The following is a 70744-nucleotide window of genomic DNA, read 5'->3' on the forward strand; positions in this document are numbered from 1 at the left end:
TCTCCAGGTGCTGCTGCAAGAGGAGCCCAGGAACCACCTGGGCATGGCAGTGCGACAGCAAGTCATGCTCAGCATCAGTGTCATGAGGTAGCTGCCCCAGAGCCTGGCTTGGCCACAGCCTCCCCAGCAGATATACCAGAGGGCCCCAGTCCTGCAGGGAGCCTTCCCTTGTCCTGAGAGAGTCTCCCATTGGCATCTGGTGGGACAGAGAGGGCTGGAGCCGGGAGAGCAGAGAGGGCCCTGGAGCTCCCCCATGGGTGCGGGCCTTTCCCCAGGGGTGAGGCAGGAGGTGGGGAGATCACTGGGCCCCCCTGCCTGCTGTGTCCTCTGTTCCTGGACAGCATGCTGGTGAGAAGAGGTGACTCTCTATGGGGCTCCCTCCCCACCTGGCGTGGCTATCGCTCACGGGCCTCCCAAGCCCTGAGTGCATCCGCCTTCCCAGGGCAGAAGGGTGTTGCTGGCTGCTTCAGCCCCAGGGACTGAAAGGCCCCTCTCTCTGCTTGCAGCAAAGCTGGGCTGCTTCTGGAGAGCGAGCTGGAGAGCCTGCTGGAAGCCTGCTTCTCCAGCGTCTTCTCCCTGCCTCCAAGGGAGCATCTGGATCCTGCTCTTTACTCCCAGGTGGGTGCTGGCTGCTTAAGTGAGGCTCAGGGCAGGCTCCCAGCTTGCCTCTCCCTCGCCCATGCCCTCTCCCCCTGGCCCTGGACAGGGCCATGGGCAGTGTCACCAGGCTGTGCCCTGTGCAGCAGCAGCAGCAGCTCCCCTGGCCTGAGGGCTCTCCTGCCCTCAGCACTACTCTACATGTCCCTCTGACACAGGAGGAATTCCAAGCCCTCTCTGACAGCTGTGGGGCACTGAGGAAGAAGTGCCTCAACCCTCTGTCCCCCTTGCAGCTGCTGGATGCCATGGACAGCATGCTGAAGGACTTGATGCTTGGCAGCCCTTCCTCCAGCATCATGGACATGAAGACCATCCTGCAGGTCTGCTATCTGCCAGGAGCAGAGTTGCCAGCTCCAGGGCCCTGTGGTGGGACAGGGGGGAGTTGTCCAGCAGCGGCTGGAGATTGCCCAGTGCTGAGAGGGGACAAGGTCCCACATGGGATTGGGGATCCCCACAGTTCTCCTGTGTGAGCCCAGTGTCCCTTGGCTACAGCCAACATCCCCTCCTCCTCAACCCGCTCCTGCACTCATTACAACCCCCACGGGCTCCTGCTGTCACATCAGGCCCGTCTGGGAGATTTGCCCCACAGTCACAAAGGACTGTGGATGCAAGATCCCCTCTCCGGGCTCTGCCGGTGCTCCAAGGCACAAAGCTGCCAGGCATTTTCTGGGACACAGGACAGAGCAGCAGCTTTTCTCCTTGCAGCTCCTACTGCCCTACGCTGAGTGCCAGCAAGCAGCTGTGCACGAGAGGGCTGTGGGACGCCTTGCGAAGCTGGGGGATCTCCTGACCAGCTCTTCTTTGGTGTCGGTAAGGAGTCTCTGGTGCAGGCAAGCTGCAGCCACTGCCTGTCCCTTGTCAGCATGCAGCCATGTCCTGTAGCTCCAGGCTGCCTCCAAGGGAAGCCACCAAGGCTCTGGCTCAGCCGGATCCAAGCCTGCAAGGAGCGTGGGCCCAGGGCTTTGATCCTGAGCGCTGCCCCTCTGGCCTCGTGTCAGCACTGCCTCCCTCCCCCAGGTGCGTGAATGCTTCCAAGTTGGCGGTGCTAGCTGTGGCAGCTTCTTGGAGAAGAGCGTGCCCGTCCTGGGGCAGCTGGTGGGACATCTCACCCTGTGCGGCGCCTGCAAGGACGAGGGAAGCAGCGATGAGGCCGCGGAGGCCCTGTGGCACCTCTATGAGTTCCTCCTGCAGGGAGAGAGTAAGAATTTCTGTGTGGTTGCAAGCAATTCCCCTTGCCCACCCCTTGCAATAGGCCCAGCACCTCCCTGGGCGTCCTGCTGCGCACTCTTTCCTGCTAGGGCCTTTTCGCCTGCCAGGGGCTGTTTGTCACTGATGCCTTCCGTGGGCCGTGTCCAGCTGTGCAACCTTCATGCCGAATGCCCTGTGTTTCCCTTCCTGTGCAGGCAGGGAGCCGTCACAGGAGAGTGCCTGGCAGCAAGAGCTCCGAGAGGAGTGGGAAACTGCAGGCACCTTGAGGCTTTCCCGGTCCAGGGACACCAGGGAAATGAACAGGGTAAGGAGCCCCTCCCTGGCTGGGACTTCCAGCTGTGGGATCAGCCTGCAACTTGGACGTGGAGAGGGGTGGCTGCCAGGTGGGGCTGAGGAGAGGGCTGGCACTTTCATTAGGCCAGGACTAGCCAGGGGCTTCCTTCCAGCATCCTGCAAGCCCTGCTTCCCTGCAGGAACAGCAGGTGGAGACCTTAACCCCAAGCACCCAGACCAATCCCAGCACCATCACCCAAGCCAGCAGAGCCCCAGCTCCTGCCTCGGAGGGACTCGCTGCCCCATGTCGCTCTCCAGGGCCACGCGCTGCTCAGCCAGACAACGCAGTTGGGAGCCTGGCTGTGACATCTCTCTCGGGGCTGCCTTCTTTTGTGCCCTAGATGTTTGGGAAACACCTCCAGCCAGACGAGAAGGCAGAGGCCATCCTCGTAGCCATCAGGGGCATGAGAGCCTGCAGCAGCTACGACACGCAGGCGGCTGCTCACATGCTGGACGAGCTCGTCACGGCCGACGCCTGCCTTTTGGAGCATGTGAGTAGCCTGCGGGTGGCACAGCCGGGGTTCAGGCCCTTTGGGGGCTTGTTTTTCCCCTGAGTGCTCGTGTACCAGGCACCCAACTGCCTCTGTGGCCAGCCCAGAGTGGTGGCAAGGGCAGGCATTCTCCGTGGGAGCTGTGCAAATGGCTGCAGTGTGGCAGCAGCCTCACACTTTGCCATGTGGTCTGCAGGTGCCAAGGCTGGTGAAGAACATATGGGAAAACATCCTGGCCGTGCGAGATGCATCTGCACGGCTCAGCCTGGACAGGGCTCTTCTCCTGCTGAGCAGCACATGCCCAGACAAGGTGGTTGCGAGCCTGCTGAGCTGCTGCCCCTCATGTGACAGGTCTGTGCTGGCCGGGGCAGGGGCAGGGACAGGGCTGCGGCCTCGCAGGTCACGGGGCTGCAGCCGCGGCAGCCGCTGACAAAGCGCTCTGGGCCCGCAGCGCCGCCGGGGCCATGTGGAAGGTGCTGGTGTCCAGGCCTGGCACCGCGGAGCGGGTGCTGCCGGAGCTGCTCATTGCACTGGAGGACTGGCGGCTGCCCGAGGAAATGGCCTCAGCTGTCTCTTTCCTGGCCGTGAGTTTGTGGAGGAAGCCCCGCTCTCCCGTCGGACTGCCCTTGCCCCTGCGTCGAGAGGCAGGGCTCCTGCTGCCCTTCTCCATGCAGCCCCAAGCCGGGGCCTCCCCCGGGACGCACGGGCCCAGCGCAGGATGGAGGGGCTACAGCTGGCAGGGCCCTGGCCAGCGCCAGCTTGCTGGGCTGCTGGGCCTGCTTGGGGCCCTCTGCACACCCAGACACACGGAGCTGGCCTGAGCGTCTGGCTGCCTCCCTGCACCTCTGCATGGCCCTGCCTCGTGCAGCACGCGCTCAGCCTGCTCTGGGGACAGGACCACGTTAGGGTTCCAGGCAGCAGAAATGTCATCAGGGCCAAATCAGGGGAACCAGGGTAGCTTCCACGCTACGTGTGGCCCTCTAGGGGATGTTCTCACTGCCCAGGAAGGCTTGTGGTGGCTTTGTGGCACCCAGGCGCCGAGCCCCAGGAGCTGCCATGGCTCTGCTCTGGCCAGGCAGGCCAGGCACCCCCTCCTGCTCCTGCCGAGGCGCAGGGCACTGCTAGGAGCCTCACCGCCGAGCTCCAGCAGCACAGGAGGGACATCTCAGCAGCAAGGGCTGTCTCTGGGCTTTCTCTGCAGGCAACGCGTGTGCTCCAGGAGATCCTCCACCAGCCCCACTGCCTGCACGTGCTAGGGGCGTTCTTCCCCCAGCTCCTGCTGGCGCTGCTCTTCCAGAGCTCTTTCCTGGCAGCGCTGGAGCAGGAGCAGTCGGACGCGCTGTGGGGGAGATGCAGAAGGGAGGAGTCCATGTGCAGCAGTCCCGTGAGGTGCTCCATCACATCCCTGCCGTCCTTGGCAGGCAGGGCTGCAGGCAGGGCCAGGGGTGCGAGTGTGAGCGAGTGTTTTCTCTGCACACAGGCTTGCAGTGCAGACCATGAAAGCACTGCTGTGCCGTGCCGGCTACGAGAACGTGGTGCTGGCAATGGCAAAGAAGGGCAGCTGGGATATGCTCCTGCACGCTGAGACCCATCACCAGGGAGTGGGTTTGCTGGCCAGGTGAGAGCCCCTGTCTCCCTGCTTTGCTGCAGCATTTCACCCCTGCGCACAGGGTGACTCTCAGAGCCCACAGGGGTGCCCAGTTCTCCACGCAAAGGTGGCTTTGTTCTATGCGTGGTGGCCCAAGGGATGTGATGGGAGGAAGTGAGGGTGCAGTCTCAGGAGAGCTCTGCCTGGGCTGCTCAGGCCTCACAGTGCCTTCTTCCCTCCGCCAGAGAGATGAGGAAGAGCCCAAGAGCGCTGCGCCTTCTGCTGTTTCAACAGCTGGCAGTGCTGCTCTTGGGCGAGGAGCCCTGCACGGAGATCCCTGCCATGGCTTTCCTGGTGGAGGTGAGCCTCATGTGGGCACTGCCCTTCTGGGGTGCTTCTAGCTCCAGTGCTGTCTGCTTGCCCCAGCTGTGGGATGGAGGGCAACGAGCACAAGTGGGGCAGTGGGTGATCTGCCATGAGTCCCCTCGGCCTTCACCCCTCTGCAGCGGGCTCCTTCTTGTCCCCACGTGTTTTTGATGTCTCTTTGTGTCGCATCTCTGTCGAAGGGTTCCTCCAAAGCATGAGGACAGGAGGCTGGTGCAGGGAGGGGAGGAGCAGGCCAAAGCTGTGCCCTGCGCTGTGCCCTGAGGCCCCAGGCAGGGAGGGAGGTCCCAGGGGCTCCCTGCAGTCACTGCTGCCTTTGGGCCAGCCTTCGTCTGAGCCCGCTGCCCTTGCCCCGAGCTACTGCTGGGATCCAGCGGTGTCCGACACAGGCAGTGCTGCGGCCATTGCCACCTTCTCTGTGCTGTGCATTGCAGCTGATGGCCTGCAGTGACCTTCAGGCAGATGAAGATGTCTTCCTGGGAATCTCTGTGGTGTCCCTGAAGAGTCACAGCAGGGTAATGCATAAGCTGGGACTCAGAAGCCTCCTCGTGCTGTGCAGCAGACAGGAGATGGTGAGCAGGGCATCACTGGGGGGAAGCTGTGTGTGCTGGGTGCTAGGGAACAGGCTAGCTTGGACTTTGCTGGGCCTCAGGAGCTGAGGGGGCTGAAGATCTCAGCCCAGCACCTAGCAAGCTTTGTTTGATAGGGTGTGAGACTGAGGGAAGCTGCTGTCTAATAAGGTGCCAGGGTAGCCAGGGTCAGTATTTTTTAAATTGAACTTGTACTTCCCACATACAGGTCAGAAAAATGCATGTCCTGATGCCTCTGGTCATGAGACACTTGCAGGATGAGGACAGGGACATGAGCAGCCAGGCTCTTCTCGTGCTCAGCCATGTGGTCCGTGTCCTGGAGAGACCAGCACTCACGGACATGGCTCCAGAGCTGGCTGAGAAACTCCTGCCACTCTTTGAGGATGTAAGGCTGGGGGCAGAGCTGTGGGGCTGGCTGCTGTGTGGGAGGCTGCCAGGACCCTTTCTGCCTGGGGCCCTTGGGATACTGTCCTGTGCTGCCCATGCTGTCCTGGACTGCAGGGCTGCATTGCACCAATGCAGCCTGTGAAGAAAGCTGTCACGTGCGGTGCCAGTGCTGAGGAGCTCTCTCTTCCTTGCCACCAGGAGCGCGAGCACACACGAAAGCTCTCCATGCAGCTCTTCAGCAAGCTCGTGGAGACAGCAGCGGGCACCGCAAAGGAGCAGATGAAGCAGCAAGTGCACACGAGCACGCTGCCACTGCTCTTCCACCTTCAGGATGAGAGCCCCAGTGTGGTCGAGGTATGGCTGAGCAATGGGACATGCTGGGGAACCGAGTAGCCACGTTGGGAATAGCTGTGGGAGGTAGTCCTGGCTGAGTCCTGCCTGGATGTCTCTGGGGCTGCAGCCCTTCAGCCTCCTGCTGGCCTTGGCTGCAGCTCAGCAGCTCTTGGGAGTCTCTGCTGTGCTGCCTGTTCAGGACAGAGTGGCTCAGGTGGTGCTTGCTCCATGTTTCTGCTCAGCGAGGGGGGCCAAGGACCCCAAAGCAGATTCAGTGCCCTGCTGCTGCCCCTTGCCATGAAGGGCCAGCAAATGCCCTGAGTCTTGTCAAGATGAGGGGGCTGGGGGGGCACAGGCTCTTGTCCCATGGACTGTGGTGGCATCTCCCCGTTTTTTCCATGTGCAGGCTGCTCAGGAAGCCCTCCTTGGTGCCGCCAAGCTCCTCAAGTGGAAGGAGCTGAGGCGTTTGGCTCAGAGCCAGCAGACTTGGCTGATCAGCAAGTGCCTGGTAAGGACAGTCCCCAGGCTGCAGCCCAGCCCGGAGCAGCTCTTTCCTCCTCCGTGCCCAGTGTGTGGGGCTGGCGGCTCCGGGTGCAGGAGCAGCACTCGCAGGCTCTTCTGCAGGCTCCTCTGCCTTTGCTGAGCCCTGGGATGCTGAAGCTGCCCCTGGCCCAGCTGGGCCTTGCAGCAGGAGGGCCCCTCAGCGCGCCTGGGCAGCAGCCGTCCCTCTGCTGCCTCCAACGCTGGCTCGGCGCTGCCCAGCCTCTGCAGGGGGTCCTGAGTGTGGTGGCAGGGGGAGGCCGGCTGCTCCTGGGGAAGGACGGCGAGAGGATGTTGTGCGCTGAGCCTTGTGCTCTCCCCAGCTGGCCGGGAGGAGGGGCAGGAGGAGGGCGGACGAATACCTGCGCCAGAGCCTGTCCTACCTGGAGAGCAGCCAGGAGTCCCTGCGCGAGGCGGCCGTGAGGTTTCTTGGTGAGCCCCAAGCCCTGGGCTCCATCTCTGTTCTGGGACAGCTCGGCCTCAGCCCCGGCTGCTGCGCTGGCAGCAAAAGCAGCCCTGTGACTGCTGCAGCCCCGCGTGCCTGAGGCAGCGCCTGGGCGCCTGGAGGCTCCGTGCCACCCTCAGCCATCTCTGCCCGCAGTGGTGGGGCCGGTGGGAGTCCCTCGCAGCAGGAGCCCTGCGGGTTACACTGGGGAAAGGGGACTGGGGTGAGCCCTGCCTGAGGGGAGGTGGGTGCCTGGCCAGGTGGGCAGGACTGGGGGGAACAGCTTTGAGGAGCAGCATTTATGGGGCACTGTGTGTGTGCCTAGGGCATGCTGGGCAGCACACCAGGGAGCAGAGCAAGGAGACGGTGGAGGTCATCTGTGAGAGTGAGTGAGGGCAAGTGGGGTGTCACATGGGCTGGGGGGACAAAGAGATCCTGTCCAAGGAGCTCCCATCCCTGTGTAGGTGAGGAGGGCTCTGCTGCCCGAGAGGAGCAGAGCAGGGGTGGTGTGGGGAGAGTAGAGAGAGATTTCAGGCACCTTGGGCACATTCCTGGGCAGCAGCTGCCAGCTAATCCATTAGAGCCCCTGGATCCATCCTGGCTGTGGCAAGAGCTGCGTGGGACTGGTGGTGTTAGGAGGAGAGGCCTGGGGCCTGCGGGGATATGGGGGCTTCATCTGAGCTCGTGCTTCCCCCCTCAGCCCTGAAAGGCCTGCAGGAGGACAGCAGCCCATCCATCTGTTCCCTGGCCACCCAAACCATGCTGATCCTGAGAGCTGCAGGGAAGGGGGCTGCATCCACGGGCACCCAGGAAGGCCTGTGCAACCGCCTGAGGAGAGCGTGGGAGAGGCGGCACTGCCCTCTGCAAGGTGTCAGTCTTTGCTGCTGGCGCTCGGCCACGTCCTGATGCCAGGCTGCTCTGTGCACAGGCCTCATTAAAGAAACAATCCTGTCTCTTCAGCGTGTGTCGTGTCTTTTCTTTGGCAAACCCAGCAGTAGAAAACGCAGGTTGTGAAGGGATTGGGGTCCCCCTCTTAGAGGAGTTGGGTACGCGCTCCCTGCAGCAGGCTGCAGCCAATAACCTGACCCCTTGCCACCCCTCGCAGCAGTCAGCAAAGCCTCTCCCACCCCCCAGCTTTACCCTTACATAGAATCATAGAATGCTTAAGGTTGGAAGGGACCTCTAGAGGTCATCTAGTCCAACCCCTGCACACGCAGGGTCATCTAGAGCACGTGGCACAGGACTGCGTCCATGCACGTTTTGAAGATCTCCAGAGAAGGAGGCTCCACAACCTCTCTGGGCAGCCTGTTCCAGGGCTCTGTCACCCTCACTGTCAACAATTTTTTCCTTAAGTTCTTGTGGAACTTTTGGCATTTCAGTTTCTGGCCATTACCTCTAGCTCTATCGGTGGCCACCAGGGAAAAGAGGCCAGCAGCATCCGCCTCACTGCCTCCCTTGAGGTACTTACAGACACTGGTTAGATCCCCTCTCAGCCTTCTCCTCTCCAGGCTGAACAGGCCCAGTTCCCTCAGCCTCTCCTCACAGGGAAGATGTTCCAGGCCCCTGATCATCCTTCTAGCCCTGCGCTGGACTCTCTCCAGCAGCTCCACATCCCTCTTGTACTGTGAGGCTCAGAACAGGACACAATACTCTAGATGCTGCCTCACTAGGGCTGAGTAGAGGGGCAGGATCACCTCCCTCGACCTGCTGGAGATGCTCTTCTTAATGCACCCCAGGATCCCATTGGCCTTCTTGGCCACAAGGGCACACTCCTGCTTTGTGGTCAACTTTTCGTCTACCACGACACCCAGGTTCCTCTCTGCAGGGCTGTTCTCCAGAAGGTCAGTCCCCAGTCTGTCCTGATGCATGGGGTTATTCCTCCCCAGGTGCAGGACCTTGCACTTGGACTTGTTGAATTTCATGAGGTTTTTCACCTCCCAGTTGTCCAGTCTGTTCAGGTCCTTCTGGATGGCAGTGCAGTCCTTGTGGGTATCAGCTACTCTTCCCAGTTTGGTATCATCAGCAGACTTCCTGAGGGAGCACTCTGTGCCTTCATCCAAGTCATTGAGGAATAAATTGAATATATATAGGTTATATATAAAGAGAATATAGGTGAAGATCAAAGTACATAGAAACATAAACTCTTAATTATATAGGTTAAGATCAATATACATAAAAGCATAGAATTGCAAACATCACTACTTCTATTCCCTGCTGCACCAAATGTTTATAAATGATTCATGATTCATTCCGACGGCTCAATGGTTTTTGTCTCTTGGACTTGGCTGAAATTGTCCTGTGGCTGTGACTGCTCTGTTGTCAATGAGACTTTACATCTTTTGCTGGTAACCACCGAGCACCTGTGGGAAGGAGAACACACACATATCCCCTTCCCCATGCTATTAGTTCTATGGAGCCTCTCCCTGGTGGTTCTCCAAATTCTTTATACCATCCCTTTGGTGGAGGCACAACTGCAGGGACCATCTTGAATTGTCAGTCAGCTGCTGGTGTAAATACCTGAGGATCAGAAGGATTCAAAAGATTAAGCACATATAATGCTTTGTCTGACTGTTCCTATGGGGTAACACTGTCCATAGGATTTCCTCTTTTTCTTTTTATTTAACATAGCCTTGAGAGTCCCATGGACACGTTCAGTAATGGCTTGTCCAGTGGGGGAATGCGGTATACCTGTAACGTGTTGTATACCCCAGTCTTGTAGGAAGACAGAAATTGTTTGTGAAACATAAGCAGGACCAGTATCAGTTTTAATTGCTTTCAGAATGCTCATAGTGGCAAAACATCTTAAGCAGAGGTGTTTCACATTCCGTGCCTTTTCTGCGATATGTGCAGTGGCTACCAGAAACCCTGGGAAGGTATCCACATTAACATGCACATAACACAGTTGGCCACATGTTGATATATGTGTGACATCACTCTGCCAAAATTCGTTAGTTCGTAAACCTCGAGGATTCACTCCTGTGTATGATGATATTGGTGTAATACATTGACAATCAGGGCATGCAGGGACAATTTCTGTGGCTTGTTCTCAGGGCAGAGCAAGTTGTTTACGTAAGGAAGAGGCATTTTGATGAAAGAAGTGGTGAGATAATCGGGCTTGTTCAAAACTGCACGGCAGTACTGCTGCCATCATCAATTTGTCTGCCATAATATTTCCTTCAGTTATTGGTTCTGGTAGAGTAGTATGTGACAATTTACATTTATAATGCATATACATATGCCAATGCATATGCGAGTACATAGATGACATCCTTAATTGGGGGTGATTTTCCCAAGAAGGTTGGGAAAGTAGCCACAGCAGTATGGCAAATCCTATTTGAAGCTGACATTGAGGTACCACCTGAGGAATGCCAGGGACCAAGCAAAGAGGTAAAATTCCTAGGGACTTGGTGGATAGCTGGCAGTGCAGGGATTCCTGCAGATACCTTAAGAAAAATTGAAGAGCTGCAAATGCCCCGATCAAGGAAAGAATTACAACAATTGATGGGAACTTCAGGATATTGGAGAAAATACCTACCTGGATTTTCTATCACTGCCCCTCCTTTATATTTGCTCTTAAGGAAAAGCAAACCTTGGAAGTGGGAATTAGAACACAAAGAGTCAGCCAAAACTCTGACTGGAGAATTAGAAACATTTCAGTCACTGGGACCAGAACACCCCCACGACATTCTTACAGCTGAATGGGGTTTTGCTGATCATGCTACTTACTGTAAGTTACAACAAGTAACTTACTGCTATGAACTTACTGTAACTTGTTGTTACAGTAACTTACTGTTACTTAGTGTAACTTGCTTACAGGCTGTCCCTTATGGAACAAAAGTATATGGTTTATTCTTTATTGTTTAGCTTGACTGCATTTAAGAAAGGTAACTACAATATTCTGAATGGGAGAAAAAAGACTTTTATCCTTAGTCTGAGCAGTTAAACAGGTTGAGAAAATACATCAAAAACAACCTGTGCAAACTAGAGGACCGTTTAATTTACTAGAAGCAATCCTAAAGGGGACTGCTCCCCCAGAAGGAATTGAACCAAACCCCACTACCACAAAATGATATGCCTACCTAACAGGAGTAGCAGAAAATATGCAGCTAACTGAAGGGCGCACTAAGGTTCCCAAATCACAGATGCCTGTAAAAACAGATCCATTAGCACTGGGACAAGCTCTTAAACCTTCATCAACTCTGAATGTACCATCTGTCATTGATGGAACACCAACAGAAAACATGTGATTTAGAGATGCTTCAGCAAAAAGGTTAAATGGTAAACAGCTATAAAAGGCTGTTGCATTAAATATTACCACTGGTGAAGAAGTAATAGAAGAAGCTGAAGACAGTGCACAAGCAGGAGAGTTAAGAGCAGTAGTTTTAGCTACACAAAATGGAGCAAGTGTTGTCTATGTAGGCTCCTATGCTGTGTGGGCTGGTGCCACACAATGGCTTTGTGGATGGGAAGCTCTTAACCGGGAAGGAAATAGAACCCCAGGTTGGAGCCCAGGCCTGCAAGAGCAGGGAGCCTGGAGCCTGCAGGCCAGGGCAGGGGCTGCAGGCGATGGGGGCAGAGCCCATCCTCTTTCCCACAGCACATTTTGTGGCCTGGCTCATGGGCAAAGTAGCACAAGGCCTCAGTGCGCACAAAATGCGCTCACAGCTGAAGCGCAGCTGGGGCTGGAGCTTTGCAGAGCGTAGGGTCCTTTCCTTGCCCTGGGGTATCTCAAGAGAGCGCACTTTGGGCCAAAGCTGCCCTCCTCCTCTCCTCTGTCTCCTTTCCCCACCTCCTTATTCCTGTGTTCCAGGCTGCGGGAAGGAGGGAACATCCTGCCCCTTATCAGGACAATGTGGCTCTTGGAGGATGTCAGGCTGCCCTCTGGGCCTGAATCCATAAGCAAGATACATGCACAGAGGCCGAAGAACCACGGCAGCTTCGTTGTGGGAAGCTGAAGAGAGGGCTGAATGAGTCCAGCAAGAACGGGGCCAGCTGCTTCCTGAGGGGTGGTCGCTGCAGCGTTGCCCGCAGTGACTCAGGCTGCTCCGCGCACGCAGTTGCTCCCTGTGTGCCACGTGCTACTGGGCTGGCAGTGCTGCCTTAGAGCTCATCTACCCACAGCCTCCCGGTCTCCTGCCTTGCTTGTGCCCTTTTGCCCTGCAGCACCCGCTCCCTCCCATATCCCGACCCCAGCGAGTCCTTCTACTGCCCCTCTGTGCGATGGATCCACATGGCTACAAAGGAAACGCTGGTGACGTTGTTGCTTTTCAGGCAGGGCCTTGGGAGCTCCCTTCCCATGCAGAGAGCAGTGTGTGCTCTCCTGAGGATCAGCTTGTCCTCTCTTGCACTGTCTGAGTGCAGGCATTCAGCTGGGAGTGCCTCGGTGTGCAGCAGAGCTGAGGTCCTGCTGCCCTGGGGAATGCTCTCCAGCCCAAAGATACTGCACCCAGTGTAGGGATTAAATAGTTAATGTAGAGTGTACTAATGGGGATTAAATAGTTAATGTAGAGTGTACTAATAAGCTAGTCAATACTTAGTCTCAAAATGCAAGGACTCTTGATAAATGGCATGACAGATGGCTCTGCATGGAAGGGTTGCCTATCTACAAGGACGACTCCTGAAAAATGGTAAGTCAGGAGGTTCCACATGGAGGGGTTGCCTGTCCAGATCTCCTAGTTAGCAATAAAATATAGATAACATTAACATGAAAGTAGAACAGAGAAACGGGAGGGGGGAACATTTTTGGGGTGAAAACGGTATAAAAGAGGGAAGACCGAAGTAGTCGGGGTCCGTGGTGTAACCCCTGCGTGGGAAAGCCCGGACCCCAGCTAGCTGGTAATACTTATTATCTTTCTCCTATTATTAAAAAGCACAATATATCGATGGTGTTTGCCTCTTTCTCTGTCAATTCGAAAACTGTACCTAACATCAGCTTCTCTCCTTCTGTCCTAGGAGGCACCAAGGGCCTGGGGCCCTCGATCTGCTTGAGGAGAGGCCGTTTCACCCCTCCTAGGCTCTCCAGAGCCAGCAGCACAGAGCGACAACTTCCATCTTGATGGTGAGCATTTGTGATTGAGGGACACATATATCCCTGTTATGAGGAAAGACTAAACAGGCTGGGCCTCTTTAGGGTGGAGAAGAGATTGATAGGAAGTTTTATCAGCAGACCCAAATAGCTGAGGGAGAATGTAAAGAGGATGTGGCCAAGCTCTTCCCTGTGGTGGTGAGGGCAGGACACCTTCCCCCAGCATGGGGACACCTCCTTGGCTGCTGCACGCAGGGCCCCGCTGCACACTGGTGCCAAAGGTGCCTCTGCAAAGAGGTGCATTGCAGAGAGCAGCTGTGGCACCTGCTCTCCCAGCTGTGGCCAGTGCCGGGCCCTGCTCTGGGCAGCTCCTGCCTTCTCCCCACGGCAGGGAGCTCGCAGCTTGCGCTGCTGCGCCCTGGGCCCTCCGCACAGGGGCGGCCCCTTGGCCAGCCCAGCTCCTCTGGGCCAGCGCTCACACGCAGCGCTAAGCTCTGCCTCGAGCTCCTGGCAGAGGGAATGGCGGGCAGCCCAGGATAGGGAAAGGCTGGGAAGGGCTGTTGGCAGCCCGAGGACTTGGGTGTCACACAATTCCAGTAGAGCAAACGGGCCCTGCACAGGAAAGCCCAGAGCCCCCACGGAGCAGGAGGACCTGCCTTGGTGATGTGGTCCCTGTCCATGGGGCTGCAGAGGGACAGAGCAGCCTCCATGATGGTCCCCAGCACAGGGCTGTTCCTGACAGGAGGCAATTTCTGCAGCAGCTCCTGAGGGGAGACTGCACACACCCTCTTCCTGCCATCCCTGAGTGTGTCCCAGCCCTGATGGGCCCTGTGCTCACCCAGGGGCTGGGGCACTCAGCTCTGCATCTCACAGCCTCGTGTCCCTGACACCCAAGAGCTGCCCTTTGCCCATGGCCTGGGCACTGAGGGGACTTGTTGTCTCAGGCCTCTGAGAGCGTCAGGGCTGCCCCGCACTAGGGCTGTGGCCCCTTCCCCTTTGGGCATCCCCTGAGCCACGTTCCAAGGGAAATCCTAGAGGGAGCTTTTTGCTGGTGCTTCCCTGCACCTGGAGCCTGAGAAGACGGCTCTGCACAGACATAGCTGCAGCGGGGATGCTTTTGTGCCTGAGCTCCCTGAGAAACAACACACAACACCCAAAGAATGGCACAGGAATATGTACTTAAACAGCAACATCAACAATGAAAACAACAATAAAGACAGTAATATCAACAATATCAACAATAAAAGCAACAGCAACACTAATATCAACAATAACAACAGCACAAAGAGTAGGTAAGTGCTGTGAGTCCTGATGAACTGGGCCTTCCTTGCAGCCTCCAGCGTGAAGAGAGCCTTGGCTTGCAAGGCAAAAGGAGGTGCTGGCCCTCGCAGGGCTCTGCAGGCCTCCAGCCGCTTGACTGGGCCGTGCACGGGCAGTCGGTAACTCGGGGGCTGCTCCAGCTGCTTCCCTCCAAGCTGCTGTTCCTGGGCAGGTCCCCGTGCCTCCTGCCTTCCGCTGGGCAGGGACTGCACAACATGTGCAGCTCAGGAGAGCCTTGGAAACCTGATGGCCTCCACAGAGGCTTCCTGTGGCCCTGGGAAAAGAGAGGAAGGCAAGCGGTGAGAAACGCTGCGGGGCCTGTTGAACAGGCTCATCTTAGGCTGCTTCCCTCTTGCTGGGCAAGCTGTTGAGGGGCCCTGTAGGGCAAGCAGGTGGCACTGTGGAGCCCAGGCCCCCAGAGGAGGCTGAGAGCTGCTGAGGCTCAGAGCAAGGCGGCTGCAAGGGGGACGCGTGCAGGGGCCACAGGAAGGCTGGCCGAGGGACCAGCAGTGCGTGAGGAAGGGCTGCCCTGCTGCAGCCCTGACAAGCCAGAGACAGCAGCGCTGCGGCTGCCTGAGAGGAGGTGCCGAGTGCCCGGAGCGCTTGGAGAGGCCGGCCAGAGCTTTGGGCCTTGTGGTCCCGCTGGCACGGAGGGAGGGCTGGCGCCTCTCCAGGGCAGCGGGGAAGCCCCCGCTGCAGGGGCTCGGGCCGAGGGACCCGGCTCCCCCCAGCAGCCCCAAAGGGAGGGCGGTTCTGCGCGGGCTCTTTGCGGTGGACACAACTTACCCGCCGGCCTCCTGAAGCGCTCCCTGGGGCTGGAGGTGCGCGCCCACTGCCACCAGTGAGCCTGCCAAGGGAGAGAAGGGTCGGAAGGAGCTCGTGTGGCTTCCGTGGGGCAGGCAGCTTTGGGGGTGCAGCAGGCAGTGGCCCCTGGCCTGGATGGGAGGCCACGGAGCACCCACTGCTTCTCCTTGCCCTTTGTGGCCTGCCCAGAGCTCTTGTTCCCCATGGCCCCTGCTTGCTCCCAGCCCCACAAGGCAGCACTTCCTACCTGCTCTTCCTTGGTGCCCTCTGTTTCCACTAGGAAAACGCACTGCGCACCACCCTGCCCAATGGCCGGGATCCTGTGGATGTGGCGGGGATGGGGGCTGTTGCGCAGCTCGGGGAGCCTTTCGGGTGGCTTGGGGGTGCATTTCTCTGCCTCCAGGATGTTTCGCGGCTCTCTCTCCCGATGGAAGATGCGGGAGAAGGTGTCCACGCTGCAAGAGAGCAGAGAGAGCCATGAGGTTGTGCACTGGGCAGCAGCGTCCTTGCTGAGAGCTGCCCCGGGCACCTGGCAGGGCCCCAGAGGCAGCCAGGCCCTGGGCGGCAGCAGCAGCCTGGGCTGGCATTGGCCTCCCGGCTGCCGGCTGAGCTTGCCCCAGCTGGGTGGGCAAGTGCTCCCCGACGCAGCATCCGGCTGGCCCTGGAGCAGGACTGTGCGAGAGCTGCCAGGGGCTTTTTGCCCTCCGCGGAGAGGGTCAGCGTGGGGCAGGTGCACGTGGGCACGGGCAGCTCCCTTGGCAGGGCCCGGGACACTGCTCAAGGGCAGCTGGTGGCCAAGGGGTGGCCCAGGCAGCTCCTGGCTGCAGCTGCCCCTCCACAGAGGCTGAAGTGGCGGCTCAGTCCGGGGCGTCTGGGGCTCTGGCGGCTGGGAGGCTGCGCGAAGGCAGCGCCCTGTGCTGGGTGCGCAGCACGAGCAGCGCTCACCTGTCCTGGGGAGCCCCCAGCTTCCTCCTGCGCTGCCCGCCCTGCTCCAGGCTCTGGTAGTCGGGCGCACGCAGCAGGGGAGGTGCCGGGCGCCGCGCAAGCGTGCGCGGCCCGTTCCTGGCGGGCTCGGGGAGCGCCTGGGACGCATCCCTGGCTCCGCTGCCCGCAGCACGGCCTGGCCTCCGCACGTGCGCCATGCTGCCGCCGTGGCCAGGAGGCGCAGACTGGCAGGCGCCGCGAGCCAGGGCGACAGCACAGCAGCCCCTCCGTTGTAGTTGCCCCGTGCACTCCTGTCTGGGCAGGCTCCAGCCCCTGCAGATGCAGCTGCCACATGAGGCCTGGAGCTGGTTGTGCTGGGCTTGCCTCAGCCACTGCCATGGGGCAGCTTTTGGGATGCCCTCTGTTTCCACCAGGAAAAGGCACTGCGCGCTGTCCTGCCCAATTAATGCAATGTAGTTCCTTTTTCACCACTGAAGTTGCTAGTAATGAAGCAACCAAAAATCCACTGCCTAAGATAGGATTTCAGTCCAAGAAGTCTTTCAGCTTCAGAAAAAAAAAAAAAAAAAAAAGAAAGAAAAGGCTTTGTCTTGTACAGAGCGTCAGAGCCGAGACCAGTTCTCCGCGTTGCCTCTGCCTCCACATCCCAGCTATTCCCAGGAATGTGGAAGGCTTCAGGAACGGGCGGCTCCTGTAGGAGGGAGGCAGAGCTTGGGGCCGCAGCCCTGCACCCCGCGGCTCTCCCCATACAGGTCCTGGCGCCCGGACACGCGACTGGGGACTCGCTCTGCCCAGGGGCTGCCCAGCCTCGGCGCCCGTCACCCGAAACGTTGACCGGCGTCGCCTGGTGCTCCCCCACCACCCCCAGCTACACAAAATCCAACTTCATGGCACAGAACAGCATTTTGAATCAGCACAGGTTCAAGAGGTTTAAACTGTTTAAAGTTATTTTGTATTCTTTGTAGGAATATCCATAAAAGATCTCAAAGGTATCTGTGTCTGTACATATACAAGAACCTTCAAAAATTATTCACAGAACAAAAATAAATCTTCTTTAGAACAAAGCCAGGCAATGAAATGCAGAGATGGATCTCACAGACCACACAGTCCAGTGCTACTAGCATAAAAATACAGCTTGAAAAACAGCTTTGTTACTTTTTTAAGGTGTTCTTTGCTGAAACGTGTAATCCTCTTAAAAGATCATCTATTAAAAAATCATCCAGCTGGAGCGATTAAAAAGCCCAGCAACAGGAAAGGTGCTCCCTAAACACAAATTCGCCCACATTAACAGGCAGATATCAAATCAGCCTCAGGTTGTGTTGCCTAAGCTTTGCTCTCTGGAATCAGCAAGGGCACAGCAGACACACCACTACCCCACATGACACATTCATATGCATCACTCCCGCTGGGTCCCACTTTCCACAAGTGACTTGTGTTGACCGGGTGTTGTCTTGGCCTGGTGGCCAAGCGGGCTGATGCGGAGAGTCAGATGAGGTCAAATGCTACACAAGCGAGACAGGGCAAGCTCCATGGCAAGCGCGCCATTCCCTTGCCATTCTGAGCCATGGTTGAGCGTGCACAGCTGGGCTGCATGCACATGGCCACTGACCTATGCTGCTAAGAAGCACAGCTGCTCCAGAGCTGCCAGGCCCACGCTTGGAGCAGTGTCCACACAATGCCCCACTGCTCCTTCACCACTTGGGTTCTCCTCAAGTAGAAAAGTCCTGTGATTTTGACTTTTCGAAGCCTGCTCTCAGACAGCAGGGTCTTTATTGTACAAAACTCCCAATTCTCTCCTAGGAGGCAGTTAAGTCATGTGTGCAACACCATGGCCAGTACTACCTTGGCAGCTATATCATAACGTTGGGACAGGAAGATAGGGAAGAATGATGGGTTCTAGGCACAGGGCACTCAGCTCCTGGAGATCCTGAGCTCCTTACCTGCGCATCAATGATTTTCTGCTTCGCATCAATGATGGCTTGCATCTCAGCATGATCCTTTTTCAGCTCCTCTTCAACTGCCATGAGTCTGATGTGCAAAAAGAGAGAATTAGTGCAGTTTAAAACTATTCCTGAGTGTTTTGGCTGCTCTGGGGCTGTTGCTTTGACTTCTCCGGTTGTCCTCTTTTCTGCAAGAAGTCTGTTGCATTCAAGAAAGGTTATCGATCCTTCTCACAGCCCCAACTGCCTGAATTTATTATATTCAAAGTGGTCATTGCCAATAATCTAACTGTCCTGTAAAACCACCCCATGAGTACAGTTTTCAAACAAAGCAAATGGACCAGTTAGAGGTATAGCAGAGACTGGGGTTAGAAATTCCTAAATCTTTTTGTCTGCTCTCCTGACAATCTAAAGCAAGTCTCAACACTCATATCTCAGTTTTCTCATCTCTAAGGCAGGAGTGGTGTCAGTCCAGGAATATCAAGCCCACACAACTGCTCTCTTTATTGTCAAGGATAAATGTGACAAGGGGGAGCTTCCTGCTCTCCATGTTCTGCAGACTTTGCAGCCAAGTCTCACCTACTGATGATGCTCTTCATCTGGCTGTCTTTCTCCTCTTGCTGCCGCTGTAGCCTCTCCTCCCTGTCTACCAGCGTGGACTTGTACTGCATGAGCAGCCTCTGTATATTCTCCTCCTGCACGAGGAGGCGCAGCTTGTACTTCTCCAGCCAGAGGCTGGACACCTTCAGGCGCTTCTTCAGCTTCGCTATCTCCTGATCGTACCGTGTGGGGAGGGGAGCAGAGCAGGAAAGAATCAGATGCAAAGGAGAAAGGAACCCATCAGATTATTATGTTCTGCTGCTGCTGAGAGAAAGCCACCGCTCGCTTTCATTAAAAATAAATTGATGGGAGCAAAGGAAATGACAAGCAGACAACTGTGGGCAACCACAAAGGAGTACGGAGGCTCCCACTGAGCATTAGTTTATTCCCACACTGTGGAATGTCTTCCTGTAGCCCAGTTTAAGCCCTCAAATAGCTCTGACATGGCTCCTCAGTCCTGCCTGGTGACAACCCCACTTACTCCAGACCCAAGGAGTTCCCAGCCACAAGGTGCTAATGGTGCTCAGCTGTAAACAGATGTCCTGGGGTGACCAAACTTGTGAAAGGGACCCAAATAACTCATTTCTCAGGACCTGAGGAACATGAAACCAATTGTTCCAGGCTGAAGGCGGGGCCAATCACTCACTACATATAGTCTGCAAATTTACTTGGCTGAGGTTTGTTTTTTCCACCTACCACCTCTGGATAATCACTTGTGCAATAGTACAATGAATCTCAGCACATTCCACTTCAGTTTTGGTTCATTCACCTTTCTTAAATTGTTTCTCTTGCTACTTCTTGTCCACCAAATATTCTCCTCTTTTCATACCACCCTCCCATAATACCAAACCTCTTATTTGGAAAAAACCCTTTATTTGGAAAAAAAGTCACATCTCACATTTACTTTGGGAAATAAATACACTTTAAAAAGTGCATCTCAGGAGATGATGGATATTTCTGGCTTGCCCTGAAATACTCCACCATCTAGATGACAGATATTTGCCTTGGGTGAAGCCCGAGACAAAATCCGAATGCAGCTGCTGATCAAGATGAATTGCATTTGCAGAGACTTGTACCAGCACTTACCGCATTCCAAACTGCACTCAGCTGAATTAATGATCATTTTTAATGGAGTTCGTGATCACTAAAACATGTTGCAAGTGTAGAAAAATGGCAGCATATTGTAACTATAATCTTGTCATAAAAGACATCCAGTTGAGCACTGAGGTGGCGTGATTTACGATGCAGGTAAATGCTAAATATCAGCCTGTAATGTAGGAACTCTCAGATATGTCTGCGTGCACCCATATGACACAGTACAGCCTGTACCTAGATTAATCTGTAGTGTGGGATATTGTTCTACAAAGAGTGTCCAGTGGGAAGACCAGTGTGTGACCCTGGCACAGCAGCACCTGGAAACCACTTTGGAAGCAGCTGAAGGGTGCTGGAAGCCAGAAAGGCTGTCGCGTGCTGAATAAACCCTACCTTCTCAGCATGCTTGGCTTCATCGTGGTTCTGCTCTACGTCCTCCTCCACTTCCTTGTACTGTCCGCTATTGAGGACCCATGCAGCTGTCCTCTCCATTGGTGACATCGTGGCAGAGTCCACAGGTGTGTGAACCTGCAGCAGAGATGCCTGTAAGCGTTTGTCAAAGAAAATACGTATGAATCAGCACTGAAAGCACATTTATTCAGAGCAGAAAACATGGCCACCAAGCTATCAGTCTCCGAGTCTCCCCCAAGCCCTTCTTCCAGAGATGCTTTATCCTCACTAGACTTTGGACACACAGCATTCACGTGAGTTCCTCAAAAACAAATAAAACCCAAAAAGACACCTCCGAAAATCAAAAGTGAAGGAAATCTATGAAATCCTGAATTTCTTCCTTGCCTAGGTGAGCTCCTGTCTTTCTGGGGAAGTTCTTATTTGCAAACCCAGTTATCACCCAACCCCTGCTTAGCTTTGCAGCAAGGCTACTGCAATCCTAGGTTTCTCTCACACCACAAACAGAGCAAGGCGGCGTCACTCGACGCCCACGACGAGCGGGAGGCTGGTTTCTTCGGAGGGTTGGGAGCCAGCGGGACAGCAGCCTTGGCCACCGGCTCCGGGGAGCACCGGCCCACGCGACTGCGACGGGACGCAGCGCTGCCTGGAAGCGGCAAAGAGCTGCGACGTCCTCGTTTCAGGGTCTCCCAGACTTAGATGTTTTATTGCAGCAAGCACGGCAATAAAGGCGGACACGAGGAGAAGGAACTGAGCAAAACCTGTTGGTTTCACGGAAAGTCTCCAGAGAGCCAGCAGAAGTGGAGGGCAAGGACTTTAGCTGCGAAAGGGTTATGAGCTATTCTGGTATAGGGGAAAAGAATAAAGAGAGAGGCTCTCTAGGAACGTGTATTAATCCCCCTCCGTGCCCCCCTGGCAGAGGAACACAGTGACACTTCTGTTCCCACCTACCTCCCCAATGGGAGGCAAAGCTGACCTCTCCCAGCAAGCAAAGGGATTGCCTCTGTGCTCAGGAACAAGCGGGGCTTGCAGAGAACAGAGTCCAATAATTATAACGGCCACAAAGCTCGCCCGGGAAGAACATGCCAAGCTTCTGCTCTTATTGAAATTAAAAAAGAAAGAAAGAAAGAACAGAAAGAAAAAAAAAAAAAAGGAGAAAAGAGAATTCCACAGCCCAATTTGCAATTAAAAGGAGGCAATGGAACTTGTCTCCCAAAACACTGCGGCCGCTCGGCTTGGCACACACCGAGACGTGTCTGCGGGGTGAGGGTGAGGGAGGAACAAACCGATCTCTGTGAGGGAAGCAGGAGCGAGTGCTCCAGCGAATCCAGAGAAAACAATAGACAGCAGTTTACCCAGTGGTATTTTGTATTTATTCATGTCTCTTTTTAGGTGGCTCTGATTTTAAATGAGCACCATGGGGCAAACACACTCTCACGCCTCCGTTCTGCGGATCTGCACCTGGCTGCTGCTGTTCTGGTGGGGTAGGGCGACAGGGACGGGCCCGTCGGGTGCCGTGCACCACCGCGACAAGTCCTCGCTCTGCGTGCTGTGCTTGCTGGAGTCTTCCAGGCTGCTGTTGCTGGGCACACTGAGTTTGAAGTCTTTGCTGCTGCTTCGGCTCCAGGAGCTGGCAGTGCTCAAGTTCTCCAGGCTGGAGTCCACCGAGGCCTTCAGCATTGGCACGGGAGGGTTGTTGAGGTGCTAAACTGGGCTCTGGAAGGAGAGGGGCTGGAGACTGCCCTGTCGGTTCAAAGCGGGGCGCAGAGGCCTTCTCACCTGGGGAGCGCTCTGGGGTGTGCTCTGTGTCTCCCACAGCTGCTTGATGGTGGCCACCTGGGCCACGGAGACCTGGCTGCCCGCCGGGTGCAGCGGCTCCTCGCTCACGAGCGCGGCGTGCTCGCCGTGGGCCGCGTGTGGGTCCTGCAGGTTCACGAGGGAGATGCTGCGGCCGTTGGGCAGGATGCTCTCCCTTTCGTCCTCATCCAAGTAATTCATGATCTGGGTAGATACCTGCTGAGCCAATAGCAAGGTCTTACCTCTAAAATATCCATCTACATTTTCCTGTGTTGGAGATTCCATCTTATGCAAGTCACTGTGGAGTAAAAAGGAATTTGGTTATTTTTTAACTGAGCCGCATCCTCACGAGATCTGTCCCAGAGAAGCCTCTCTACCTCATTTAACCCCTGCGCCAACTTCCTCGCTCTGAAAGACTCAAGGAACCAGATTTCCTTTTATGAGCTCTTAGTGTTTCAAGTTGCAACACACTCTTCCTTAATTACCACTTACCTCTGAACATTAGGCTTGATTCAAGAAGTGCTTCACATTTATTTTTCACAGGTGAACTGCAAACCATTCCCACCAATTCCCCCATCTCTTACAGCCTTCTCTTCCCAGTAAGACTTCAGAACATTTCAGACCCCATTTAACCCTTCCCCAGCTCTATATTATTGCATGTGTCTGAAAATTCAGCAGGAGCTATCTGAAAGCTCCTGTAAGTCAAGGCAGCTTGAAGGGACAGCATTTCCAATGGGAGCTACACCTGATGGTGCAGAAGCTTGGCACAGGCCACCCTGTGCAAGATCTCTGGTGTTTCTGCCACCTCCCAGCTTTTTGCTTCACATGAATCACTCCTACGGTGTGGGAAGGTTCAAGCAACAAGGCATTCACCACTGCCTGGGCGCTCTGAAGTGAACCCTCCTCATCCCCCATCTCCCCTCCAGCTCCGGCCGTGACCAACCTGTCAGTGGGGTCCTCAAATATCTCCTGAAGCCCTGAGGAGAGACTGCCACTGATGCTGGGACTAGAACTGTGCTCAGGGAAATGTCTCAGCTGCTGTTGAATGGGTGTAGGGTTGGTCAGGGACTTGGTGATGTCCGCAAGAATGCGAGGCAGAGGTCCCTGCTTTGCCACGGTCGCCTGTAGAAAGGAATTTTCACCCTAATTGGACAACAAGCACCGCGACACCTGCCAGGTTTTGGATCACGATGCCCAGAGGCGGAGGGGTGGAGGTGGAAGGAAGGAGGGTGGGTGGTTGTGTGCGGGTGTGCCCAGACCGGGAGGCAGTGTTACGGAGCAGCATAATCACGGCAACGAGATGGATGGAGGAGACCAACGGGGTGCAGCAGACATTGAGGAAAGAAAAGGAAATAGAAAAGAAATTAGGATTGATCCCCCAAAACAAAACAAAACAAACAAAAATCATGCTCAACAAAACCAAACTGTGGCCATTCCAATGCAAAACTATCATGCAATGCAAACTAAAGCCAGGCTGGGTGAGGCCAAAGTGAAAACTACAGTATCTACTCATTAAGGGGGGGTTAAAGGCTACAGATTCAGCTAGTGGGAGGGAACTTTCCAGGCAAAGGGAGTCATGTGGTAAAACAAATGCATGCCAACAGACAAGGGATGCGGCATTCGAGGGTCATGAGAGACTTGAGAGGGTTCAGAGAGGTGGGGAAAAGAAGGTTTTCATTTCAGAAGCCTTTGGGCTTGGCATGCTACGCTGATGCCGTCTCCTGCAGCAAACGGTTATCAAAAACTAAGGCACTCCTCCCTTGTTAAAAGCAACTGCATGAAAACACCAGTGACCCTCATTCCAACACTGCCATGGAAGGTGGGATTAAACGCTTGGCTTCAGGTTTACTCCTGCCCTAGCCTGGTGCTGGCCAGGCCGAGCACGGCACCAGCCCGAAGGGGAAGTTTCTCCTTTATTTTTGCCCTTTCTGGGTCAAGACTGGTTGTAGCAGCTACACGGTGCTGCTTGCTCTCGTGCCCGAAGCAGGAGACAAAAGCAGTACAGACTTAATGCTGAAGTAAAACTCCCTCAAAGACATTCCTCTTTTCAAAGATGTCCTTATTTTCCCCTTGAGCAAGGATCCGGTCACTCCAGAGAGAGGTCTCTTTACAGAAGCTTTCTTACAGAGCATCTCCTGCTCTATTAAGATCTGTGAGGTTACTTGTCTCCTCAATTCCCACTCACTACCCACAGTAGAACAGCACTGCAGTGTAACTTTATCCCTTAGTTCTCTTTATAGCAATCCACTATGCCAGCTCCCAGGGGCCTGCTAGGATAGATCCATACATCTAACCTACAGAAAGGACAAAGCACATCTGCTTTAAAGCTTTACGTCTGGCTCCTTCCCCTTCCAGCTGCCCGAGACATTTAGGACGTTTTCATTTGGAGAGCAGTACCCATTTGCCCTGCAGAAACTGGGTTTCCCTTGACCTGATGGCCTAAGCAGCTGGAGGAAGGTGGCACAGTTTGTGGCACTGATGGATTTACCCCAACTTATGGAAATGGTGGAACTGGTCTTTTACATGCTCCCTTTGCCTGTTTTTCCGAGCTTGCTGAGCTGTCTTTATAACAAAGATTTTATTGCCTGTGACACCAGGAGTGCAAACTCTGCGCATGTGTGACGGAAACAGATAAACAAGACCACAAACCGTTATCAGCCTAAGATTAACTGAGATTAATATACATTATCCTTCTGAGTCAAGGAAATTTAGATTTACTCTGATGCACAAAGCTCAGTGCCTTCTTTTAGATAATGTGCTGTGAGAAAACAAATATCCAACAAATCAGTATCTTGGCAGACCCTTCTAGCAACAAAAATTATTAGCAACACATTGCAAGTCACCTCAGCTCTCCAGTTTCAAAAGACACGGAATACAGACAAGATAATGCAGCTTCAGAAGTGCAAATATGGAACAGTTTTAAGTACTTTCAGGAAAAAAAAATGCTGACATGGAGCTCAGCTTTTCTGACTCTTGTCAGCTTTACTTGTTAACAAGGTTTTAATGATTTGGGGTCTTGCAGCAAATGTAGCTGGGGAAGAACAACCCAGACTCTGCTCTTGTGCAGTTCAATGGCCCCAGTGCTCAGAGCTGCAGCCGAGCGTCTCCCGTGGGGAGGAAGGAGCGTGGCTCTGGCAAGGCCACCCCCTAAGCTAAAAGCTAATGTAAACATCACAGAAATGGACGAATCTCAGCGGGTTTGGCCCTGGTCTTCCAGGAGAGCAGTTCTGCCTGGCCAGGACACGACTTCAGCCCAAGCTGGGCAGGGGAGGGTCCAGCCAGGTGCCTCAACTTGCATCCAAAAGAGCCACCCCCCAGCATTTCCATTTCCCAGCCAAGCACTCGAGTGCTGCCCTCTCTGCCTGATTTGGGTGTCCGCACCAGCAGTGGGGCCCAGCCACCCCCAGCAGCCGCCCTGGGGCCTCCCGGAGCCGGCGGGGCCGCAGCGGGAGCGCGAGGGAACCGTTGGGCAATGGCCCTATTGCACATTCCTCTCCCCAGCCGCTGGGCACTCTCTCCCCAGCGCGGCTCCGGCTGCTCCCCTGATGTCTCCTCGTGTTTACGGTCGCTACGCTACAATCGCTGCGTTCGCCCTCCCAGGCCTCCGCTCCACTTTACCTCATCAAGCTGGGAAACAACCTCACACAAGAGGGAATGCAAAACAGAGAGCTCTCTGCCCACGTCGATGTAGCCCTCAAACCCGGGCATGTTGGAGATGCTCTCTGGATTAGAAATCTCGAGCAGAAAATGCTTCATTCCTCCCCACTCATGTTCCAGAAAATCATTCATGAAGCCCATGTACTCTTCCTTGTTACCAAACCTGCAAGAAAGGGGAGGGAAAACTCAGTCAACAACCACCACAAAAAAGCACAAGAGTAAAATAACTGTCCGAAAACACTTCATGGTTATCTTTTGACTTGCCTTTCTGAAAAGGGGTCTGGAAGGGGAGAAAATGGGCAATTTAAGAGATTCCCTGCTTTCTCGACTTGGTTAAATACTAGTAACTTGCCACTCATACTGTCAACAAGGGGGTTGGTAACATCTCTTCCCTCCCACAGACTTGGTTTCTCTCCAGCACCTTCCCTGCACCCCTTTCCCTAACGGAGAAGTGCCCCGGGCCTATATTCAGCTGGGAACCTGGGAGGTGGAAGGGGAAAAAAAACATGATCCTTGGCAGGAACGACACTTTTTTTTTTTTTTAATAGCATAAAACAGGCACACACAGGCATGCTAAACCATTAACCTCTTCGTGCTTTTCTCCTGTGTCCCTCTACTGAATTCAGAGCAGCTCCAGTGTCTGCATTCAAATTGACTCTGCCTAACTCAGCTCTGGGCTGTTCCAAAGGGAATGGAGGAAGTTTCTTCCTTTCTAAAGTCTGTTCCAAATTGCCCAAGAATCAGCAGTCTGCAAAAATGACCACTAGGCAGGGCTCTCCTTACTTGACCTGATTTGCACCCCTAGAAGCAGAGATTTCGAGGTCATCCCCACCACCTACTTAGCAAAATTGGCCAGATTCTGAATCACTTTAGCAATAAGCGTGAGGGCGCGGGATGTCCGGTCGTCAGGATACTCCTGCATGAGGTTGAAGAGGCTGGGGGACATGATAGCAGGACTCAGGAAGCGCAGGAAGAGTGAGGCGCTGATCAGGCGCTTGCTGATGTCCTCCCTGCCCCTGCTCAGGCACTGCTGCTTCCACGATGCAAACATCTCCTTCAGCTCCCGAGGGAACACGCTGAAAAACAGCAAGCAGAGACACAAAACCGTGTGGGCAATGACAGGCAGAAAGTCAAAATGGTGACCAATCACTTGAAATAATTAACTGTGAGAAATCATCCTTGACTTATATTTTCACTCCACCTCTCTAGGCCAGGAAATGTCATTAGACATCTATTCTTAGATCACCATTTAATCTGGTGATTCTTAAGTAGTGGTTAAATCATCTCTTGTTCAAACATGTGAAATGAAGCTGTTTTCAGACCCACCGATGCGCAGACTAAAAACCACCACGACCACGCTGGAACAGAGTGCTCCAGGTATTTAAAACAAACTGGATCAAAACGAACTATATAACTCTATATTAACTATAACTGAAATTTGTACATTGCTTGTACAGCTCTTCCACTGCTTTGCATATACTTTGCCCTGAAGCAGAAAGGACATTTTTTTTCCAAGGACACTCAGTAGCAGAGATTAATAAAAATCTTTCGGCCAGTGTGATTTCCCACACTTTTTGGTTTTACCATTCTAAAGGGGCTGAGACAGAGTTGTCTATACATACCAAACCCACTTTTTATTCCGAGCTCCCGCTAAGCTGTCTTTTCCCTTAACTCCCTCCTTGTTCAGGCACAACTCACTATCTGTCCCCTGTAGAAGACTTCAGCAGAAGCTCCCGCTGGAACCCCCTGGTTTAGGCAGCAAAGTCACCCATGATATTGCATGTCAGGTAATAAGGCAGTGAGAAAAGGAAACAAGGCAGTCTCAGAAGATAGACGGCTACTTCCTAGCGCGACTGCTGGCTTCACATCCTTAGAAGAGGAATTCACACCTTCCACTCAAAACAGCTGTGAGAGAGAAGGAGGAGAGAGCACCTCACCAGTAGGAATTGATGATCTTGCAGAAGGCCAGCTCGCAGCACTTTTTCAGGTTGCTCTGATGGTCTGCTAATTCACTGGGTGAGCACTTGCTGGGATCCACTTCGCAGTTTTCATCTGACTCATACTGAGCTTTGATGAACTCTCCTGGGCACAGGGAAGAGGATGACAGACCACAGTCACTAGAGGAACAGCCTCCCTGATGCATCTTTCAATCCTGCTTGTGCCTTTCCAGAGCAACCTTGCTGCCTTGCGACATGGCCTCCAGACACCAGACCTTGGTGGCCTGGCTCCTCTGGCTCTCCCAGAGGAATGAGGCTTTGCTACTTGTCCTCAGGCCTTCCCCAGGAAATGCACTGGACCGTGATGTTTATTTTTATTATCTCTAAACTCGCCCTCCTTACATTTCAAATCTGGCTCAGAGATAAGACTAATACTCCAGTGTGAGATAAATCCTGCTTGTTTTCTCAGTTTCTTACAAGAACATCTCACAATACCGCTGTCGCCTGCATCTTCCAAAGCCCTTTGCGTTTCTGTAGTCCTTGGACACACATTCGAAAAAGGATGAGGTTTCTTTTGCTTAATATATTTAAATGCACCATTCACCTTTTTTTCTCTCTCCTTTTTTTTTTTTAGACTTATGCTAAGAAATGTTTTTTAAACTGCTGCTGTTCACCAGACAAAACCTTCATTCATTTGTTTAATGATTCAGTGTCTTCCGACTTCACCTCCTGCCATGACCTTGCCGGCTCCGAGCTAACACCCCAAGGCTTGTTCGTGCAAAGGGGTTTTGTTTTTCAACCTCTGTTTTCTTAAAAAGCCTTAACCAACCATCAAGCCCGTCCAAGCTAAAGCCAGCAGTGTTCTTGCAAGCAGATCAGCTGCCACATTTTCTTAAACTGGTTTGCTTGGGTCCAAAATCGTCCTGCTGAGGGCATCTAGATCACTTACTTGCTAAACCATCAGCATCACTTCTGTGGGTGAGCTCTGTTTTAACTGTTGCTTCCTGGGTTATGTTTTTCCCTTAAGTGTCTTTGAAAGACATTCTTTGTGGTCCATGAGGCTCTGTATTAATCGTGTATTGAGACGCTCTCGCAGATAAAATAAACAGCTCACACCAACGTAATGTCACTAACTCTTTCAAAGAGCACAGCATTGGAGTGAACTGCCTAGCGACATTCAGCACGTGATGAAGAATGAGAGGGATATATTGTCACGAGCAGCCTTGCCCTGGGCACCAGACAGGCTGCATGACTGACGGCGTATCTCCATCTCCAACACTTGTGATTTACAGTCTTATCACTCAGCACCAATGTTCTAGACCACGGGATAAAAGCCATTAATTTTCATTCCTGCTTCACCACTACAGCCGTGGTCCTTGGATGGGCCACCTCCCAGATCCCAGCACACAGAGTCCAGTCCAGTTCCTTGACTAATTGTTCTCTGCAACTGGATTAGCCCTTGCAATACCAAAAAAAAAAAAAAAAAAAAAAAAGACAGGTTGGCACTTTCTTACCTAGTGCATCGTAAAGATACTTTTGCCCTACCAATTTTAGGTATTCCTCAACAGCTTTGGTAGCAAGTGTGTTCTCCCTGAAGATCAAGACATCGTGCTCCTCACAACGGTCTATCTCAGACATCACCAAATCTGTCAAGAAGTCCTGAAGAAAAAAGTAACATGGGCAGAGGTTATTCTAACTGGACTCAGTCACGCTAGGCAGAAGCCAAGGAGGAAGGATAAACACAGGAGCAAGAAGATCACTGAAATAACTGTCTAGCTTTGGACATGGGGTGCCAAGGACTGCTTTTCATGCTGAACACAGACAAACTATATATTTAAAAACCCAAGATGGAAGTTAGGAATCAATTCTTGCAGCTCAGCAAAATTTAATTAAGAAGAACGGCTTACAACAACTTAATTCACAAAATGAAAACAGCTCTGGACTTGGAAAAACACGTTGGCATACTTGCTGTGGATCTACATGCATGGAAGTAACAATCGAATTTCATCACTGTGGAAAACCACTTAATATAGGGCTTAGTCCTATAGTAATATCTCTTTCCTCAGGTGATAAGTGCTTATGAGCCAAGGACACTCAGCACATCACAAGAAACACTCAATACTTAATGAATCTCCAGGACAGGAGCTGTATTTTTGTCCGAGGTTTTTTACTTTTCAAAAGAAAAAAATATCCACGATCCTGAATTAGGACTCGATGGTAACTGTGACTTGCTAGTGCTGCTGCAAACATTGGTGTCCTCCAAAGAGCACTGCAGCGAGGCATCCTAGCCCTACTGATTATACAAAACTAATGTATCAGTACAAAATATTCAGAACAAACTAGTGCAAATATTCAGAACAAATTAGCTATTGCTTTCTGGTGAAATTTGACAGAAATATTTTCACATGGTGCAGGCTGGGGCCATGCAGCTCTAGCAGCACCACCACAGCGTGAGCTGCAAAGGTTCCTTGGCCCAGACTGCTCAACGTGTCTAGAAAAGAGACCTTCAAAAATACTGTGGCACTGCGAAGACAAACTGATCACATCAACGTGCCTACTCCTTGCAGCTAGCATTGCAGGAATCCAAGGGCTGCTTTCCAAAAGCATTTTAGTACCATCCTGGAGGAGTTATCCCAGCTAGCAACTTCCCTGGATTTGAGAAACAGCGCGGTGAGGAACAAGCTCTTATCGAGAGAGCCCCCCTTCAGAGGGACACGTCAAGGCGGGCAGGGTACACGACTACGGGCACACGAGAGGCTGTTTCACAGCAGCTGAGTGGGGCTGTCACCTGGATGCTGCCAACGGCTGCTCTTCCACATCTCAAACCCTCACACTTGTGTTTGGGGCTGCGTAACTCACTCCGCCGGCTACAGCTGGGCACCCCTCTCACACACCCAGCTTGGCAGGAGCAGCCAGGTAAATCGATGCCTTTTAATACCTCTCAAAATTGTCTAAGCCCTACAGGACATTTTCACGCACTTTTTTCCAGCATGCACAGAGAAGTCCTGATAACATCCCTGAGCACACTAAGTCCTGATAACACTGAGCACAGCTTCTGTAAAAGCTGTTCAAACCCTGACCAAATCAAGGCTGGAAGTGATTAACTGATTCAGCCTGAGACAACAATGGCAGTTCAGCCCATCACAGGCATTTCTGGAAGTAACTTTCTAGCTTATTTCTCTCTTAAGATTCCTAAACACTCAATGAGTCCCCAATGAGTAACATAAGGTTGCATGGTCCCTCCTACTTCAGCCACTTCACTTGGCACAGAGTATCTTCAATCTTGGCATCAACCAGTGCACTTGCTTGTTGGTAAGACACCCATCCACATGCATTTGCCCAAGCCCTTGAAAGTATTTTCTAGACCCTTTTCCTAGCTTTTGATCCCATATCCAGAAATGCCACAGGCACCTTCTGCTGCTGTGTGCGGTCAGGCCAGCCCAGGCTTCCTACTTTCTGCAGCCCCAGAGACACCCACTGCGAGCAGCAAGAGGGAGTCACTTGGACAGGGGCCGCCTTCTCTTACCTTTGCTCTCCCTGTGCTCTGCAGGATGTGCACCAAAGCACCAGCCATCTCCTCCTTTTTCCTGATGCTGATCACTGGTTCGAGCATGGAGCACAGCGTAGTGTAGTTGCTGGTAACAAACTCTGCAAATTCTTTGTATTGCTCCATGGGCAAGATGGTTATGGTCTGGTAATGGGACTTGATCCGAATGGAAGGTCCCCCTGCTTTCCCTTTCTTGGGTGCAGATGGGCTCACTGGGTACCATTTTTCCATAAACTGGTGACCGGTTATGCTGGCCACAGGAATGTTGACCAAGCCCACATAGTTGTTCTTGTCCTTCTTCTTCTTCTTCTCTGCATCCTTGTAGATGTGAACTGCGATACTTTGAAGAGGCGGGAGGCTGTAGAACTCAAAGTGCTCTCCCCAGAAAATGTTGTCAGCTTTTGTTTTGCTGGTGGTGCGGGCGAAGAGAGTGTCATCAAGGCACAGCTCACAGAAGTACTTTTTCTTAGGGGTCAGGTCCTTTGCCTCCATGATCCAAAGACGAAGCACATTCTCAGCTCGACGGCAGTTGTCCTGCATGGAAGAAAGATCTCAGCTTTGATTCAGAATCTCTAGGAAATTCAACATATTCTCTCCTAAAGCAGAAGCAACTTGCTGTCTTCTGCATGTCCAAGGTAGAGGCTAGAACATTTTTCTTCTCAGAAAGCTCCCAGGGAGGCAGCATGCCAGCTCTAGAGCTGACCTACCGCATGTTTACCCATGGAAAACCTGACTTTCTTTCACCCAGCTCTGAAATGCCTTTTCCTTTTGCCAGCGCTGTACTGCCCCATTAACTCATGGAGCTCCATGTCCTTTGCTTCCTTATTTCTGGAATTTCCATTACCTTATTTGGCTGCACTGCTCTGCGTATGTTTTCCATCCACTTGTCTCTCTCTGCTGCTGAGGAACAGCTGAAACATTTACTGCCAGTGGAGCAGGTTACCTGCAATATATAAGTGATCAGCTGAGATCAAGCAAGTCCAGAAGACATGGACGATCCTGCAAAAAGTAAAGATGACAACTAGGAATGTTTGAGAAACAGGGAGTAAATATGAAAAAGGCAGGAAAGCATTAGAAGATCCCAGAAAGCAGAGATGGAGAGGCCCACAGAAAACAGAGAAAAAAAAAAGTCAGTTCAAATTAATATCAAACTAAAAGGAAACATATGAAGGGCCAAAGGTTACTCTTAAAAGACTCTTAAACATCTTACAATACATCTGGCTATAATCAGCCAGTCAATTATTTTTTACACTTGTTAATTGATCCATAGCTATGAAATGCTTGCAGTTTTCCCCAGAAAATCCCAGGTACTGGATGATTTGGTCACAAACAGCGCAAAGACAGAACTAGCAGTGTGTTGACACAAGGCAAAACTCCCTGGAAATGGTGACTTCAGGGAGCTAATGCCAAGTGAGTGGGAACAGCTCCTGGCCAAGGCTCCGAGAAGAGCCTGCTACCCGCTGGCTTTCTGCCAGGGCCGCTTCCAGGTTGTACTGCAGAGCTTTAGACACATGCAAAGGACTCAGCTGAAGCCACATTGACTCTCCCCTGCCACAGCTGCCTGCAATGGCCTTGGGCGCATCCAGCTTGGTGCTGCCCTTGCAGGGAAATGACTGTGGGAGCACAAACAGCCTGTTCTGGAGGCAGCCCGGGTTGAAAAGCAAAGAGGAGCTTTGCTCCCCGCTGCCCGGTGCAATGGAAATGTGCTCAGCTGCCGAAGCTTCTCCTCAAGCAACCTGGGAAGGGGCTGCGCTGCTGCAATATGGTTCACAGTGGAAATGACACTTCTCAGTTACGGTATATTTTCAAGTGAATTTAGGTGACAGGAGGAAAATCCAGCTTACAAGCAATAGCTACGCTTAGGGCGTACATATGTGTGCTGACTACAAATGCCTAGAGATTTCCCAAGGTAAGAGATGTTCAATTAGAAGATGCAGTAATTGAGAATGTTTTCTCTTTGCTGACTGGCTGAAGCCATCAGGACTTGGGGATCTCATGCCAATTCGGCAGACCTCAGGAGAACATGTGTTCCCAGTTTGCTCTCCAGCTGCCTCATCACAGGCCAGCGTGCTCTAAGTACATTTTTGAGTACATAAGCACTCAAACTGACTGACAGCATATAATCTGCTGGGTGCATGGAAAGTGCTCACCTCAAAGCAGAAGTCTTGTCCAAGGATGCTGCTGTGAAGTGGTTTGACAAAGACTTTTTCTTCTGCCCCAAGATCCAAGGTCTCCACCGCGCTGCCCGGACTCAGTAAAGACGCATGGGAACGGGACTCTTTCAGCTTTGGCAATCCATGTGACCTGAAGAACAACAATGGGGAAAGGAAACATTATTTTTCTGACCATTTCTAAGAAATGTGGCAGCATCTCGCAGAAAGCTACAACTTGTTGGTGTTTCTTCAACTAGGGAAATATTTGCTAACAGCAAAAAGCACACTTACATCTCTACATCTCTAAACCAACGCAGAACGGTAGCTGCTCTTGTTGGAGCAAAAATTGCCCCTGCTAGATACAATTTTTTTTCTTAAGATATAGAGTCTTTGACCTAAAGTCAAACACACTTATTTCCCGCTTTATGGCGCTCAAGTCATTTAGCTATACTGAAGTTTTGCAATTAATGCTTCCCCTTTTCTTCCTCCCCATGTCTCCACTACTCACTTTTGGCCCCCAGCTCGACACCTGCAGCTCTTCTCTCTTTTAGCTGACCAGCTCCTGCGTCCCTTGGCTTGGGCAGGGTCACCTCCACGACACCGTTACCAGTGCAGGCTCCTCTTTGTCCCTAGAAATACCCCTCCCTCCTCCACGCATTTTGGAACCAACTACCCAAGGCACTGAAAATTTTTCTGTATTCTCCCAGTTCGATTTTACGGTGACATCTGTGTGCAGTAGGAAGCTCTGCTGTCAACAGCCCAGTAAACAGGTGATGGCATTTTTACCTTGGGCCCTTCTTCCCCAGGGCCGACACCGAGTTGATAAGCTACAATAAAGACACAATACTTTTAGGCCTAAACTAATGCTTTCATTTCTGAAAACAAACTACAGGTGAACTGGATTTTGCCCCAGCAGCACGCGAAAAACAACATAAGGACAGCCTCGATTTCCTTCTCAACCTCACAGGGCTTTGCTTTATAAAGCTACACAATAGTTTCTTTGAAGGCAGGGCTCCGTGTTTGTCAGAGCAAGAAAAGGTAGATGTTATCAGTCACCCTGGCCCTGGAAGCCTGCACAGCACCATGGTGCCACCGAGCACTACCTGCTTAAAATGGGAAAGGGCTGATTCACGGGGCAGGATAGGGATGCTCCTACTGCCCTTCAAGGAGAAAAAAACAGGGGCAGGAAGAGCAGGAGGTGGGGAGGAAATGGGCATTCCCTGCTATGAATTCCAAATAATTACACAGACTCAGCTACTTTATGCTACCTTCTTTTGCACCCAAACAATTGGAGCTGGCTTTGCTGTTGGAAAAACCCCCAAAGAGCAGCATAGTTCAAAACACAGATGAGATCTTGTTGGACGCCTCTTCCCTCCAGTCCTTCTCCTTCCAGCATCCTAATCTCTGCTTCAGCTTAGGAGCTTCATTCCCACATGACTTCAGAGTTGTTTTTCTTGCTATTGGATCCACCAATTGCATTTTCCAGGTGCTCTGAGATACACACTGACACTTTGGGGTAGTGGCAGGCGGTGATGGGGAGAGAAGAAACTATTTTCAAGTTTATCTTTATGATGGAACCGAGTTTCCCTTGTGGTTTGATTGATGAAGCATCCTTAGAAAAGCAGTAGACTTAACTACAACCTTTCAGCACCCCTACATGCAGCTGCCTGCGTGGCCAACCAGCGGGAACAGAACTCCATGAAGCCTCAGGCTTTCCAACAGAAGGTACCTATGAGGTCGAGCAGTGCCTAGACACTTCCCTTCTCCAAGCAGGACTCATCAGTGCTCTTGACTTTCACGATCCTGCAGCACGAGGTTTCACCAACCCAGCAGTCAAGCCTGGCACAGGGCTCATGCTTTTGAGCCGTGCTGCTCATTCGCACAAAGGTTTCTCTCCAAAGAAAGCTCCTCTCGGCTTCTTCCTGCTCGGCTGCTCTCCAAGGATGTTCCTTTTCCGCGCTGCATGCCCTCTGCTTGCTTCGGCGGACACACGGCCAAAAGGAGGAGGATCACGTGGACACTTGTCCTTATCCAGGGTTCTCTGCACCGCTGGCTTTCCAGGTCGCTCCTTCCCAAATCCCAGTGTCGGGCCCTGCCACCCTGTTCATTTGCCTCCTGGATCCTTGTTTTTAAATCTGCGCACAGGAGACTTGGAGGACAAAGGGAAGAGAGCAGTGCCGTGCCGTGCCAGCCCCCGTGGATGGAGTTTTATGCTTCACACACAACCGGAGAAAACCCACGTGCCATTCAGGTCTAGCTGACAATTCATGCCCACGCTGGCAGGCAGTAGAGGAAGATCCATTTTTGAAGAGAGGAGAGGGCTTTGTTGTGGAGCAGATCATGCATCAAAGCAAAGTCATAGCGACTCATTGTAAATGTGCTTATTGACCTTCCTAAAACAGTATCCTTTCCACTGGAAGAGGATGCCTCATCAGCCCACATTTACCAGGAGTGCCATGTTATGGAAACACTTATGTCCTTTACATTATTTATGGCAGAGATTTTTGCATCACAGAACTTCAAAGAAAGCTGGCGACAGAAGTCACTAAAAGCAAAGTACTTGACCACAGGGTAACCTTATTTAATATGGTTATGCTCACTGCACTGTTTCATACAGCCAAGTCCTGAAAATAGGGGTTTATAACAAAACTTCACTCCAAATGGACCGCATGACATTGCCACGACTAAAGGAACAGCATCAGCCACCATCGGCGAGCAGCAGCCGTCCGCTCCCCAGCTCCTCACGTCAACAAGACCTCCAACACCCACAGCCATCTCCACAATTTTATGGGACTGCTTTCAGATGGAGAAGACAGAATCATTGTTTGAAATGGCACAGCATGAGAGGCTCAGCTAATGAATTCTGCTCAGCTAAGGGAGAAGCAAAAATGCACTAAACAGCAGAAGGGCAGAGAGCTCTTAAGTACAGGGCAACCTATTTTTCACTCTGTCTGATACTCCTGCTGAACTACTGCGGAATAAAATACACTGTAAGGTTTAATGAAGACAATTAAGAGACTTTACAAATAGTTAGGAAAAAGCAGGTTTTACCTGCCTCTTATATAATCCATTTCCAGCCCAAAGTTCCAGCAAAAGAGACACAAGCAAGAATTTACCACAAGGAGCTCTTAGATGGATAGCATTAAGTTCCTTATGGAGTTCTCTCATTTTCTGAGAAATAGATGCTCTGTTCACTGTAGGACTCCACCCTGCAGCAGCTACACAACTACGGCCTTAGCCAGGTCCCTTCGCGTGCCGGATCGGCACCGCGTGTCCTCGAGGCTGGCCAGGGCTGCTCACTCTGACCTGCCTGCACCAGCAGCCCCGGGGCAACTACGTGCAGGCAAGGGGCACTAAAACCACCCAATCCAGTCGTTTTCTATCATGAAATCTAAGGCCCAGTGTTTACTTGCAGGGATGCTGAAGATGAAAAAGGTATTTGACTGCAGATGCTCAACCTGATCTTTTTTGTCAACTGTTAAGAGTAGTTAAAGGTTTCAGCCTTGTGTTGGTGCTGCATCGCATATCCTAACATATCAGTCAGTCCCAAACACACCCATCTGCCAGCTGGCAATAAAATCCTTCCCTCACTTACCTCTCTGGGCTTGTGCTCAGCAATACTCACGCTGTAGGTGCACTCTGTGGGTGACATCACCTGGGAGATGCTCTGACTCTTACCTGTCATCGGCGTTGCGCAGAGAAGCGAGACGGAAACTCGTGTTCCTGTCCAGTTTTGACTGGCTCTTTGTCCTCTTCATGGAGCCTTTCAGACGTTTATTGAAGAAGCCCTAAAACGAGAAGTCACAGCAGTGAAGCAGGGAACCTCTTGTGCCGGGAACAAATCAATCAGGGCAGTGTCACTGCATCCACACTCAGTGATTCCCACTGACCGCCATGAGGGATCTGCTGTATTGGGATTCCCCAGAGCAGAAAGAGGGGCAGGACAGGATCATTGATGACCGTTCCCCTGCGTGACAGCTTTGAATTGCAACAAGCGGCAGTGCTCATGTTACAGGTGAACTTCAGTGAACTCCAATTACTACTCAAAAGACTCAAAAATTAAACAAACAACCCCCCTCCACTATTAGCGAGCAGTAGTCTTGGGTAATGAGTAGTTGACCCTATGCTCCCCTTCACACACCATGTTTTTAGTTCTTGGATTAAGATTAGAAGATGCCTTGTGTCCATTGCATCCAAGCTCTCTTTTTTGACTGGTATACAACGAGCCTTAAAAAAACAGGCAGTTTCAAAATCTCACTACCCACACTTGAAAAATCTCTGAAGATTTCAGTATTAGTGACTTCAGATACTTTTCCAGGTGCTGTTTTGAAGCAAAACTCAACCCAAAATCTAGCCAGGACCTAAACATATTACATGTCCAGCTAACCTGCCTTCTAAACAACTGCTGCTGGGCTGCTGGTACCACCGCCTGCACCTCCTCCTCCGAGCCCGCGCTCCGCAGGGCCACGAGGACAGGGAGCCACGTGTTCCCCTGGCAGCGCCGCTGCAGCTCCAGCTGCTGACGGGCAGCGCCAGGCACCTCCGCGCGCGGGGAAGTCACGGCTGTTTCCAGCAGGCATCGCTCCACCCTGCGCCACAGCCCCGCGCGGGGCTTGGAAGACAACACGCATTTTAAAGCACATTGCATCCAGCTCCTGCCAGGGCTTGCAGGCACACGTGCGCGCGTTCCTCAGCGTGATCCGAGCAAACAGAGAGCTCCTTAATCCAGTAGGATTCAGCAGCACTTGAGGGGTGGAATCAGCTCTCCCCCTCCACAGAGCAGCTGCACGGAGCCACTGCAGTCACCCCTTCCTTTACCCCCTTCATTAAGAACATTACAGGCTCAGCAAAAATAACATGCCATCACCAACCTAGAGGAACTATTCTCCTAGCCAAAAATTGAATATAGAATGCAAACCCTGGCAGCAACTTCAGAAGTATTTATATAGGTTGCTGCCCATGTTAATGCTGATGTGTCACTATTTGCAGCCTTAGATCCATCCAGGAGAAAAAAACAAACTACAGATCTACCAGAAATATTACCGGTAATATATAGCAGCAGGTACCAAAACCACCTGAAAAAATGGAAATACTAAGTAAATACTCTTTCCTCCTCAGAGCCTGTTTATACATTATGGTATTTCAACCTCCACCTCCAGTTTGATGGGAAAATTTGCTCCCCTGCAGGAAAGTGGGACTCACCAGCACTTTGAAAGGAGACGTGTTCGCCGCATCCATGGAGTTGGTCTTCTCCGACGTGCAGGTCCCCGAGATGCTCTGTCTGCAAGGAGACCTCTCTGCCAGGACCTCTGAGAGAGAAGAGGAGGGAGGTGAGTGGGCGCAGGAGGGCTCTGCGCCGCACCGCGCAGGCACCCCGGCACAGTTTTGAGTGCATTAAAACACTGTCCAATTCCTCCATCTCTGATTTACTCGCTAAATTACAACGACATTTCCGCTCACAGACTCAAGGTTGTGAATCCCACTTGCTCATAGGCAGTAAGCAGTTAAAATAAAAAAAACACTGGTGCAGATTAATACCCGCTGGTATTTATGATTCGATTGCTGTTTCTTCGCTACTATTCCAAAAACTTTATATTATTATGAGCTTTCTTCAGGGATGGCGTTACCCGCGATGCCCTGGCACGTGGGGTTTGGATGGCGCCGGAGCCAGGACACGCAGCCCCTGCGGGCGCCGGAGGACAAGATGGAGCATCGCGGCGGGTAAGCAAGCCGGCCCTGCAGCGCGGCGCTGCGGCTCCAGGCTGCCTGTTAATTAGGGAAATAACGAGCAAAAGAAACCACAAGTCTTCAAGTCTTATGAGTAGTTTACCTAGCAGATGCTGAGCGTGCCGACAGTTTTTGAGCTTTCTTACAAGCTTTGAGAATGAATGCTAAGGAGCTGGGGGCAACTGCAGTATTAGGCCTGGAGTTGAAACCAGTCTGGGGCAGCGTGACAGATTTGGGCTGAAGAGCCCCCGTGGTGCCCCGCAGCAGCTCAGCCCCATAACGGTGCTGTGGGGCTGCCCGCTGCGGGGACGCCGCCGAGCCCGGGGAGCCGCTGCCCGCACAGGGGTACCCGAGCCCCGCTCCCCCGCCGCGGGCGCGCAGGACGCAGCGCGAGCAGCACCTCTGGATACAGAGCTGGCATAAAGCTCCGGTCGCACCCTCCTGTGCCGCGAGACACGGCCCCGGCGCAGGGGACGCAGCGTGAACGGCAAGCAGCAGCACACGATGCAGCGCTGCAGGGAAGCTCCCATCGCGCCCTCGGCGTCGCGCTCCTCAGCGCAGCGGGCGGGAGCATGAAGACAAGCGCCCGGTCGCGCTGGGAACCCGCGGGACACGCAGGTGCGCGGCGCTGCGGACTGGCGGCACCTTGTGACATCACGACAACAACGGTTCCGAGCTGCACACAACGCAGGGCCATTCCCCGGTTCCCAGGGTTCCAAACAACAGGCTGAAACTACAGCTCCTCAAAGGCAGCCCTAGGGCCCGCAACAGCGCTCAGCGGCTTCGCTCCCCTCCCATCACCATCCTCTGCCCCAACCACTCATCTCTGCTCCTGAACATTCAACTTATGTTTTTCGCTCACAGTTCAATTCCCATTTGATTCACAACACACATTGGATTCCCAGAAGAGAAATGGATCTTATAAACCGGTAGAAAGGATTATAAAGGATTACATGCCCTTATTACCCTGCTGCCAGCTTTGGGAAGAGTCTCGAGTGCCCCTTCTCCCTACAGCAAGTGCAGACTTTCATTAGAGGTCTAGGTTGTGGAAAAAATGGAGAGCAGGAGAAATGTTAATTATTCTCAGGAGAAAATATGCACTTCTGTTCATTTCCACACAATCCTTCACTTGCACAGCTCTACACCCTTCCCTGCTCCCCAATTTCTCTATGGTGATTACCCCTCCATTCCATCAGCATCTTCAGGACAGCAAGGGTCCCAACTGGCTGCTTCCCTCCTCCTTCCCGGTAATCCACAGCTGGCCTGGAGCACTGCGGGAAGACTGCTAGAGGAAAAGCATCCTGACCCTAAAGCGTACCTTGGACAAAGGCAAGTGAAACAACAAGCTGATGGGAAACTCTGCTCAGTTCCATGCATGTCCCATGGCCCATCCACGGTCCCACGCAGCTTGGCAAAAGCAACACTCATTAATAGCAAGGGGCCTGCGTGCCACGGGGTGCTTTAGTGCCCTGTCTTGCTAGCAAACTTCAGCCCGCTTAACGTACACCTTGCTTTAAGCCATCAGTTTGGCACGACTCTTTTTGCAGTCTTTGGTCTCCACTTAAACCTACCTGCCTCTGGCTTGGGAAGCGACTCCCACGTAGGACTGCAGCAATCACGGCGGGAGAGAAGAGAATAGGGTGACCACAAATATCTAGGATAAATCTGAGTTTATCTTCCTAGGGTATAAACCCCCAAGGACTATACATCTAAGTGCACAATTTCCTGCAATTAATAATGAAACAACAATCCCACGGATAATCCTTAACAAGTCACTTAGCAGTTTAATGAGCTTTGGGGATAACCCTTTGGACTGACCTGCCCCGGCCACCTCTCACTCGCAGCTCCCAGACGTGGCTGCTCCAACAGAGTTTCTGGACCCATCACACTGAGGCTGACAGAGAAGGATTTAAGATATTTAATTCCTTAGAAGTAAGAAATGCGAAGTTCCCAGCTTTGGGAAGGGTTTCCTTTGCCCCACTATCTGGAAGCTCCAGCTGACACACCATTACCACCCTTCAGCGGGGGACTCCGGATGCCCCAGTGCATTCACACTGGAGGTGGGGTAGCTTTTTGAGAGTTAAAATAAGCTTAAAACACTTCTTAGGTACAAAGACTTATTCAAACAGGCTCTTCTGTGCTTCCTGCTCTTTCCTTTCCGGGTCCTGCAAGCAGAGAAGGGCTCAGCTCTTTCTGCTCTATTTTCACACTCGTTTTGTTTCGATGCAGAGATCTCCCACACATCCCCTCCAAAAATCAAACCTTTTACGAGCCTCCACCATGCCTAAATTAAACTGCATTAAATGGACCGTTTTTGTCAAATGGTCTAAAACTCACTTTTCCTGCCTAGCCGCTAGGACATACTCAGATTTCAGGTCGCACACCCTATTTAATACGTTGTGGTGGTTTGGATGAAAACTCAGGTGTGTACGTTTGGAGGGCACAAGTTTGCAAAGCTGCAGCAGGCGCCTCCGTACTTGGCTTTGCACCCGGGATGACAACACGAGCACATTCAAAACACTTGAGCCACGTGAGACGACGGCATTACTCTGCAGCAGCTCTGCTTAGAAGCGGGTTGTGTGGGAGTGTTTGGCCATCCTGCTTTTTTTTTTTTTAAATAAAGCTTTCACTTCGGTTTGCCATGTGGCTTCATGGGTAAATAATTCCTTAAATGGGTTTTGCTACTAAAATCAGGCTTCCAGGGAATGGCAAGCCTGGAGAAGGTTTTCCAGAAAGAGTGTCAAGATATAGACAGAGGATGACTGCACACCAATTCCTTACCCAGCAACTTACTGTTACATTCAAGAAATAGCCCAGCCTTCATTTCTCAGCCTTCCGATTTTTATCTTTTCCACCAGCTCTCCCTTGTGCTCTTCTTTCCACGTAAGAACTATCAAACAAATCAATCAAGGGATTAAATGATACAACCTTTCCCACTGTATTTGCTGTTTTACTACAGTAGACTAGACCATCCCCATTCCATTCCAAGCTCTATGTATTTTAAGAGATTACGTATTGCTGACATTGAGAGTTCCCACACACACATTCTTGCTCTGAGGCTGCATGCAGACTGCTAAGACGTTCATTTACACTTAGTCCATATTTGAAAGATCTTCTTCTAATCCCAACTGCAAACCATTAAGGGAACTACAATTCAGCTGACTCACCAACTTCTGCTTCTGCTTTCTCCATGCTTTTCAAAATCAACAATGAAAGGAATTTCTCTTCTGAACGAAGAGAATTTCTGAAGGAATAACTTCCAATCCCAAAGCAACTTTCAGTGCTAACTGCATGCAAACTTTCAATTTGCTCAGCCTTCTTCCTACACTCTTGCCTGATTTGCTACCTCCCTGCAGGCCCCTTTAAGCCTGGAAATCTCTTTCCAAAGTTAATTTTATCTTCCTTTTAGCTGATAACAGCCCTCAGTCAGTCGTGCTACCAGCAAAAACGAACAAGGGAATCTGAATGCTTTATGCACCTGCAACATCAGGAGTAATTAGGGTTTATTTACTCAGTGGCAGCAGCAGAGAGCTGGTTGGTGAATGCAAACCAGGTTCACAACACACCTGATGTTATAACCAGTCTCTGAGAATTTCAGGTTAATTAATTTTTCAGCAATTAATAATTTAACACAGGCAGTGCAACACAAAAAAAGCAGCAAGCTCTTCACATGTATGCCACTATGCAGAAATAATGTGCCTTTCCTCCAACAGAGCTTGACTCCCCTCGTACCCGAACAGAGAGAAATTCAGTCCATCCCTAACAAACCTGCTTGAAACAACAGGGACATCCACAGGAAACACAGAAAATCCCTCAACCCTTTGCTCGGGCTGTAAAGACCCTCCAAGTGCAAACACGGACAGGACACTAAGAATCACTACTCTTAGTCCAGTTTTAAAGCCAGTGTAGAAGGTGGAACATTTCGCTAACTCCTGAAGCAGCTGAATGTTAAATCCATTGCTTATCTGGGAAGGAGAGTCTAATCCGCTCTCCGGCCGGGAATGCAGCCTGCGTGCAGGGAACGGCGGCGGAGCCGTCGCCGCACCGAGCCGGGCGACAGAATTCCCGCCGGAGCTCGTTCAGCCGCGGAGCTGGGAACGGCACGGAGGCACGGCCACTTCCTCTTGTACATCACCTTTACAGTCGGCTTAAAAGACCACGCGATTTCATGTATGGTCCCTTCCTGAAAAGGTCCCCACAGTGCTAGCTTGGGCATTCTCAAATGGAAGATATTCCTTATTGTGCTTAAAAACCCTCTATGCTGGTGGAGATTCCTGTTACACTGGCACTACCGACCCACCAAGAGAGCAACGGAAGATGGTGAAACCATAAACCTGCCGCTTTTTGCTACTTGGGAGCTTTGAGGGGACCACTTCAGCTTTCACTCAGCAGCTTTTTGTAGCCAGCACCATCCTGCCTTCCAACGATACAGCAGCATCCTTCCCGCAGCTGAAATAAGGGGCATCCTCATTCCCAGCATTAACTGGAAGAAAATGAAGTAGAAAGTTAGCCAAATCCTTCTTTACTGCCACAGTTCTTTCATGTGGTAAGTTTTCCATACAGTTTGCCTTTTTTTTTTTTTATTTTACAAGGCAAACACTCATAATGTCTAAAAGCAGCCAACTTCAGCTGACTTAAACAACTCTTCAGCTAGGGTAGGACTCAAACTATTTTCAAATATTCCAAACTCAAATTATTTCCTGCAAACTGCTTTCTGGATTTGCATTTTCTCTTGCAGTTGAAGACCAGCAGACAGCCAAATTAAATCACGTTTAAGAAGTGACAGGATCTCAAGAGAAGAGAGTGAAACACAGTTTCATTCTTACAGCTGGCAAGATGCCGCTTACCCTTGACTTTCTTTCTGTGTTTTTCTTTTTTGTTTGGTTGGTTTTGTTTTCTGTCTTAAAATAAAGACCTAAACCTTAATATATCCAGTTTAATCAGCAATTCTCAAGTTATTCACAAATTCACTTCCGTAACCAGCCTTAACCATATAGGTTAACAGAGGAGTCATTAAAAAACATAGTGGCTGGGAGTAAATGGCAGGCAAGAGCTGCTGAAAGACCTGTGACCATTCCTGCTCTCGCGAGGAAGACCACCTTCCTGAAGAAGGGACAGATCGAGACTCTTCCATGCTGTTCATCAAAATCTCTGGAAAAGAGCTGCTGCCTGGGTCTGTGGTTGAACAAATGCATAAATTGGAACTAGACAAGCGCCAAAATGCAGAAATAAGTGTCAAGTAAAGTAACTACAGGAAAAAACAAGGTAGATTAGTCAGTCAAATTAAAGGAATGTTCTTACATTTCGAGCTGCCCATTACATCTGCATTTTCATGAGGATCAACATCTCTCAAATTGTGTAATATACAGTTAAGGGATTCTGATTTCCAAGAGAATATTAATCCTCTGTAAGAAGCACCTGGAAGATGAGAAGTACATGGCTAATTGAATCTGGGGTTGCATGCAAACGCTGACTCTCCTGCCAGGGCACGGGCTCTCGTAACAAGCTATAACAAAAGGAGCTTCAGGCTTTGTCTCTGAGTGCAAGAAGCGTGAAGTGACCTCAGCACAAATTGCTGTGCCTTATGGACTATACATGCTCCAGGCCTAAAACATGTTAGCCAATAGAGGTACCCAGTCAGCTACACCAGGAATAGTCAAAACACTTACTCACTGCAAAGAGTTTAAGAGTTTGCTAAATAGCTTCATCCTCCCTCAACACGAGAAACCAAAGCACCAAAAAACAAAAAAGCACCAAAACACCACGGCACCCCCTGAACACTCAGTTAAATCACATTTCCCTAAGAACTAATTCGGAAAGAAAACGGATTTGTCATTAGTCTGTTAGCACAAATACTCATTCTCTGGCAGTTTTTCTTACCATTCATTTCATTTTATATTTCATAATGATTTGATAGCTTGATACACAAACTCCTGCTGGTGCAAGGTGCAACGTACACAGAACAGCTATCCTCACCTCCAGCTTCTCTATCTGGCTTGTATTCTAAGGCATTGCTACAGTTTAGATCAAGATCTTTCAGAAAATCTCCTGCAGTTATATATTGGTGCAAGTCAATTTTAGAGAGAATTGTTGAAAGGTTCATTGGCTGTTTAATTACTGTGATATAATCAGGTACCTACAAATTAAATAGATGGGTTCAGAGGTTTTATTAGACTTACACAATATCTACCCACATTATTTTAAAAAATTCAAATAAATGACTTCTTAAAAACCCTGAATATTTGTGACATTATGAGCAGATAGTGGAATTAACCACTTAGCTGCTTGAAAAAGGAAGGGCTCTTTCAAAGGGCTTTGAAGAGGCACACTGGAAGGGAGAAGAAAGGCAGCAGGAAGCTGGGGAGTGTGTGTGGGACAGCGAAGGGAACAGACATGCAGAGCAGGATTTGCTTCCTTCAGCTTCAAAACATCGCAGTAAATACATTGGATTGAGCCACCCGAGCCAGGCTCTGCTCTGGGCAGCAGGAAATCCGCTGCCGGAATTGCCCTTTGGAAGCAGCTGCTCTAGGCATCTCCCTTAGGAGGAGATACCTGGAGCAGAGCTAATTCGGTCTTTACTGGGAGCTTGAGAGGAGCCTCAAGGCTAGTTTAGGTGAGGACACTTCTATTTGTTTAGACTGTTCACATGTCAAGAGCCTGGAAGGGAAAGACAAGGGATGCCCAGAGGAACAGGGCCCTTGCTGATACACAGCTGTATTAAAATTGCAACTAACTCTGAAGTATAAGTCTGTTAAGATGGGAGCACAGTCAGTAAATTAAATGAGAAAAAGAGGGACTTGGAAGTTTTGGGGGAAGATGAAACCACATGTCATTTATGGCTGATCCTGTACTGGGGAGCCAGAGACAAAATGGCAGGCGGAATCTTGAATTTTTTTTTAAACATCTGCTGTTCTCCTGTTCCCAGAGGAACCACTGACAGCCAACAAACACGTGGCAAGAGGTTTAGGATTTATTCCAACAGCCCCAAAGAAATCTGACTATTTATTTCAGAGTAGTAGCATACCTACATATCAAAGTCTTTCCCCAGGCAGACTCTGGTAGTAGCTGGTCTGACTTTCTAGGAGGAAAGCAGGGCTTTCAGTGACTACTCAAAAAAAGGACATTGAAGAGCCTCAGGGAGTCAGCAAAATAAAATACAAAACACTTTTTTGCTCCTCCAAAAAGAAATCTTTTTAGTGCAGTGCTAAAGATAAGCCTTTCGCTAGAGCACACCAACACTGGGCAGTTAAAAATACACCCAGACAGTACAGTATGACAGACCCAGAGCAGTTTACCTCATCTGCATCAACAGGGTTTGTGAAGGCCTTGAAAGGTCTGTCAGTAGCAAGTCTGAGAGTAACATCCCTTAAGAAAACGCTAAGTGCACCAAGGGCCTCCTCCTCCTGCTCCTCTGCCCCTTGCGTTTCTCCCTGTGGTGGTTCCCGAGATTCAGGCAGCGGCGCCACCAGCAGCACTTCCAGGGCCTGCCGAGCTTAAGGGAACCAGAAAAGTTTATTCCATCGGCAGCACTCAAATAGGAGCACACACAGAGTTACTGATAGGAAACCCACTACCAAAACAAATACTCTAAGGCTGTTAACATACAGTTAGCAAATTTTTATCTATAGAATAGGCTTACCTGCTTTCTTTCTAGATGCAGGAGGTTTAGCAGCTTGACTTAAAATTAAGTCCTCAAAAAAGTTGCTTCTCTCTTCCTTAGTAGGCAACAGGATATCGAAAACTTCTCCATAATCTTCAATAAACAACTCCTGTATCTATGGCATGAGAAGGAAAGACATTTCAGGTACAAGATCACTACGTCAAAAAGAGGATTTTTTAAATTAAGCTTAATAATGATCTGAATAATAATAATAATAACAATAATAATGTTATCTTCCTGGTGATCAAAGGCTAGATTTCTTTAGGTCAGGATGGCAAATAAAATATCTTCTTTGAGTAAAAGCTCTAGAATTTAAGCTCAGGGAATGGACGAGCACAGGATGCACTGACAGAGTGATGATATCCCCCACCTTTGAGGTTTCCTGCTGAAATGGAAGCGAGTCCCTTGACTCACAAAACAACCGAGACAAACGTTCTCAGCGCTGCTTTGTGTCTAAGCAAAATTACATGATTCAGAAGGGTGCCCTCGTAATAAAAGGATCCATTTCCTTGAGGGAGGACAGTATTACTTAAAGGATTCATAAAATGAAACTGAATAGAAGAATTGGGAGAAGTGTTTACAGAAATAACTCATCTTGGAGATCCACGTACGATACGTTTGCTGTTGCAAGCAACAAAACCGGAGCAAATGCTGGAATCTTCTCTAATAACGTTGTAGTTTTCAATGGAACGCCAGCTGTTTCCCACCATACATCGATCCGTGGAATATAAATTATACTTGGTGCTGTCCTCTGAGCTGCTCGGATAAACTAGTAAAATGAAAGCTTTGGTAAGAGCAATGAACCAGGAGCACAGGCTGCTCATAAATAACTACACATCAAACTGGCCTAATAAAATAGAAGTGCATAAAGGCAACGTACCAATAAACAAACAAACAAACAAACAAAAACCCTCACCATGCAAAACATTAATAATAGAGTAAAATTTCTGATTTGACACAAAAATTGAGAGCTACACAGACTGAGATCCAGATTGCTGCCTGATTGCAAGACTGCTTACATGTAAGTTAACTTCTAAAGAGCCGCACGACTCAATAGAACATCTGTGCTTACGTGTCCATCTCTCATCAAAGCTCAAAATGTTATAATACAATAACGAAGTACAGTAAAAGCAGACCACCTCCATTAACAATTTCACTTACCTCACTTGAGCAGTTTGCAGACAGTCAGTGAATCTCATGAGATTAAAGAGAGAAGAAAAAAAAAAAAAAAAGGATACCTGTGCACATATTTCCTGTGGTGATGAGGCACTAGCAAACAGAACTGGCAGGTCCAGGGTATAAACTGGAAACTTTTCCAGGGTGTGTATGACTGCAGGCGCCAAGTGGGAGCTTTGCCCACGGTCTGGCTCTCCAGAGAGCAAGAGCCTTGGCCTGTGACACGTTGGCTGGTGAGAAGCATTTCTAGAACAAAATGAGAAAATAGCAAGCTTAAAACACATAGTGATGAATAAAGACATCAGTGTTAATTTGCTCTGTCTCTAGTTTCTCTTGAGAGAAGACACAAGCAGCCTAATCTCTTTCCAAAGACACAGCAAGCTGAAGTTCTGAACCTAAAAGGGGACAGGCATTTACCTCTTGAAGTCAAGGAAGTTTTTCCTCTTTTCACAAGTGTTTTCAGGAAAAGTCTCCTCATCTCCAAAGGCTGAAAGTGACTCCTCATCACTCCAGATGAAATCACTTTGTAAAGTAGCGTTCATATCATCTGGAAGACAAGAAGGGTTTGTTAACTTGCCTGGATAGCCTGCATGTCTCACTCTAATACAGCTTCCAAAGCAGCCCCCAAACCCACTTATCTTCTATTTCTCCCTTGGATGGGCTCACACTAAGTGCTGTTTTTGAAGACTTGATCCTACCACAGTCTAAAGAGGTTGCCCAAGGCTCTACAAAGCTCGCCTAAGTCTTATATTTTGCAAAAGTTATATTTCCTCATTGGCCAAATGTCCCTTTTTCCCCCAAGAACAAAGAATTGTGATTATCAGCAACAACTCCTGTACTTGTTAGTCCCCCACACAACCCACGAGGCTGTGTGTCTGGAATCTGTATCCCACGGTAAAAGTATGGGAATTAAATGAATATGATGGCCACCAATGGCCCTTTGTCTCAAGACTCCTAAGCCAGGGTGTGTAGATCAACCCATCTTCTGTATAAAGATCCTCCAAGATCACTCAGGGAGGAGAAGGTAGAAGCAGAGAAGAGAGAGGGGAAGCAATTATGGATCACCTAACATCTCTGCTTGCACTTGTGGCTTTCTGCCTGTTCTACCAATAAAAATGAACCTAGCAAGTCTCCAGGTAGAAAAGCTAGCAGGATGTTGCCAGGAAATCTGATGCATGTGATCTCACACATCGCACAGTGTGATCCACAAATACTTCAATTCATATGAGGTGAAATGATGATAGCTAAAACAACAAGTAGTTTTAACCAGCTGTACATGTTATTGTCCTACCTTGCTGCTGGTCCTTCTTTAGGACAAGTTCTGCGTGGGGAAATTCTCTCTGCAGGACTCGTAAAATTCTCTGAAAAGTCTTATTAAGCAGTGGTTTAAAAATGGGTGATAATGCTTGTCCGGGCAAAGCCGCAGACCTCTGTGAAGCTGGTACAATTCTTTCCATAGCCATGAAAAAATCTTTTGCTGTTATTTTAATTGAAGAGACATCTAGCTGCAGTTTCTCAGGGCTTCTGTATATCTGAGGGTAGCAGTGCCACAAAGCACGGAGGGCGGCTTCAGCACATGCGGACTTGATATCAGCACCACAGTATCCTAATAAAACAGAACATCAAGCGGAGCATTATGTCAGGCTCTGGCAACACAGAAAGGTCAAGGTGCCAAAGTGCAACACGCGAAGACTTTGCATGCAGGTTAAAAACAGTGTAATAGGAAATGTGAAAAGTGTTGCTGCACTACAGAGGTTTTGTTAGCCACCCTGCACACTTTCAAACCAGCCAGACTTTTCTCCTGAACCTTCTAAGCAAAACTTTTCTCCTGAGGAAGTTGCCCCACAAGCCACTCACTGTTCGGAGAGACAGAAAGTAAAGCAATAAGTGGATGGAAGTGTCTCACTCTGATGGCTTTGAGGACACGCAGCTGGCTCCCTGGCTAGTTGTGCAGCGAGGTGCAAGAGCCTGGTTCCCCCCTGCCGTGCACCACGAGCTGAAACTCCCACAGACTCAGTCACATGCAGGAACTCGCTTGATTTTTGAACTTACCAGCAGCTCATCAAGGTACGTGTCACATGGTTTAGGGGTCCAGTTTCGTGTGTGAATCTTGAAAATCTCTTTTCTAGCCTAAAAACAAAGTGCTTGCATTATAGCTTGTCTTGAGTCAAAAGGCAGAGGCAGAACCGCTAGTATTAATAGGTTAAGGCAAGTGATACTCCCTTTTTAAAGCACCACACACCAGGTCTTCTATCATGCCAAGGCCTTTGCTTACATTTTGAACCTGCGTATACTCAAGATTTTATACATTTTAAATAAATTATTTTTACTACTAAAAAAAAAAAAAAAAAACCTCAACAATGCCCAAATGTTTGAAGCACAAAAAAAATATATTGATGCCTCAGTGTAATATCCTCCCCTAGACAGCTGAATTAGAGTTTTGTAAAGGTGTGTTACCTTGGGGGCTGAATTTTGAATTTCTCTTCCGGGTAAAGACTTCCGGATAAAGCAGCGGAAAAATCACCATCTCTTTTAACACAGCAACGTGCTCAGAAAGACCACCCACACCAAATCGAACGTAAAGATCAAGTCAACAGAATAAGTTTACACCTTAAAGAAAGCTGCAGCCTACAGAAGGTTCCATCAGAAACCCTGGAAAAATCCCTCTTACACAACGAGTTAAAATCACTTACGGCACTGTCTATTTGCATGGCACTGGCATCAGCCAGACTTGCTCTCATGCTTGTTCGAGCTTCATGAACCCCCTTTCAGTCGTCTTTCCAAATGTTAATGGGAAGACACTTGATTGGAAATAAAAAGAAAGTCTCCTTCTAACTGAAGGGAAAGCTGGAAGACTTTTATTTTTTAAGCGTTGGAAAGCAAATGTGTGTAATAAAAGACAGGCATTTCAGAAACATCTGCCTGAAAACATATTTGCTAAATACTTAATACAACAAATGATATTAAAAGATATTAAGTAGCAAAAATGCTTTTTCTGTATTTTTAACTTCATGCTAGAGTGGGTTTCGTTCTAAATAAGCTAAAGAAGCAGGCCAAAAAAAAATCCCCACGGCAGCTGGCCATTATTATCATTATTATTATTATTATTATTTTTGTAATTATTTATTTTTAATTTTAATTATTTTTGTTCTTCTTTCAGGGGTGTCCCGCAGCCCTCGGTGCGAGTGATGTTGAGGGCAAGAAAGCGTGCGTGTGGGTGCAGGGGAAGAACCACACACCTGGGGGGGAAATCCGGGCTCCTTTTATGTCCCTGTTCTTTCTACATTCCTGTGTCGCAGCTTAAGTGTCGTGTGTTCTTTCCCAGCCAGCTCAGGCCCAAAAATCATCCCCAGCGGCCACTGGGGATTATTATTATTATTAATAATATTATTATTAATTATTATTATTATTAATAATAATATTAACATTAATATTATTTTTATTATTATTTCCTCTTATTATTATTATTTCCTCTTATTATTATTACTTCTTATTGTTATTATTTCTTCTTTTTATTATTATTATTTTACATTTTCTATCCACCCCAAATCCCTCCTCTTCCCGCCCATGTTTCCAGGGTGACCGTAAAGGCCGTTGCGCAACCGGCTCCACTGTGTCCATGGCGACCGCGGGGGACGGGCAACGGCCTCCTGGTGCCGCTCGGTTCCGCCCCGCCCCGGCATGGAGGGGAGGGGCTCACTGCGCATGCGCGCACGCCCCCCCACCGCGGGAGGACTCCCTCCCTCCCCCGCCCCGCCCCCGGCTCCCGAGAGGGCGCTTGCGCAGTGGGCAGGAGCCGCAGTCCCCGCCCCCGCGCACGCGCAGTGCCATTCTGCCATGAGGCGCCGCCAGCGCAGCCGCGAGCCGAGAAGCGGCCGCGAAAGATGGCCAAAAAACGGCCGAAAAACGGCCAAAAGTACGAGGATAAGGAAAGCTGACGAGGCCCCACCAGGGGACGAGGGCCCCCGCCACAGCATTTTGGTGGAAAAGAACCATCCCGACCTAGTAAAGTTGTGGTGTGTGGGGGGGGGCCCAGACCCAGGGCCGGGCCGGTGGGAAAAGAAGTACCATGGCTAACGTGGGGGCGAGGGAGTGCGTGTGTCTGCAGAGATGAAAGCCACGGTGTCAGGGCAGGTTTTGATACGATCCCAAGAGCGAGATTAAAACACAAACTGGGTCAAATGTGTAAAAAGCTTGTAAGTTTTATTCTCATATGCTCAATAGGCCAGGGCGAAAAGGAAGGGAAAAGGAAGGAAAAGAGAAGCAAGCGGGAGAGATGCAGCAGGATTCTAGTTGCCACCACCCCCAGTGCAGCTGAGTGTCGCTGGCTGCGCCTGGGTGCGGGCACAGATGCCTGGGTGCAGGCGCTGTCCCGCAGCCCTCGGTGCAAGGGATGTTGAGGGCAAGAAAGCGTGCGTGTGGGTGCAGGGGATGAACCACACACCTGGGAGGGAAATACCACACAGCGGCGGAGGAGGGGAAATCCGTGCTCCTTTTATGTCTCCGTTCTTGCAGAGTCCGCCCCTTTCTGCATGCTCTGGTGCTCCTCTTCCTCCAGCTCCAGTGCCAGCGCCGCTCCGTAGACGCTGCAGAGCATCAGTTGGGCCTGGTGCTGATGGAGATAGAACACCTGGAGCTGATACCACAGTCCTCCCAGAAGCAGGATCCCAAGGTGAAAGAGTCGTAAATCATATGGAGATAAGAGATCCCGGTCTTCCCGGAGACAGGATGTGGAGGTCAAGGAGTCGTAATTTGTATGGAGATATCCCAGTCCTTGCAGAGATGGGATGTGAAGGCGTCAAGTGTCTAGAGATAAGACACGTGGAGCTGACAGATGGGAGGCCTGGGTCAAGAAGTCCTAAAGGGTAGAGCAACAATGTGGAGCCTAACAGGATGCAGGGCTCAAAGCAGAGCCCCGAGCGGAGCCCAGCCTGTGGGCAGGCAGGCGGCAGCCGTGCCAGGGCGCTGCCTGAGGAGCCCTCCTTGGCAGCCAGCAAGGCCGAGGCCGCACGTTGCTCTCTGCCACCGGGCTCATCCGTGCCAGGGGGAGCCCAGCACAGCAGCAGCCTTCCTCACGGCGGCCCCCTGGCCCCTGCCACTGCTGTCACCCCCCGGCAAGTACGGAACATTCCAGAGGGGCAGTAATCGCCACGGGAACACCGATGCTCCCCAGGGTTCCGTGGAGCAGTGGCCCCAGCGCTGGCCACACAGCAGGAAGGCCAGGTGAGCAGCAGGTCTGCGCAGCACCAGGGCCACTCGTGGTGCCCACAGGGTGCGGGGCAGCTGCGGGGCTCGGGGCAGCCTGCACGATGCCTCCCAAGGGAGGCACCAAAGCCGCCATTGTGAGGTCTTCCATTGTGAGCTCTTCCATTTCTTAGGTCACAAGAGTCCCATTGTGAGGTCATCCACTGTGATGTCGTCCATTGTGAGGTCATCCATTGTGATGTCATTAGAGGCCCATTGTGAGGTCGTCCATTGTGAGGTCATCCATTGAGAGGTCTTCCATTGTGAGGTCACCAGAGTCCCATTGTAAGGTCATCCATTGTGATGTCGTCCGTTGTGAGGTCATCCATTGTGATGTCATTAGAGGCCCATTGTGAGTTCGTTCATTGTGAGTTCGTCCATTGTGAGGTCATCCATTGTGAGGTCACGAGAAGCCCGTTGTGAGGGCGTCCATTGTGAGGTCATCCGTTGTGAGGTCACGAGAGGCCCATTGTGATGTCATTCGTTGTGAGGTGACGAGAGGCCCATTGTGAGGTTGTCCATTGTGAGGTCATCCATTGTGATGTCATCCATTGTGAGGTATTCCATTGTGAGGTCATCCCTTGTGAGGTTTCCATTGTGAGGTCACAAGAGTCCCATTGTGAGGTCATCCATTGTGATGTCGTGCATTGTGAGTTCATCCACTGTGAAGTCTTCCATTGTGAGGTCACAAGAGTCCCATTGTGAGGTCATCCATTGTGAGGTCTTCCTTTCTGAGGTCACAAGAGTCCCATTGTGAGGTCATCCATTGTGATGTCGTACATTGTGAGTTCATCTATTGTGTTGTCATTAGAGGCCCATTGTGAGATCATCCATTGTGAGGTCATACATTGTGAGGTCTTCCATTGTGAGGTCACGAGAGTCCCATTGTGAGGTCATCCATTGTGATGTCATTAGAGTCCCATTGTGAGGTCATCCATTGTGATGTCGTCCATTGTGAGGTCATCCATTGTGAGGTCTTCCATTGTGATATTGTCCATTGTGAGGTCATACATTGTGATGTCATCAGAGGCCCATTGTGATGTCGTCCATTGTGAGGTCATTCATTGTGAGGTCTTCCATTGTGAGGTCACAAGAGTCCCATTGTGAGGTCATCCATTGTGATGTCGTCCATTGTGAGGTCATTCATTGTGAGGTCTTCCATTGTGAGGTCACAAGAGTCCCATTCTGAGGTCATCCACTGTGATGTCGTCCATTGTGAGGCCATCCATTGTGATGTCATTAGAGGCCCATTGGGCCGTCGTCCATTGTGAGGTCACAAGAGTTCCATTGTGAGGTCATCCATTGTGATGGCGTCCATTGTGAGGTCATCCATTGTGAGGTCACAAGAGTCCCATTGTGAGGTCATCCATTGTGATGTCATCTATTGTGAGGTCTTCCATTGTGAGGTCACAAGAGTCCCCTTGCGAGGTCATCCATTGTGATGTCGTCCATTGTGAGGTCATCCATTGTGAGGTCTTCCATTGTGAGGTCACAAGTGTCCCATTGTGAGGTCATGCATTCTGATGTCATCCATTGTGAGGTCATCCTTTGTGATTTCATTAGAGGCCCATTGTGAGGTCGTCCATTGTGAGGTCATCCATTGTGATGTCATTAGAGGCCCATGGTGAGGTCATCCATTGTGAGGTCATCCGTTGTGAGGTCTTCCATTGTGAGGTCACAAGAGTCCCGTTGTGAGGTCATCCATTGTGATGTCGTCCATTGTGTGGTCATCCATTTTGATGTGCATTTTAGAGGCCCATTGTGAGGTCATCCATTGTGATGTCGTCCATTGTGAGGTCAGCCATGGTGATGTCATTAGAGGCCCATTGTTAGGTCGTCCATTTTGACTTCATCCGTTGTGAGGTCCTCCATTGTGGGTTCACAAGAGTCCCATTGTGAGGTCGTTCATTGTGAGTTCGTCCATTGTGAGGTCATCCATTGTGAGGTCACGAGAAGCCCATTGTGAGGTCGTCCATTGTGAGGTCATTCGTTGTGAGGTCACGAGGGGCCCATTATGAGGTCATACGTTGGGAGGTCACGAGAGTGCCATTGTGAGGTCATCCATTGTGAGGTCTTCCATTGTGAGGTCTTCCATTGTGAGGTCACAAGAGTCCCATTGTGAGGTCATCCATTGTGATGTCGTCCATTGTGAGGTCATCCATTGTGAGCTCATCCTTTGTGATGTCATTAGAGTCCAATTGTGAGGTCGTCCATTGTGAGGTCATCCATTGTGAGCTCATCCTTTGTGATGTCATTAGAGTCCAATTGTGAGGTCATCCATTGTGAGGTCACAAGAGTCCCATTGTGAGGTCATGCATTGTGATGTCGTCCATTGTGATGTCATTAGAGGCCCATTGTGAGGTCATCCATTGTGATGTCCTCCATTGTGAGATTATCCATTCTGAGGGTACGAGAGCCCTATTGTGAGGTCATCCAATGTGAGGTTGTCCATTGTGAGGTCACGAGAGGTCCATTGTGAGGTCATCCTTTATGAGGTCACGAGAGGCCCATTGTGAGTTCGTCCATTCTGAGGTCATCCATTGCGAGGTCATCCATTCTGAGGTCACAAGAGTCCCATTGTGAGGACATGCATTTTGAGGTCGTGAGAGGCCCATTGTGAGGTCGTCCATTGTGAGGTCCCAAGAGGGCCATTCTAAGGTCATCCAATGTGAGGTCCTTAGAGGTCATCCATTGTGGGGTCGTCCATTGTGAGGTCATCCATTGTGATGTCATTACAGGCCCATTGTGAGGTCACAAGTGTCCCATTGTGAGGTCATGCATTGTGATGTCGTCCATTGTGAGGTCATCCATTGTGATGTCATTAGAGGCCCATTGTGAGGTCGTCCATTGTAAGGTCATCCATTGTGAGGTCTTCCATTGTGAGGTCACAAGAGTCCTATTGCGAGGTCATCCATTGTGATGTTGTCCATTGTGAGGTCATCCATTGTGATGTCATTAGAGGCCCATTGTGAGGTCGTCCATTGTGAGGTCTTCCATTGTGAGGTCACAAGAGTCCCATTGCGAGGTCATCCATTGTGATGTCATCCATTGTGAGGTCGTCTATTGTGAGGTCATCCATTGTGAGGTCACAAGAGTCCCATTGTGAGGTCATCCATTCTAATGTCATCCATTGTGAGGTCGTCTATTGTGAGGTCATCCATTGTGAGGTCACAAGAGTCCCATTGTGAGGTCTTCCATTGTGATGTTGACCATTGTGAGGTCATTTATTGTGATGTGATTAGAGGCCCATTGTGATGTCGTCCATTGTGAGGTCATGCATTGTGAGGTCTTCCATTGTGAGGTCACAAGAGTCCCATTGTGAGGTCATCCATTGTGAGGTCATCCATTGTGACGTCGTCCATTGTGAGGTCATCCATTGTGATGTCATTAGAGGTCCATTGTGATGTCGTCCATTGTTAGGTCATCCATTGTGAGGTCATCCATTGTGAGGGCACGAGAGCCCTATTGTGAGGTTGTCCAATGTGAGGTTGTCCATTGTGAGGTCACGAGAGGCCCATTGTGAGGTCATCCATTGTGATGTCGTCCATTGTGAGGTCATCCATTGTGATGTCATTAGAGGCCCATTGTGAGATCGTCCATTGTAATGTCATCCATTGTGAGGTCTTCCATTGTTAGGTTACAAGAGTCCCATTGTGAGGTCATCCATTGTGATGTCGTCCATTGTGAGGTCATTTATTGTGATGTCACAAGAGTCCCATTGTGAGGTCGGCATTGTGAGGTCATCCATTGTGAGGTCTTCCATTGTGAGGTCACAAGAGTCCCATTGTGAGGTCATGCATTGTGAGGTCGTCCATTGTAAGGTCATCCATTGTGGGGTCGTCCATTGTGAGGTCATCCATTCTGATGTCATTACAGGCCCATTGTGAGGTCACAAGTGTCCCATTGTGAGGTCATGCATTGTGATGTCGTCCATTGTGAGGTCATCCATTGTGATGTCATTAGAGGCCCATTGTGAGGTCGTCCATTGTAAGGTCATCCATTGTGAGGTCTTCCATTGTGAGGTCACAAGAGTCCCATTGCGAGGTCATCCATTGTGATGTTGTCCATTGTGAGGTCATCCATTGTGATGTCATTAGGGGCCATTGTGAGGTCGTCCATTGTGAGGTCTTCCATTGTGAGGTCACAAGAGTCCCATTGTGAGGTCTTCCATTGTGATGTTGACCATTGTGAGGTTATCTAATGTGATGTGATTAGAGGCCCATTGTGATGTCGTCCATTGTGAGGTCATGCATTGTGAGGTCTACCATTGTGAGGTCACAAGAGTCCCATTGCGAGGTCATCCATTGTGATGTCATCCATTGTGAGGTCGTCTATTGTGAGGTCATCCATTGTGAGGTCACAAGAGTCCCATTGTGAGGTCATCCATTGTAATGTCATCCATTGTGAGGTCGCGAGATCCCTATTGTGAGGTCGTCCAATGTGAGGTTGTCCATTGTGAGGTCATCCATTGTGATGTCATTAGAGGCCCATTGTGATGTCGTCCATTGTGAGGTCATCCATTGTGATGTCGTCCATTGTGAGGTCATCCATTGTGATGTCATTAGAGGCCCATTGTGAGATCGTCCATTGTGATGTCATCCATTGTGAGGTCTTCCATTGTTAGGTTACAAGAGTCCCATTGTGAGGTCATCCATTGTGATGTCGTCCATTGTGAGGTCATCCATTGTGAGGTCACAAGAGTCCCATTGTGATGTCTTCCATTGTGATGTTGACCATTGTGAGGTCATTTATGGTGATGTGATTAGAGGCCCATTGTGATGTCGTCCATTGTGAGGTCATGCATTGTGAGGTCTTCCATTGTGAGGTCACAAGAGTCCCATTGTGAGGTCATCCATTGTGAGGTCATCCATTGTGATGTCGTCCATTGTGAGGTCATCCATTGTGATGTCATTAGAGGTCCATTGTGATGTCGTCCATTGTTAGGTCATCCATTGTGAGGTCATTAGAGGCCCATTGTGAGGTCGTCCATTGTGATGTCATTAGAGGTCCATTGTGATGTCGTCAACTGTTATGTCATGCATTGTGAGGTCATGAAAGGCCTATTTTGAGGTCATCCATTGTGAGGTCATCCATTGTGTGGTCTTCCATTGTGAGGTCACGAGAGGCCCATTGTGAGGTGGTCTATTGTGAGGTCATCCATTGTGAGGTCCATTGTGAGGTCACGAGAGTCCCATTGTGAGGTCGTCCATTGTGTGGTGGTCCATTGTGAGGTCGTCTATTGTGATGTTTTTCATTGTGTGGTCATTAGAAGCCTCACATTAGAGGCAGCAATCTGGATCTCTGTGTGTGTAGCTCTATCAATTTTTGAGTGAAATCAGAAATTTTGCTTTACTATTAATAAGCTTTGCATGGTGAGGCCTTGTGTTTTTTTTTTTTTTTTGGACTTTTTTTTTAATGCACTTCTATTCTATTAGGCCAGTTTGATGTGTAGTTATTTATGAGCAGCCTGTGCTGCTGGTTCATTGCTCTTACCAAAGCTTTCATTTTACTAGTTTATACGAGAAGCTCAGAGCACAGCACCAAGTATAATTTATATTCCACAGATCAATGTGTGATGGGAAACGGCGGGCGTTACGTTGAAAACTACCTTTACAACATTATTAGAAAACATTCCAGCGTTTGCTCTGGATTTGTTGCTTGCAAAAGCAAACGTATCGTACATGGATCTCCAAGATGTATTTCTATCAACACTTTTCCCAATTCTTCTATTCAGTTTCATTTTATGAATCCTTTAAGTATACGAATACTGTCCTCCCTCAAGCAAATGGATCCTTTTATTACGAGGGCACCCTTCTGAATCATGTAATTTTGCTTAGACACAAAGCAGCGCTGAGAACGTTTGTCTCGGTTGTTTTGTGAGTCAAGGGACTCGCTTCCATTTCAGCAGGAAACCTAAAAGGTGGGGGATGTCATCACTCTGTCAGTGCATCCTGTGCTCGTCCATTCCCTGAGCTTAAATTCTAGAGCTTTTCCTCAAAGAAGATATTTTATTTGCCATCCTGACCTAAAGAAATCTAGCCTTTGATCACCAGGAAGATAACATTATTATTGTTATTATTATTATTATTATTCAGATCATTATTAAGCTTAATTTAAAAAATCCTCTTTTTGGAGTATTGATCTTGTGCCTGAAATGTCTTTCCTTCTCATGCCATAGATACAGGAGTTGTTTATTGAAGATTATGGAGAAGTTTTCAATATCCCGTTGCCTGCTAAGGAAGAGAGAAGCAACTTTTTTGAGGACTTAATTTTAAGTCAAGCTGCTAAACCTCCCGCATCTAGAAAGAAAGCAGGTAAGCCTATTCTATAGATAAAAATTTGCTAACTGTATGTTAACAGCCTTAGAGTATTTGTTTTGGTAGTGGGTTTCCTATCAGTAACTCTGTGTGTGCTCCTATTTGAGTGCTGCCGATGGAATAAACTTTTCTGGTTCCCTTAAGCTCGGCAGGCCCTGGAAGTGCTGCTGGTGGCGCCGCTGCCTGAATCTCGGGAACCACCACAGGGAGAAACGCAAGGGGCAGAGGAGCAGGAGGAGGAGGCCCTTGGTGCACTTAGCGTTTTCTTAAGGGATGTTACTCTCAGACTTGCTACTGACAGACCTTTCAAGGCCTTCACAAACCCTGTTGATGCAGATGAGGTAAACTGCTCTGGGTCTGTCATACTGTACTGTCTGGGTGTATTTTTAACTGCCCAGTGTTGGTGTGCTCTAGCGAAAGGCTTATCTTTAGCACTGCACTAAAAGGATTTATTTTTGGAGGAGCAAAAAGTGTTTTGTATTTTATTTTGCTGACTCCCTGAGGCTCTTCAATGTCCTTTTTTTGAGTAGTCACTGAAAGCCCTGCTTTCCTCCTAGAAAGTCAGACCAGCTACTACCAGAGTTTGCCTGGGGAAAGACTTTGATATGTAGGTATGCTACAACTCTGAAATAAACAGTCAGATTTCTTTGGAGCTGTTGGAATAAAGCCTAAACCTCTTGCCACGTGTTTGTTGGCTGTCAGTGGTTCTTCTGGGAACAGGAGAACAGCAGATGTTTGAAAAAAAATTCAAGATTCCACCTGCCATTTTGTCTCTGGCTCCTCAGTACAGGATCAGCCATAAATGACATGTGGTTTCATCTTTCCCCCAAAACTTCCAAGTCCCTCTTTTTCTCATTTAATTTACTGACTGTGCACCCATCTTAACAGACTTATACTTCAGAGTTAGTTACAATTTTAATACAGCTGTGTATCAGCAAGGGCCCTGTTCCTCTGGGCATCCCTCATCTTTCCCTTCCAGGCTCTTGACATGTGAATAGTCTAAACAAACAGAGGTGTCCTCACCTAAACTAGCCTTGAGGCTCCTCTCAAGCTCCCAGTAAAGACCGAATTAGCTCTGCTCCAGGTATCTCCTCCTAAGGGAGACGCCTAGAGCAGCTGCTTCCAAAGGGCAATTCCGGCAGCGGATTTCCTGCTGCCCAGAGCAGAGCCTGGCTCGGGTGGCTCAATCCAATGTATTTACTGCGATGTTCTGAAGCTGAAGGAAGCAAATCCTGCTCTGCATGTCTGTTTCCTTCACTGTCCCACTCACACTCCCCAGCTTCCTGCTCCTTTTCTTCTCCCTTCCAGTGTGTCTCTTCAAAGCCCTTTGAAAGAGCCCTTTCTTTTTCAAGCAGCTAAGTGGTTAATTCCACTATCTGCTCAAAATGTCACAAATATTCAGTGTTTTTAAGAAGTCATTTATTTGAATTTATTAAAATAATGTGGGTAGATATTGTGTAAGTCTAATAAAACCTCTGAACCCATCTATTTAATTTGTAGGTGCCTGATTATATCACAGTTATTAAACAGCCAATGGACCTTTCAACAATTCTCTCTAAAATTGACTTGCACCAATATATAACTGCAGGAGATTTTCTGAAAGATCTTGATCTAAACTGTAGCAATGCCTTAGAATACAAGCCAGATAGAGAAGCTGGAGGTGAGGATAGCTGTTCTGTGTACGTTGCACCTTGCGCTAGCAGGAGTTTGTGTATCAAGCTGTCAAATCATTACGAAATATAAAATGAAATGAATGGTAAGAAAAACTGCCAGAGAATGAGCATTTGTGCTAACAGACTAATGACAAATCCGTTTTCTTTCCCAATTAGTTCTCCTTAGGGAAATGTGATTTAACTGAGTGTTCAGGAGGTGCCATGGTGTTTTGGTGCTTTTTTGTTTTTTGGTGCTTTGGTTTCTCATGTTGACGGAGGATGAAGCTATTTAGCAAACTCTTAAACTCTTTGCAGTGAGTAAGTGTTTTGACTATTACTGATGTAGCTGATTGGGTACCTCTATTGGCTAACATGTTTTAGGCCTGGAGCATGTGTAGTCCATAAGGCACAGCAGTTTGTGCTGAGGTCACTTCTTGCTTCTTGCACTCAGAGACAAAGCCTGAAGCTCCTTTTGTTATAGCTTGTTACGAGAGCCCGTGCCCTGGCAGGAGAGTCAGCGTTTGCATGCAACCCCAGATTCAGTTAGCCGTGTACTTCTCATCTTCCAGCTGCTTCTTACAGAGGATTAATATTCTCTCGGAAGTCAGAATCCCTTAACTGTATATTACACAATTTGAGAGATGTTGATCCTCATGAAAATGCAGATGTATTGGGCAGCTCGAAATGTAAGAACATTCCTTTAATTTGACTGACTAGTCTACCTTGTTTTTTCCTGTAGTTACTTTACTTGACACTTATTTCTGCATTTTGGGGCTTGTCTAGTTCCAATTTATGCATTTGTTCAACCACAGACCCCGGTAGCAGCTCTTTTCCAGAGGTTTTGATGAACAGCATGGAAGAGTCTCGGTCTGTCCCTTCTTCAGGAAGGTGGTCTTCCTCGCGAGAGCAGGAATGGTCACAGGGCTTTCAGCAGCTCTTACCTGCCATTTACTCCCAGCCACTATGTTTTTTAATGACTCCTCTGTTAACCTATATGGTTAAGGGTGGTTACGGAAGTGAATTTGTGAATAACTTGAGAATTGCTGATTAAACTGGATATATTAAGGTTTAGGTCTTTATTTTAAAACAGAAAACAAAAGCAACCAAACAAAAAAGAAAAACACAGAAAGAAAGTCAAGGGTAAGCGGCATCCTGCCAGCTGTAAGAATGAAACTGTGTTTCACTCTCTTCTCTTGAGATCCTGTCACTTCTTAAACGTGATTTAATTTGGCTGTCTGCAGGTCTTCAACTGCAAGAGAAAATGCAAATCCAGAAAGCAGTTTGCAGGAAATAATTTGAGTTTGGAATATTTGAAAATAGTTTGAGTCCTACCCTAGCTGAAGAGTTGTTTAAGTCAGCTGAAGTTGGCTGCTTTTAAACATTATGAGTGTTTGCCTTGTAAAATAAAAAAAAAAAAAAAGGCAAACTGTATGGAAAACTTACCACATGAAAGAACTGTGGCAGTAAAGAAGGATTTGGCTAACTTTCTACTTCATTTTCTTCCAGTTAATGCTGGGAATGAGGATGCCCCTTATTTCAGCTGCGGGAAGGATGCTGCTGTATCGTCGGAAGGCAGGATGGTGCTGGCTACAAAAAGCTGCTGAGTGAAAGCTGAAGTGGTCCCCTCAAAGCTCCCAAGTAGCAAAAAGCCGCAGGTTTATGGTTTCACCATCTTCCGTTGCTCTCTTGGTGGGTCGGTAGTGCCAGTGTAACAGGAATCTCCACCAACATAGGGGATTTTTAAGCACAATAAGGAATATCTTCCATTTGAGAATGCCCAAGCTAGCACTGTGGGGACCTTTTCAGGAAGGGACCATACATGAAATCGCGTGGTCTTTTAAGCCGACTCTAAAGGTGATGTACAAGAGGAAGCGGCCGTGCCTCCGTGCCGTTCCCAGCTCCGCGGCTGAACGAGCTCCGGCGGGAATTCTGTCGCCCGGCTCGGTGCGGCGACGGCTCCGCCGCCGTTCCCTGCGCGCAGGCTGCATTCCCGGCCAGAGAGCGGATTAGACTCTCCTTCCCAGATAAGCAATGGATTTAACATTCAGCTGCTTCAGGAGTTAGCGAAATGTTCCACCTTCTACACTGGCTTTAAAACTGGACTAAGAGTAGTGATTCTTAGTGTCCTGTCCGTGTTTGCACTTGGAGAGTCTTTACAGCCCGAGCAAAGGGTTGAGGGATTTTCTGTGTTTCCTGTGGATGTCTCTGTTGTTTCAAGCAGGTTTGTTAGGGATGGACTGAATTTCTCTCCGTTCAGTTACGAGCGGAGTCAAGCTTTGTTGGAGGAAAGGCACATTTTTTCTGCATAGTGGCATACGTGTGAAGAGCTTGCTGCTTTTTTTTGTGTTGCACTGTCTGTGTTAAATTATTAATTGCTGAATTATTAATTCACCTAAACTTTTCAGAGATAGGGTTAGTAAATAAACTCTAATTACTCCTGATGTTGCAGGCGCATAAAGCATTCAGATTCCCTTGTTGTTCGTTTTTGCTGGTAGCACGATTAAATATGCCATCCTGAAGGCTGTTATCAGATAAAAGGAAGATAAAATTAACTTTGGAATGAGATTCCCAGGCTTAGAAGGGCCTGCGAGGAGGTGGCAAATCAGGCAAGAGCGTAGGAAGAAGGCTGAGCAAATTTAAAGTGTGCATGCAGTTAGCACTGCAAGTTGCTTTGGGATTGGAAGTTATAATGGGATTAGTTAAGCAAAGGATAAACATATGTAAGCAAAGAGTTTCTCGCTTGTGCCTCTCCTTTTTTAAAAGCTTAAAAAGGCCTGTATGAAGCTTTTGACACTGGCATTGTTTTCTGAAACAATCACAGGCAGTGGCCAGTTCTTCCCTGAGCTAAATGCAGCTTTTTCCTGGGTTAAAGGCTCAAAAATAACTGCCCTTGATAAATTACAGCTTTCTTGCTGTCAGATTTCAAGAGCTCTACCTAAACTGTGGAGTTTGCCCGGCAATTAAAGGCAGAGTTTGTGCCAGTTGCATCAGAAGAAGCTGCAGTCGACTCTTTGCATCTGCTGTGCCCTGTTGAAAAGCTCTGAAATCAAGATGTGGAGAGAAGGCTGTTTTTTGGTTGTTCGTTTTTGTTTGTTTGTGTCTTTTTCTTTTGTTTTTCTCATCTCATTGATGGCTCTGTAGTTCTGAACTTCAAATACAAGTTTTTTTCACTGCTTTCTTGAGGTTTTTTTGTACGTCACTGATCACTTCTGTATGACCTCCGTGGATCTCGTGCTGCTGAATGTGCCTAGCAGTGTAGCATGCAGCTTCAGAGCAAGAATTCATATGTAGGAACTCTCCTCTTAATGTCAGCAATACGTAATCTCTTAAAATACATACAGCTTGGAATGGAATGGGGATGGTCTAGTCTACTGTGGTAAAAGAGCAAATACAGTGGGAAAGGTTGTATCATTTAATCCATTGATTGATTTGTTTGATAGTTCTTACCTGGAAAGAAGAGCACAAGGGAGAGCTGGTGGAAAAGATAAAAATCGGAAGGCTGAGAAATGAAGGCTGGGCTATTTCTTGAATGTAACAGTAAGTTGCTGGGTAATGAATTGGTGTGCAGTCATCCTCTGTCTATATCTTGACACTCTTTCTGGAAAACCTCCTCCAGGCTTGCCATTCCCCGGAAGCCTGATTTCAGTAGCAAAACCCATTTAAGGAATTATTTACCCATGAAGCCACATGGCAAACTGAAGTGAAAGCTTTATTAAAAAAAAAATTCAGGATGGCCAAACACTCCCACACAACCCCCTTCTAAGCAGAGCTGCTGCAGAGTAACGCCGTCGTCTCACGTGGCTCAAGTGTTTTGAATGTGCTCGTGTTGTCATCCCGGGTGCAAAGCCAAGTACGGAGGCGCCTGCTGCAGCTTTCCAAACTTGTGCCCTCCAAACGTACACACCTGAGTTTTCATCCAAACCACCACAACGTATTAAATAGGGTGTGCGACCTGAAATCTGAGTATGTCCTAGCGGCTAGGCAGGAAAAGTGAGTTTTAGACCATTTGAGAAAAACGGTCCATTTAATGCTGTTTAATTTAGGCATGGTGGAGGCTTGTAAAAGGGTTGGTTTTTGCAGGGGACGTGCGGGAGATCTCTGCGTTGAAACAAAACGAGTGTGAAAATAGAGCAGAAAGAGCTGAGCCCTTCTCTGCTTGCAAGACCCAGAAAGTAAAGAGCAGGAAGCACAGAAGAGCCTGTTTGAATAAGTCTTTGTACCTAAGAAGTGTTTTAAGCTTATTTTAACTCTCAAAAAGCTACCCCACCTCCAGTGTGAGGCATCTGGGGCATCCAGAGTCCCCTGCTGAAGGGTGGTAATGGTGTGTCAGCTGGAGCTTCCAGAGAGTGGGGCAAAGGAAACCCTTCCCAAAGCTGGGAACTTCGCATTTCTTACTTCTAAGGAATTAAATATCTTAAATCCTTCTCTGTTAACCTCAGCGCGATGGTTCCAGAAACTCTGTTGGAGCAGCCACGTCTGGGAGCTGCGAGTGAGAGACGGCTGGGGCAGGTCAGTCCAAAGGGTTATCCGCAAAGCTCATTAAACTGCTAAGTGACTTGTTAAGGATTATCCGTGGGATTGTTGTTTCATTATTAATTATAGGAAATGATGCACTTAGATAGATAGTCCTTGGGTGTTTATATTCTAGGAAGATAAACTCAGATATATCCCAGATATTTTTTTCCTGTTCCATGCCTTATCCCAGCGTACTACTCGCATATATTGGCTGTGTCCTGCAAAAATAGCTTGTCTCAATGAGCAGTTGCTGTGCCCTGCTGAGGAGGGAGGCTTGGGCGCTGCATGTGCTGGGGCACGGGCTGCAGTGCTGTGGTGGCACGTTTCCTGTTGGCTCTGCTGCTCCCTCATAAAGGCACTATGGTTTAAGCCACTGATGTCTTAAAATGCCAGGCCGTTGCTGTACTGAGCTTCTTACCAACCTGGGGTAGCGCTGAGTGATCCTGAGAGTCTGTTTTCTTGTCCAAAACGTGATCCAGGACAGGAGAGGAATGCAGAAGCGCTGCGAGGCCTCTGCGAAGGAGCCGAGTGGCTTGTCCGGCTGTGGCTTTTCCCAGTTCCTGACCACTGCTTCCAAGCAGGTGACACTGGTGTGTCACTGTCACGCAGAGCTGCCTCTTAGTTACCATTTCTCAGGGCAGGGGATGTCTTGAGTCAGTAAATGCCTTTTAATGCAAAGGCCTGGGAGGAAGAATGTGGCACCTGGGCATGGAGCCAAGAACGAGGAGCCAGTGCTTAGCTGGCTAGCTTAACATTTGCCAAAGGAAGCAGCTTCTTTCCAGGACACTTAATTTTCCCCTTTTTGGTTGTGGGGCATTCCATGAATGCCCCAAGTCTGTCAGCAGAAGCGGAGGCCATTCTATATAAGAGTAAAGTGTCAGTGGGCTTGTCTAGGGAAAATTACTTGAGCGGAGCAGGTGTTTTGGGTTATTTTCACAAAGATGTGACTGGTTCCCATGTGCTAATTGAGAAGTTTGTGTGTGCGCAAAATCCATTTTATTGTGTATGTGTAGCATTTTGAATACGGAACTTGCCACCCCTCCAAAACCCGACAGCCGAAGCTCCCCTAGGCTGGATTGAAAACACGTAGAGTAGTTTCTGCTGCAAATAGCTTGCCGCAGCCCGGCTGTATGATTTGCACGCGTGATGCTTTCTGGGTGGCGAAGGGGTTGTCAGCATCTGTAATGTCACATTTGTCTTTGGAGGAACACGGGCCTTCACTTTGGTAATTCAAAGCTGAATATGAAAGCTGAATGTGAATGCAAAAAAGTGGAGATCATTGTCAAAAATACATCTAATATTTTACAATATGTGCACTTATTCCTGTATATATAAGTATATATATGTAGTAAGGTTTCCTAGGTTGATGGCACCTAAACCTACAGCGTGATTCTTCTCGTGTGCAGAGGATTTACAAAGAGACAGTCACGTAGCCCAGGGACAGCAAAGTGATCACTCATGGAGAAGAAACAATGCAAGTCTGTATGCATTTTAATGGGCTTTAATGAGAATTTAGGAAAGCAAAAATGGATATCTTTTCCCCCCTGTTACCATCATGTCTGATCGCTGCAGGGCTGGCGCCCCTGGTCCTGGCAAACAAGAGATCGTTTTCAGCTCGTGCTGCTGCTGAAGGGCTGCTAGAGAGTGAAGGGACCGGCAGTACCGTCCTGAGAGCAGAAGGAATGGCAGCAGCCTGGGGGCCTCTTGGGCAGTGCGAATCAGGAGGAGGAAATTAGCAGGATGCCACACGTGGGTCCTAGCGCCAGAGATTTGCCAAAATACTCCGACGTCCGTCAGGGACCTCCACTTGGATGATGTGGAAGCAGCGCGGTCTGTCCCCAGCCAGCCCAAGCTCCTTCTCTGGAGACTTGCTGCACAATTCGTCACTCCTCACTCTTTCATTTCTGACATCTGCAACAAGCTCTTCCTATTTTTGCCACAGTTGCCCCCTCCCTCCTTTGCTCTGCATTGCTGCAGCCTTGGGCAGACTTCTTTCCTTTCTTTTCCAACTCAATTCCTCAATTAAAGCAAGGTGTACGTTAAGCTGGCTGAAGTTTGCTGGCAAGACAGGGCACTAAAGCGCCCCGTGGCACCTTGCTATTAATGAGTGTTGCTTTTGCCAAGCTGCGTGGGACCGTGGATGGGCCATGGGACATTCGTGGAACTGAGCAGAGTTTCCCATCAGCTTGTTGTTTCACTTGCCTTTGTCCAAGGTACGCTTTAGGGTCAGGATGCTTTTCCTCTAGCAGTCTTCCCGCAGTGCTCCAGGCCGGCTGTGGATTACTGGGAAGGAGGAGGGAAGCAGCCAGTTGGGACCCTTGCTGTCCTGAAGATGCTGATGGAGATGGAGGGGTAATCACCATAGAGAAACTGGGGAGCAGGGAAGGGTGTAGAGCTGCACAAGAGAAGGATTGTGGGGAAATGAACAGAAGAACTGCAGGTTTTCTCTTGAGAATTTCTCCTGCTCTCCATTTTTTCCACATCCTAGACCTTTAATGAAAGTCTGCACTTGCTGTGGGGAGAAGGGACAGTCGAGACTCTTCCCACAGCTGGCAGCGGTGTAATAAGGACATGTAATCCTTTATAATCCTTTCTACAGGTATATAAGATCCATTTCTCTTCTGAGATTCCCAAGTGTGTTGTGGGCCAAATGGGAATTTAACTGTGAGTGAAAAACATAACTTGAATGTTCAGGAGCAGAGATGAGTGGTCGGGGCAGAGGATGGTGATTGGAGGGGAGCGAAGCCGCTGAGCGCTGTCGCAGGTCCTAGGGCTGCCTTTGAGGAGCTGTAGTTTCAGCCTGTTGTTTGGAACCCTGGGAATCAGGGAATGGCCCTGCGTTGTGTGCAGCTCGGAACCGTTGTTGTCGTGATGTCACAAGGCGCCGCCAGTCCGCAGCGCCGCGCACCTGCGTGTCCCGCGGGTTCCCAGCGCGACCGGGCGCTTGTCTTCATGCTCCCGCCCACTGCGCTGAGGAGCGCGACGCCGAGGGCGCGATGGGAGCTTCCCTGCAGCGCTGCATCGTGTGCTGCTGCTTGCCGTTCACGCTGCGTCCCCTGCGCCGGGGCCGTGTCTCGCGGCGCAGGAGGGTGCGACCGGAGCTTTATGCCAGCTCTGCATCCAGAGGTGCTGCTCGTGCTGCGTCCTGCGCGCCCGCGGCGGGGGAGCGGGGCTCGGGTACCCCTGTGCGGGCAGCGGCTCCCCGGGCTCAGCAGCGTCCCCGCAGCGGGCAGCCCCACAGCACCGTTATGGGGGTGAGCTGCTGCGGGGCACCACGGGGGCTCTTCAGCCCAAATCTGTCACGCTGCCCCAGACTGGCTTCAACTCCAGGCCTAATACTGCAGTTGCCCCCAGCTCCTTAGCGTTCATTCTCAAAGCTTGTAAGAAAGCTCAAAAACTGTCGGCACGCTCAGCATCTGCTAGGTAAACTACTCATAAGACTTGAAGACTTGTGGTTTCTTTTGCTCGTTATTTTCCTAATTAACAGGCAGCCTGGAGCCGCAGTGCCGCGCTGCAGGGCCGGCTTGCTTACCCGCCGCGATGCTCCATCTTTTCCTCCGGCGCCCACGGGGGCTGCGTGTCCTGGCTCCGGCGCCATCCAAACCCCACGTGCCAGGGCATCGCGGGTAACGCCATCCCTGAAGAAAGCTCGTAATAATATAAAGTTTTTGGAATAGTAGCGAACAAACAGTAATCGAATCATAAATACCAGCGAGTATTGATCTGCACCAGTGTTTTTTTTATTTTAACTGCTTACTGCCTATGAGCAAGTGGGATTCATAACCTTGAGTCTGTGAGCGGAAATGCCGTTGTAATTTAGCGAGTAAATCAGAGATGGAGGAATTGGGCAGTGTTTTAATGCACTCAAAACTGTGCCGGGGCGCCCGCGCGGTGTGGCACAGAGCCCTCCTGCACCCACTCACCTCCCTCCTCTTCTCTCTCAGAGGTCCCGGCAGAGAGGTCTCCTTGCAGACAGAGCATCTCGGGGACCTGCACGTCGGAGAAGACCAACTCCATGGATGCAGCGAACACGTCTCCTTTCAAAGTGCCGGTGAGTCCCGCTTTCCTGCAGGGGAGCAAATTTTCCCATCGAACTGGAGGTGGAGGTTGAAATACCATAATGTATAAACAGGCTCTGAGGAGGAAAGAGCATTTACTTAGTATTTCGATTTTCTCAGGTGGTTTTGGTACCTGCTGCTGTATATTACTGGTGATATTTCTGGTAGATCTGTAGTTTGCTTTTTTCTCAAGGATGGATCTAAGGCTGCAAATAATGACACATCAGCATTAACATAGGCAGCAACCTATATAAATACTTCTGAAGTTGCTGCCAGAGTTTGCATTCTATATTCAATTTTTGGCTAGGAGAATAGTTCCTCTAGGTTGGTGATGGCATGTTATTTTTGCTGAGCCTGTAATGTTCTTAATGAAGCGGGTAAAGGAAGGGGCACCCACGGTGGCTCCGTGCAGCTGCTCTGTGGAGGGGGAGAGCTGATTCCGCCCCTCAAGTGCTGCTGAATCCTATTGGATTAAGGAGCTCACCGTTTGCTTGGATCACGCTGAGGAACGCGCGCACGTGTGCCTGCAAGCCCTGGAAGGAGCTGGATGCAATGTGGTTTAAAATGCGTGTTGTCTTCCAAGCCTCACGCGGGGCTGTGGCGCAGGGTGGAGCGATGCCTGCTGGAAACAGCCGTGACTTCCCCGCGCGCGGAGGTGCCTGGCGCTGCCCGTCAGCAGCTGGAGCTGCAGCGGCGCTGCCAGGGGAACACGTGGCTCCCTGTCCTCGTGGCCCTGCGGAGTGCGGGCTCGGAGGAGGAGGTGCAGGCGGTGGTACCAGCAGCCCAGCAGCAGTTGTTTAGAAGGCAGGTTAGCTGGACACGTAATATGTTTAGGTCCTGGCTAGATTTTGGGTTGAGTTTTGCTTCAAAACAACACCTGGACAAGTATCTGAAGTCACTATACTGAAATCTTCAGAGATTTTCAAGTCTGGATAGTGAGAGTTTTGAAACTGCCTGTTTTTTGGTAAGGCTGGTTGTATCCCAGTCCAAAAAGAGAGTTTGGATGCAATGGACACAAGGCATCTTTTAGTCTTAATCCAAGAACTAAAAACATGGTGTGTGAAGGGGAGCATAGGGTCAAATACTGAGTACCCAAGACTACTGCTTGCTGGTAGCGGAGGGGGGTTGTTTGTTTAATTTTTGAGTCTTTTGAGTAGTAATTGGAGTTCACTGAAGTTCACCTGTAACATGAGCAGTGCCGCTTGTTGCAATTCAA

General features: G+C 49.8%; 2 protein-coding genes across 2 annotated transcripts in view; one reads left to right on the top strand and one right to left on the bottom strand.

Annotated features, from left to right (window-relative positions):
- Positions 1 to 14638: 14638 nt before the first annotated feature.
- LOC148596106 (ras GTPase-activating protein nGAP-like) lies at positions 14639 to 39436 on the bottom strand. Its single transcript, XM_088530892.1, is given in 19 exon segments — positions 14639 to 14679; positions 15089 to 15149; positions 15354 to 15561; positions 17960 to 18076; positions 18568 to 18771; positions 20075 to 20223; positions 21529 to 22183; positions 22829 to 23007; positions 25504 to 25705; positions 26382 to 26618; positions 27480 to 27624; positions 28994 to 29138; positions 31006 to 31560; positions 31871 to 31969; positions 33177 to 33330; positions 36858 to 36967; positions 38382 to 38488; positions 38807 to 38945; positions 39344 to 39436. Coding segments are annotated over 19 exon segments (3600 nt in total).
- Positions 39437 to 68466: 29030 nt separating this feature from the next.
- The window catches only part of LOC148596107 (ras GTPase-activating protein nGAP-like), a 21480-nt gene continuing 19202 nt past the window's right edge, over positions 68467 to 70744 (top strand). Inside the window, exons 1-2 of the mRNA XM_088530904.1 lie at positions 68467 to 68647; positions 69415 to 69521. Of these exons, the coding sequence (XP_088387030.1) occupies positions 68467 to 68647; positions 69415 to 69521 (288 nt within the window). The remainder of the gene's footprint in view (positions 68648 to 69414; positions 69522 to 70744) is intronic.

Source organism: Tinamus guttatus, unplaced genomic scaffold, assembly GCF_059628265.1.
Source record: "Tinamus guttatus ecotype Peru unplaced genomic scaffold, ASM5962826v1 Tinamus_guttatus_pri_ptg000031l, whole genome shotgun sequence".
Taxonomy (NCBI): Eukaryota; Metazoa; Chordata; class Aves; order Tinamiformes; family Tinamidae; genus Tinamus; species Tinamus guttatus.